The sequence below is a fragment of the Ruditapes philippinarum genome, unplaced genomic scaffold (assembly GCF_026571515.1).
Source record: "Ruditapes philippinarum isolate M1 unplaced genomic scaffold, ASM2657151v2 ctg128_1_1_1_1, whole genome shotgun sequence".
Classification (NCBI taxonomy): Eukaryota; Metazoa; Mollusca; class Bivalvia; order Venerida; family Veneridae; genus Ruditapes; species Ruditapes philippinarum.
The window spans coordinates 309,488-371,819 of record NW_026861563.1 but is presented as its reverse complement, the minus strand read 5'-3'; the positions used below and the strand labels follow the sequence as shown (position 1 = coordinate 371,819).

The window sequence follows — 62,332 nt, the reverse complement described above, 5'->3', positions numbered from 1 at the left end:
TTTTTGGTTGTTTTTTTTTTAATGAAATATCATACGTGAGCAGAAAACAGTTACAGAAGATTAAAGTGTCAAAAGTCATGCTGTGTATTGGTGTTTTATTATAGTATCCTGCTGATAAGAGAGCCCCTCAGGGTAAATAACAAAAGGAGATGATAAATATATTAAGTAGGCTATGTAAAGTCTGTATTCACTGGATGTTGGTGCAAATAAATTTCATTAGTACAAAAAGAGAAAAGAAAACTGAACTATTTTTGCATTTTATAATAAATTTATAAAAATAATCATATTGCATAATTATGTTACAATGCATGAAAAAAAAAGATTGTTGTCATCTCAAAAAAAAAAAAGGAATTGAAAGATTTTCTAATCATTTTGTTTATATCCATGTCAGTTCAATACCTAATCCAAACATATCAATACTTAATCCACATTTCATACATACCATCATTAAAAATTAATAATTATTTTGAGAATAATATACATGTATATCATTTATATTAGTCTTGGGAAAATCTCAGTTTGAAAAGGAAATAAAGATAATAAATGAGAAAAAATTGACAAAATTTAGGCCAATTATAAACATATTAATTTTATAATGCTTTAATGTATTAAAGGCTATTAATGCTTAAAATCATTACCTTTAACTAAAACAACCACAAGTTAAGATCAAAAATAACTAATTGGTATAATTCCCCCCCCCCCACCAACCAAAAAAAGAAAAAAAAAATGACTAAATTTTTATCTATCTTTTTGTAAAAGTCAAATTGCTATTCATTGAAATAAAAGGTAACTGCTAAATACATATAATAGGTCTGGTGCACTACAAAGTGCACTTATGAAGTGCACTAGTAGTGCACTACTAGTGCACTTTGAAGTGCACTAGTAGTGCACATCTAGTGCACTTCTCATATATGGCACAAAAACACAATTATTTTTCACCCCCACATGGCAAGGGATACAGGGATACAAGGGTTACATAAGGTTACAGTGGGATACAGTGAATTTTCATCATGTTACGGATATTTTTAAAATTAGATTTTGATTTTTTTGTTATTTATTTCACCTAGAGATATTATTTGAATTAAAAAAGGAGATCTAATTTTACTTATAATCGATAATCCATTAACATTACCAAATCAAAGGGGCTTGTTAGCTGAGTAATTAGTGACATATCTAGCACTCCTAGTGCACTTTGTGTAACCTTTAGTGTGAACTCAACTGTAGTTCTCAACCTCAGAAAAAGGAAAAATAAAGATAAGACCTAAGCCACAAAAGAGGTCTTCTAATTCTCACTATTTTCACTCAAGACAATCAAAATATGAGTTTTCTTGTGTTTTATAGAGTGATATCATTAACAATATGAATACAATAATGTTAAAACTAAAATTAATGTGTTCATATATATTTATTACTTTTCAGTATCATGAACACTTCGATCAGTGTACGGACAATGCATTTTCTAAAAAAATCATATATTTCATCGTCTATATTAAATACATATAATAATTTACGCGCGTATTATTATAGACGTTGAAATAAGAAATTTTTTCATTATCTTTTTGGCGTGGCTGCAAAAGCCGGGATCCGGGATCGTATTAAACATATAGTAATCCCGGGAATTGACCACCTGCTATCGGTGTGATCGATAAATTATCGATTATCTCATGCCTTTTGTTGTGATATGCTTGTGATATGAAATGCAGACAGGTTTAATGTTGTTTATTTACTTTTTTAGTCTTGATGGCTATGATATATTTTTGTAATTTCATGATTTTCGCGCATACATACGTACAGTACAGTACAACAAATGTCTGGGGACACCACTTTGTTTTTTATGATAGAAGTTTAATATAAACACATAATAATAATAAGTAATAAGAAAAAGTAAATGCCAATTGGTAAAAAAATCATTTATTGAAATAAACATGCCCATAGTTGTATTTTTAAATGTATTAAATATACATGTATTTTCATATAACAGTAATGCAGGTGTCATTGGTAAATTATCGATTAGATCTAACCCCTGCATTTTTACAGAGATGTGTAATGTTATGTCAGATTTCTACAAGGAATTGTAAAGAAGAATTGTGTTTATTTTTCTGACCGAGTTGGTTTTATTGTTGCAATGATTTCGAGATATTTGACTAAGATGACACGTGCCCTTTTTACAATATTAGAGTAGAGACATCTGTCTGGTGAAACGAAGTGTGAATGCTACGTAAAGTGAGATATTTAGTGTTTTTTTCCTCGCTCTTATTTTTATTAAAATACACTTTGTTTGATTTGTCACGGAACAAATGACCTTTTGTGTAAATTTCTGGTTTTCCTACTTAGATATAGATCTCCATAGTGATTTCCACTTGCCAAACATAATCCGACTTGTAATGTTCAAATTATTTTACTCCTATCAAAATATAAGTATATTATACCATTATTGATAAATCACAACAAACGCATCAGTAATGCAGATTGTCAATTTCCCTATTAGATCTTTACGATACTTGTACAATAGTTTAGACCGAATATCTTTGAACTCCCTTATCACATTCAGAAAAGCCGGGATCATATTAGATACATGTATATAGAGATCCCGGGAATTGACCACTGCCATGTCACATTCAGATAAGCCGGGATCGTATTAAACAAGGAGAGAGATACCGGGAATTGACCGTCTGCTATAAATCACATTCAGAAAAAGCCGGGATCGTATTAGATATATAGAGATACCGGGAATTGACCGTCTGCTATAAATCACATTCAGAAAAAGCCGGGATCGTATTAGATATATAGAGATACCGGGAATTGACCGTCTGCTATAAATAACATTCAGAAAAAGCCGGGATCGTATTAGATATATAGAGATACCAGGAATTGACCGTCTGCTTTAAATCACATTCAGAAAAAGCCGGGATCGTATTAGATATATAGAGATCCTGGGAATTGACCGTCTGCATAATAACATTCAGAAAAGCCGGGATCGGATAAGATATCAAAAAAGCCGGGATCGTATAAGATATAGAGAGATCCCGTGAATTGACGGTGAATTGACCACTTCCATATCACATTTAGAAAAGCCGGGATCGTATTAGATTATATAGAGATCCCGGCTGTATCGCATTCAGAAAAGCTGGGATCGTATCAGACAATGTGTTAAGTGAAACACGGGATAGTTTAAAAAATAAATATAATAATGGATATATAAAGAAGGTCATTACAAGTTGGCAATCAATTCATTCTATTATTATATACATGCACTTAAAACATATATCCGTTAGGTAGAAGTAGTTAATTTTGAAACAAACACATATACAGACATAGAAGAAGAAGAAGAACTTTTATTTGCACTAAAGCCCTAAAGAGAGCCATTGACAAAGCATCAATATATATACATACAAAAATAGAAAAATGGCGATACGTGACAAGAAGTCGAGATGTCATGTGTATTCACGGTAAATAATTCTTTGATAAATGTAAAAGTAGCTCATACAATTTAAGCTGATTAACTGTGCCATATAAAATTACCAAATCAAAGAGCTTCAGGGAACAATATTAAACGAAGAGTGGTTTCACATGACATCTCGCTTGGGAGAAGCAGAATAATGTAAATATTACAATACGACAAAACATATTAATGATAACAGTGTTCTGTTTCGCTTTTTATGTCCAATTCAGAAATTGCAGTTTGCACAACATTATATATTTCATCTTCTTTCACTATTTTATGAGGAAATTTTAAATCTTTTAAATGAATTTTTGAGTAAGAAAAATCGGATTTAAGTTCTTGATCTCCTAGCCCGGCCCTTCCACGTAACATTTCTACATGAATCGAATTTTGTAGATAGAATAAACTTAAAATCATGTTTGCGACGGACATTCGCCTGTGATTATTCATATATTTTATTATTGTATTGAAACCCTCAGAGATATTAGTAGTAATACCGGACTTTTCATTGTAAATCCCTGCCTGCTCCAGGAGCCAACGGCCTGAATATTCCATTATATCATCTTTAATGTGACTCTGGAAATATTGTTCAAAGGACTCACACCAAGGACCACTTAAAGTATCTAGCTGTTGTTGGAATTGGTTTTCAGACGTACACCTCAATAAGGTATCTAAATGTTTCATGTAAAGCTCCACATTTGATGTTGGAGTTTTCCTTTGGCGAAGCCATTCCCTTACGTCCCTCTTTATATGATTCCAGCAATGGTACACTTTGGCGTTATCTAATTTTGTCTGTATGGCATTAGTTATACCTGGTTCGCGATCTGCAACGAATACAATGTCTTTCTTTTTTATATTTGGGCATTTTTCTGTTATGATAGAAATAAAACGTTCGTGAAATTTTTGGTCTTTTTTCTCGTTAAGCATAAATGCAACTAGGGTAGTGGGCTCTTTCTTAAATATGAAGTTCTTGAACAATAAAGGGGTGATATAGAAGTTCCCGCATTCAATAGTCGTATCCTTGGAAAACATAGTTTAAGAGTCTTGTTCAATGTTTAATAAGCTATTCAAATTGTCTGCCCATCACTACTGTAAGACTTGGATACAGGTCGATTTGAAGAACAAACCCATCTAACTGATAATGCACTGTAAATGTCATCTTGTGATAAGCCTTTCCTTTCTTGAAAATATTTTTTCAGTTTTTTAACTTGTTCCTTGTTTTTAATTGGTGCTTCAGATAGCGCCTGTTCGCCATCTACTGATGCAGCCAATTCTTTGTATATTTTTGCCGTCTGTTTATTATTTCCGGCTTCTTCCCGAATTGCATCGAAAACTGAAGGGCATGTTCTGACCGAAGTTTGTTTGGTTGTTTCATGCTTTTTATTGCCGTGGTCAGTAGGGACATAACACTGCTCATTTCCAAGATAATGAAGTATATAAAACCGATCGTTTACTAACAATTTATGTTCCGTTCTTGTGAATTCATTTGAAGGTACTGCCTTATCATCTTCATTGTTCTTTACCCTTATCCTAAAACGCGTTTGACAGACCGTTGGCTGCTTTCTAGGAACCTTTTTGCACCCATCATTATGCCACTGATAATCGTCGCATCTCCTGTCAAGTTTATTTCGCATATTGTCCGTATCTACTATAACAACATCTCCTCCTACAGGCTTGATAGATCTGTTTCTATTCATTTTTCCAGACGGTATTTCGCCACTAACACACTAATCTAAAATACATTTTGCATGTTCTATGGTCAGTGCCTGGTGTAACCCTATGTGATATGTATTGTAACTTCTTTCAATTTCATCAGATTCAGTTTAATCTTTAACATTCCCACGACGTTGGCGTTTAAAGTAACGTTCACATCGTTTACTAGATTTCACTGTCTCATCATTCTGAAGTTCAATAACACTTTCCTCAATAGGCAACACAGAAAACCGGTTAGTTATCACCATCGGAGTTGGTTGAAGTGTGATACGTGTTGTACGATGTCCATGTCTGTTTTGGCGTTGGCACCTGATCCAGTGTTCGTGGTTCACTTTCTTTATCGGCTCAGTCGAACTTGGTACAGGTTTAAAATCACAGGGCGGTAGAGTAGGTTCAGGCCTAAGGTTTCGGACTGCTTCTTCAATGGAACTTATGAGTAGTTCAGTTCCCTCGAAGCTAAGGTGTAAGCCGTCACGACTTAACAGGTTCCTCCGCGCACCTGAATGTATATTAAGAGGATATTTTTTCGTTTGCATGAAATATGGAATATATTTTCACGAAACATGATAAAATGCCACATATTTTCACGAGCCGGTACGGCGAGTGAAAATATGTGGCATTTTATCATGTTGAGTGAAAATATATACCATATTTCATGAAAAACGAAAAAATAACCTTTTTATTTAATTTCATTATCAAAGAAAATGGTAACGAATCCCCTTGCTTGCTACCAACTGCAATTGTACAGCGCGCAGTAATTTTTGCATAAGCACGAGCTGTTTGGCGCTTCATTGTGACGTCATGTAAACAACTCTTTAAACGTCTGTACAGCGTTAATTACTGAATTAAAGATATTGGTGTTCGGATTAATTTTCTTAGTTAGACCATTTTCTATCATGCTAGATAGTTTTCAAAATAATATTCAAGAAAAAGTTGTTTTGTATTTATCAGATTTTTGAAACAAAACGGCGAAAGAAGTCCCTTAAAATAAATATGAGTTTTGACTCCGCCCACTTTCATATTTATATTTCATATTTATTTTTTTTAAATATGAAATATATTTGACTGATATAGCACCATATTTCATGGGTAAAATTAAATAAAATATCATATTTGTAAAGTCATGGTAAATATCCTATCTTAAACATAGATCAAGATTATAAGTGAAATACTGAAAAATATTGATGAAATATTTAAAGGGCGTATTTTTATTTTCCGTATTTTTACTGTAAAAAGTTATTTGTCACTGCAGTGAAACATATTTCCCGTATTTTTTTTTTACTGGTTTCTTGTCGGATTATTTCCTTACATACAAAATTAAAGAAATCTTAAGAATTGTTAGATCAAAAAAAAAAAGAGAAAAAATCCGGCGTTGATGTGACAAACATGAAAATAAGATTGTATTTGTTTAGTTCAGTGTAAGATCGGAATATATTTTACCGAGTGAGCACCAAAAGGTATATTTCACGAGTGGCGCAGCAACGAGTGAAATATGAACTTTTGTGTTCACAAGGTGAAATATATTTCGATCTTACACTAAAGTAAACAAATTTTCTTTTTATTTCATGCAAAGAAACGTATTTTTGTATGGAATTATTCATTCAATGATATTTAATTATTTTTTTAATCTCACAATGACATAACTGATATATTTTACTTTAATCAAAAAAGGGCCAAACACATATAGTTCGTTATTACACTCCATTAGAAAGTACCGGAAAACGGCGTTTAGCTAGGTTTTCAAATTCATTAAATCTTAACTTTATTGATCACCTATTTGCCAGAGGGTTTTCTAAGAAATTACTATATTATTATTTAATATAATTATTATTATTTGTTATTAGTTTTATAATAATTATATATGTTTCCGAATCTGCTAGTATAATAATAATTATTGTCGATGGTATAATTTTCTTAATCAGACAAGCCACACAAACACGAACATTTAGTAATTTAATTTAATTGCAAACGTTTCGGCTATATGCCTTCATCAGTGCAAAACATAATAAAATTACCGGAAGCGACGTCATAACGGAACACGCGTTAAACGCGCGAAAAACGTTATGGCGTTTAGCGGCAAAACTATGATAACATGTAGAAACAAATATTTATGCTATAAATAAAGCTGGTACATGAATTTTTTTTTTTATTTTTTTTGTATAATTTTCTTGATATTTATTTTTATTATTATTATTATTATTATTATTATTATTATTTATTATTATTATTATTATTATTATTATTATTATTATTTATTATTATTAAATTATTATAATTATTATTTTTACTATTATAGAAACGGCAAAAGCCGTCCATAGAGCAAATATGCCGAAAACAACAGGGACGGCATAAGCCGTCCCCATGGCAGTGAAAGGGTTAAAAAGGTAAGAGCTCGTGAATATCGTGCATTCGCACAATAACCAACAATATTTTCAAACAAAACAAAAATAATAAGTAGTTATTGATGTAGCCACACTTACCGAACAATGTGTGGAAGTCTGGATGCTGGATAATACGGAGTCATGAATTTCCTTTACCGAGGCAAACTTTTATTAACACGACCTGCGTCTAAGTTCCAGTTGTCGAGAAATCACATAGACAGGCGACCATTGTCGAACTCACTCTGTGCCCTCGGTAGTATTTCAGAAACGATGACCGTAGAACTGAAAAAAAAAGAATTATAAATCAGCGAATTCAAATCATTTTCTCAGGCGGTTTTTGCGTAAGTTCCAATGTGTTACATTTCAATGATTCAATACATTCCCTTCCCTTTAAATGAATGAAGAAGTCTAAGTTTGTATTATGTAAAATATGTAAAATATTGAAAAAATATTTAAAAACGATATCGGGAAACAGTTTTTTTGAAATAAAAATGCTAGATTTATGAACATTGTCATACATGATGGGAGTGTAAAAAAGAACGATCATTTTAAGTTTCATTTTAAGTTTAAAGATACCATTAATAGAAACAAGGAAGAAAAGTAAAAAAATAAATATTTTTAATTAACCATTAACATATATAGTAATACAGATAAAAAATTTAAAAATATTTAGAATTTAGGTATGTAAATACCACTTTCTCGATAAAAATCTGGTTAAACCGGTAGGGGACAAATAACTTGAATAACTGCGTGTGAAAATGTTAATTAAGTATATATGCGGTAACTTACCTTGAACGCTCGTACAGTTTCTTGCACAACTTCTCAATTCCTGGTACTATACGGTCTGGTGTGATACGTCCGATGTCGTTCGCTCCGATCACAACTACGATAACCTGAATGAAAAGTAAAAATTATTTGAATTCAATATATTCAATTTTCAGGGTTCTTTTTATTTGCAACAAATCATCAGTATAAACCTTTATAATATTAGTTATATGAACACACTCTTCCAGTATAGATACATTTATGTTGTGTTTAAGTTACATCTATATGTACGGTACCATTTTATATAAACTTAAACAAAAACATATGTACTTGAATATATAATACCAATATGTGAGATTATATGTAAATATACCACGCACATAACATACATATATGATAGATTAATATAAATTGAAAATGATTACGTACACATTACAGCAAAAACAAGAGTAAAAGGTTGACTACCGATCGCATAACGGACGGACAGCTGTACATTACGGAAACGTATAGTGACCATCCCCATATAATACACATCAAATTACTTTTTTTACAGTTTTATAGTACGTTTGTTATAGGCAAATATGATTTGCGAAAAGAATTACATATTTAAAAAGATGTAAGTGTTTTATTTTTTCATTTTGTCAAAAGTTAAAAGTAGTTTATCTTACATTATTAGATAACAACGTGCGATCGATTACAAAAAAAATATGTATTATATATGATTTACAATGTAATTTGATTTAATTGCTTCCTTTATCAAATACAAATGTCTTGACTTTTCTCGTGTCACACATCATATAAGACGAATCTGTTTTAACTAACATATAGGGGTGGTCGCTATACGTTTCCGTAGTACATAAATATGAATACATAGTAAATCTTAATTAATATTTGACAAATGAAAAATTAATTGATATTGTTATAATTCTTCATTTTTATCTGATAATTATGAATAAACAAATATAAGAAATACTGTCAATCATATAAGTATGGAAGAGTATTCTGACACCCCTTATATATTTTATATGCCTGTTTAAAATACGACGATACATGATAACAACATAGTGCGTAATGTTTTTTTAAAAGTTATATATATAGTTCATATTGATCTTTTTCTGTTTTTTGGCTACTATACTGTTAAGGATACGTATTATAAACTTAAGTCTTTCTTAAGACCTTACTTTTATTTATAAGAAATATGTTTTTTCTTCTTTTCATTGAAATTCTACCTCAAGAAGCAGACGTTTTCTTCGAGTAAACGCTTTTATTTATTTGAAAACAGTATGTTTTCGAGGCATTATTTGTGTGACAGATATAGAGATGATATAATCATATGTAATATATATATTCTTTACCTGATTTTTTTAGCTTAGATGGTGTTTCATATGTTTCCTAAAATAAGTTGAGTGTTATGATAACATTACGGAAGAGTATACTGACCCCCTTATATATTATTATATGTTAAGAAGAACATTCTGTTCTCTTAAATTTCCAAATATCATCGAAGAAACAAAGCATATTTGTGATTTATGGTGTATAATAACAGATAAAACTCTGCAAGATCTATTTTAGATATCATAGAACTTGTCGATTGTTTAAAGATATGTATTATACAAAGGTTTTTTTCTTGAAGGCATAAAAAATATATAAGGGGGTCAGTATACTCTTCCGTATATAAGCTTAAGAGTAGAATACTTGTATGTGAACAGTAATAAAATTGAGATATTATATTTTGTATATACATATAAAGTCGTATGACTGCACATAATTATATATAAACGGTTTTTATAATGGTTTAATTGAATCGTAGATCTATTATTCAATGTAAAAAAGCAATAAAAAATATCTGCATTCACGTATTAATTACGCATGAAACGTTTGGCGAAAATCGTGTTATTTCTTGTTGACTTCTATGCAAAACTGACAAAACATCGTAATATCTTACAAATTCAAAGAGAGACTATGTGTATATGATTTTGTTACCATCGTTTTATTTTGAGTGCAGTAAAATTATATTAGTGACACAAATAAAATTTAAATTCATCTTTTCGGGTTTTGTGGGCGAAATTCAGTTTAATTAATACATTAATTTGTTCATGAATTGTTAAAATCGATTCAGAAAATTGTATGCATTTGCCAACTTTTTATGATATGTGATTATGTATTGTTAACATACTTTGATATGATTCACGACAAAATATAACGTTATTCTCTTTAAAATAAGCTTCACATACACCAGACATGATTATATTGGTATTATTTTGGCAGATCGATTTGAATATTTAATATTCATTTATTGAACTTTAATAAAAAATACGCAGGTTAGATAATTTCCCCATTTTTTTATTGTATTTACTCATTATATTTGCATTTTTACGGCTGCGTTTTTATTGACGCTAAACGTTATAAACAAATTGTCATACCTTCTGGATATTTTAGGACCTTATGATATGTAATGTGTAGAATGGAAATTAAAAAAGTTGATTTGTTTAAACCTTTTCCTTTTTCAATGCATTGTGTTATAACCAGGATTAATGTTTTGAACTTATTATTTCCATATGTATAATAAACTAGAGTTTGAGTTGAGTTGATATGTATAATAAACTAACTGTCAATATGTCAGTATATTTGGTGACTTAATAATTATATAGATAAAAGAGCTTTAAATGGACATAAAATTAAAATAATTTCAATCTTAAGTACATCTGCACCACTGTCTTAGACAAGTAGCTGGCATCTTAGCGTGGAACTGATAACGATCGCTGATTGGCTTATCTCTGTGACCCCTTCCAGTTTGATTGACAGGCGGCGTAATGTCATTTACCGCGCCTTGCATAAGGGGTCAGATCCTGTGACTTAATTTTTTGGTGGTTTACATTATAAATATAATGCTCAAATTAAGATTTATCAATATTGTAAGTTCCAAGCAGCTTAATTTGTAAAGATATTACCGAATTTACATTTCATATTAATAAAGGAGGTAATTAGAAATTAATTTTCTACTAAGTCTAAGTCATTTTTTTTTTCAATAAGAAATGAATGCATATATTTAAATGATAACATAAAATGTGGTCAAATATTTGCAGTTCATATTTTACATATTCTTCGATGTTTGAAAGTTGTTTTAGAAGCATAATTATATAATGAACGAACGAACGAACACATTTATTGCACATAAACTTTACAGTTTCTAGTGACTAGCCACTACATTTTACAAATTAACATAATTTTTTTATAGGTGTACATAGAACATATTCAATTGTGACAAATATCAATTATGTATTCTAAAAAGATTAGGATATAATAATATAATAAATTAAATTGATCTCATATTTATGGTGATGGACAATACATGTAACCATGTTTGTTTTATATCATGTCATATATCATGTGGTATTTTATACGGACACGTATAGCGACCACCCTTTTATGATACATAATTATCAAATTACTTTTTTTATAGTTTTATAGTATGTTTGTTATATGTAAATATGCTTTGAGGAAAGAAATACATATTTAAAAAGATGTAAGTGTTTTTCTTTTTCATTTTGTCAGAAAGTTAAAAGTAGTTTATCTTGCATTATAAGATGAAAAACGTACGTTAGATTACGAAAAATACGTATTATATATGATTTACAACATAACTTGATTTAATTGCTTCCTTTATCAAATACAAATGTCTTGACTTTTCTCGTGTAACACATCATATAAGACTATCCATTTATAGAAACTTACAAAAATGCGGTCAAAATCGAATGTTATGGTGATGAAGCGCACGATAAATTATATTTTTCATAGGAAAAAAAATCTCTTTTTTTTGCAAAATATATAATATGCAGTTAAAATGATAATTTCCACCAATTTAGCTTGTCATTGATTTAAAGAGGATGTTACATGATAAAGATTATGTAAAAAAATGCTTAATCAACCAGTTTTAAAAAAGATATTATATACTGGTGATGGAGAACGTAGAAACAAGTGTCTAATTGCTTATCAGCGACACGTGTTTTTATGTTTTTTTATGTTGTTGTTGTTTAATGTTGGATTTCCCGCTAAGGACCTACGGAAACATATAGCGACCATCACTATATGATATATATCAAATGACTTTTTTTTACAGTTTTATAGTATGTTTGTTATATGCAAATATGATCTGAGGAAAGAATTACATATTTAAAAATATGTAAGTGTTTTATTTTTTCATTTTGTCAAAAAGTTAATAGTTGTTTATCTTGCATTATAAGATAAAAACGTACGAAAGATTACAAAAAAAAATACGTATTATATATGATTAACAATATTACTTGATTTAATTGCTTCCTTTATCAAATACAAATGTTTGACTTTTCTCGTGTCACATATCATATAAGAAGAAATATCGCTTGCGCTTTGGGATCTATGTTCCTATAATAACATCAACTAGTCGAATATTCCTTTTTATATAATATATTTCATGTACCATCCTCTGTATATACATTTAAATTGGTAAATTTGTCAGTAGTTATCGTTTTAAGCTCTATATTGTATATCTTACAAAAATGTAATTGTTTCTATGATAACTAATTTACATCAGGTACTACTTTACGAGCTTATTTTATGCTTATTAACATATTATCAAATATAAATTGTAAAATATGTTATATTATATTTTATAATGTTAGGGGAATGCGAATAAAAATCCTCAATATATAAAACTAATACATATAAATGAACAGAAAAATGTCACATAAATTTGAATCAGGCAACATAAACAGCAGATTGAGTAAATGATATATATTCAAGATCAAATATCGATGTAAATATTGTCAAATATATATCGTGTATAAAATAAATTGTCTTAAATTCTGTTTTCACCAACATGCAGGGGCTGTATATATTACTAGATAAATATTTCAGATCAAGTAAGTTTGTAAAAATTGGTAAGGTATATAATATGTATTAGATAAATTGTCAAAAATTCTGTTTTAACTAACATATAAGGGTGGTCGCTATACGTTTCCGTAGAAAATAATTTTCAAATTAGCACTTACAACCCATGTATATTTTACATATGCAACAATAGCCCTTATTGCGTATAAACTTGGAAAAATATGACGAAAAATACTGCACAATCGGTCATAAATCGCAGATAACACGGAAATTATTACTTCTATCTTGAATCTTTTTTATTTTTCTTAAAATCATAACATTTTTTTCTTATACTTAAAGACTTCCTACCAGGTGGTAAATGTACATAAATAGCGACAGTTGAAAGATAACAGGTGGAATGAACCTAGTCGGTATATGTTATTTTGCGTGATTTTAAAAATTAAAACTTATCAAAATTCATTTTTTCCACCAAACAAGAACATTTAGAAAATGATGAATGTTTCTGACGTACGTACAAATTTAATGGACTATCGTTGCTTTTTGCAGAGTTAATATAAATTTGTAAAATGTTGTTCTGTTTTACATGAAAATCTAGAGATTTTAAATATTTTTCATAAAAACTTTGTTGTTTAGGTGTATGAATAAAATATGTCAATTCAGACCATTTTAACACTGGTCACGTGAAAATATGCCATTACCGTGAAATAAGTGATGACGCGGAATTAGTGATGTTGAGTATACATTTTTTTTTCTATCTGTTTCTTCTGCCTTACATTTTTTTTGTAATTGTTTAAATATTTAGCTGTTAGAAACTTACCGAGTGATACTCAGCTACCTCGAACAAATATTCCTTTTCCAAGATATTGTGCGCACGTGCACCGGGAAAAGCGAACACAGAATAGTCGCCACGGCATAGGTGCTCACCAAGATATTTAGTTTGCGAGTGTCCAATTACTAGAGGCATTATGATTATTCTGTTGATTAACTTTAATAATATATAACTCGATGAAATCCGTTATTTGGAGAAATCAATTAATCACAAAGAACGCACTTATTTTCTGTTCAAAAATAACAAAGAAGCAACGCAATAGAATAAGTTTTTAACAATATGTGTCTTACATCATATACATACCCTTTAAATACCCATTTAAAGGGGCATCTTCTTCACCTATGTCTGTCACACCTGTATATTGCTTCAATGTGTGAAGCACCTTCTATTGTCAGCATTAACACTTTCAGCAGTGGTGCCTTGTCATTGGACCCTTGTCATTTGAACTTGTCAATTAATTTGCTGTGTGACACAAAATATTTTTTGGCAGAACTCAAACTTTTTTATCCATCGCCATTATTTGAACAAAAATTGCAAAAATAAAAACAATTTTTTTAAAATGTTCTTTATATTATACTTGCTATAACTTGTGATATGGCGTCTTTAATACCACGAGATAAAAAAAAACAACAACATATTTTCGGCCATATTTTCACATATTTTTTATTAATATATGCAAAAAAAAAATTAAATGTTTATTATTTGTTTTGTTTTGTTTTGTTTGACCTTACGCTTTTAAATGCATTCCCAAAAATCCCCCTTTTGCATAAATTTATTAAAATGAAAGCACGTACTTTGTTTGAGAAGCTGCATTCCCTATAGTTGGTCAAGTTATTTTGGTCTCTTTTAAAATTACATTATTTATGACAGTGTATTCGTATGGCCGTACTGTGTTTGCTGATATTGTGTTTAAAGATAGTATATGTTACATGTGTGTACTAAAATATGTAAATTTTACATTCAAAAAAGGAAATTATTGGTATTTTCAAGTATAAATTTTTAGCGTAATAAACAACAAGAGATACTATACAAAATAATACAGTGACTATTACAATATTACAAGCATGTGTATATTGTTATTTTAAGTTTTCAAGTTTATCCATAAAGAAAACAAGTCTTGTCCGAAAACGAAAAAGACAAGAAATGGGTGATGGATATTACCAACAGCACAAAATTACAGTTGTTATAAGCCATTGCCACTCATATTATTAAAGAAACCAAACAGTCATGTCGAAATAAAAATAATACGCTAATGACCAATGCCTCAGAATGCATTTGATATGATAATTAGATAGTAGCACATTTGTTTTACGTGCATGAGACAGAAAATTTTGTTATAAGTATGACCAAGAGTATATTAATATAAAATTGGATTATTTAAGGTTTTATTTCTAACAACAATGTATTATAAATGTATTTTATGTATTATAAGAGCAAGAGTATATATTTACATAATCACTTATAATTTCATTATAATAAGCAGGTCTGTCATAAAGCCGGGATCGTATTAAAACATATAAGGATCCCGGGAATTGGCCAGTTCAAGAATATAGTTTTTCAAAAAAGGCGGGATCATATTAAACATATAGGGATCCCGGGAATTGACCAGTTTAAAAATATGGTTTTCAGAAAAGCCGGGATCGTATTATAACATATAAGGATCCCGGGAATTGACCAGGTCAAGAATATAGTTTTTCAGAAAAGCCGGGATCGTATTGAAGCATATAGGGATCCCGGGAATTGACCAGTTCAATAATATGGTTTTCAGAAAAGCCGGGATCGTATTAAAACATATAAGGATCCCGGGAAATGACCAGTTCAAGAATATAGTTTTTCAGAAAAGGCGGGATCATATTGAACATATAAGGATCCCGGGAATTGACCAGTTTAAAAATATGGTTTTCAGAAAAGCCGGGATCGTATTATAACATATAAGGATCCCGGGAATTGACCGGTTCAAAATATAGTTTTTCAGAAAAGCCGGGATCGTATTGAAGCATATAGGGATACCGGGAATTGACCAGTTCAACAATATGGTTTTTTTCAGAAAAGCCGGGATCGTAAGATCAAGGGAATTGACCAGTTCAAGAATATAGTTTTTCAGAAAAGCCGGGATCGTATTAAAACATATAGGTATCCCGGGAATTGACCAGTTCAATTATATAGTTTTCAGAAAAGCTGGGATCGTTTTAGACGTACAGATAAAGAGTAAATTAGGTACCAGTAAATTATCATTCGGTCTATTGGTCATAGTCGGAAGTGTCACCAGACATCTTCAATACACCAATGTTTATTAACACCATGGGACGATATGTTGGGCAAATTTATTAAGAAAATGAGTCCACTGCCGTTCTTTTTCATTTCATAATTTCATTGACAAGTAATTTGTTCATAATTTGTTCATACTTAAAAAATATATTCATTTAAGACATTAAAGAAAGCATTAAGAAAGCCGAATCGAATAAGATATATATATCCCGGGAAAATGACCATTACCATCTTGCTTTCAGAAAACCCGGGATCTATTACACAGTACAGAGATCACGGGAATTTACCACCTGTCATACATGTCAAGAGTTTTTTTGGTTATAAATGATGTTAAGTATATCTTAAGATATTTTCTAAAAATAATATTTAAATACATGTACATAAAATTAAGCCAAAAATTATATTAACAAAAAAAATTTTTTTTCTCCAATTAGGCAAATGTAAGTATTGTGATTTCCGCATTTTAAGTATATTAAATATATTTATATCTTAAGTAAAATTAATTTACCGGTCATTAAATACAATAAAAATTAAAAAGTTAACGTTTAATCGCCTTTCGTTACGGCAAAAACCAACAAAAATATAGTTTATTAGTTTTCCCTATATATCTAATACGATCCCGGATCCCGGGCGTCCCGGATCCCGGGATTTTCCCCCCACCCTGCAATCGTGCCAATCGCAACTTTTTGGCCCTTTCCGTCACTCTTCGGTTTAATGATTATAGCCGATGTAGTTCCGATTGCAATCGTGACAATTCGGGCGAATCCGTCATACTGCGGAATCAGACGAAGTAATATTACGGAAATCTAAGCTATTTTAGTTACTTCGGTAATCCCAGTTTGTTTATATAAATAGGATTTCTATTTTTACTTGATTTATCGGTTTAAACCGTAATAAATTATAAACGAAATTGTTACGTTTCAATTCTTTTTCAAGACGCAAAAGTTAGTTTCTTTTATAATTGTTTTTGTCTGTATTAGTTTTGTATATTAATTAACATATATACCTTATACAATAGAGGATGGTTACGTCTCCAAAGGGTGGTCTTGCTTACCAAATCACAGAGAATATTAGTGCATGATCGAGTTATATTTAGATCTAATGAACGCAGTGAGGTAATCTAAAAATAGCCCATGCATATCATTAACCTTACCGTATCTGTGGTTGTGTAACATAGTTGATACATGCTTATTAATAGCCTTCGATCTGAAGGTAACACTGTTCTAAAAATAGATTTTACCTTATCACCACTGTACATCACCTGTACTGACTTTCGGACAAGGGATTGGGGAGAACACAATATACATGATGTTAATCAGCGTATATTTACTTTGTTTACATGCAATATTTTAAGAAATTGTAGAATGCAAACAAGTTGGAAATGGAATTTAGTGTGAAAAGAAAAGGGACAACTACACACTGTACTTTTTTAAAGTTAAATTTAAACACACGTCACAAGCTGCTCTGGTCTCTATATACATCTTTACACCTTGTCAATAAAACAAAGTTTAAAAAATGCACCAGTAATTGGCGATGATTTTAACAACAACTATTTTGTGTGAGACATAAAATAAAAAGCAAATGTATTTTATTGTCTATACGTAAACAGTGTACTGAGTATGTTAAATCACGGATCTCAATTGTCAATTCAGTTTAAATATACATGCAAGCATGCATGTACGTATACATTATTTCTGATAAAATAAATACTAGTTAGAATCGGCATTTTTTATTAGGTAAAATAGGAAAAATGCAGAGTTTTGCTTATTCTAAAATTATTAAAGAATTAAGATATTAATCATTAAATTGTAATACTGGTAGCACTTTGGTGGATAGATTCATGACTTCTCCAATCTGCGTATTTTACATAGCCTTCGATCTGAAGGTAACACTGTTCTAAAAATAGATTTTACCTTATCACCACTACATCACCTGTAATGACTTTCGGGCAAGGGATTAGGGAGTTCACACTATACATGATGTTAATCAGCGTATATTTACTTTGTTTACATGCAATATTTTAAGAAATTGTAGAATGCAAACAAGTTGGAAATGGAATTTAGTGTGAAAAGAAAAGGGACAACTACACACTGTACTTTTGAAAAGTTAAATTTAAACATAATTATGTCACAATCTGCTCTGGCCTCTATATTTGTCAATAAAACGGTTTTTGTCATTCAGGCAGAAAAAAAGTTTGACTCTTTTGATTGATGAGGCGAAGTTTACAAAATGCACCAGTAATTCTAAATTGGCGAAGATTTTAACTACAAATATTTTGTGTGAGACATAAAATAAAAAACAAATGTATTTTATTGTCTATACGTAAACAGTATAAATCACGGACCTCAATTGTCAATTCAGTTTAAATATACATGCAAGCATGCATGTACGTATACATTATTTCTGATAAAGTAACTACTAGAATCGGCATTTTTTATTAGGTAAAATAGGAAAAACGCAGAGTTTTGCGTATTCTAAAATTATTAAAGAATTAATTTAAGATATTATAGTCATTAATATAATACTCGTAGCACTTTGGTGGATAGATTCATGACTTCTCCAATCTGCGTATTTTACATATAAACAAAATTTTGTACGGTATATCTGGGACAGAAAGATACTTTTTCATTTTTAGTCCCAATTTCTTAAAATCATACCATATCATATCACCATTTTTAATTTTGATAAACAGTGAAACAAAAACAACATGCCAAGCGCCGGCATTTTTCTCAAATTGACATGCAGGGAAAGTATTGCCTCGAAAGTTATTTCTTTTTCACCATATCATCTTTTTTTTCCTGATGGTTTTAAACCATCTAAATCATGTTTTACGCAAGTTTAACCCCAGGAACATCATTTCCATTGAGAGAAATGTGAATAAAAGTATTCGTAACCATTACATGTTGTATAATCTACATGTAGATTAACCAGTTTCCTTGTCCGAAAGTTATCAATATGTGGCTATTTTTAGAACAGGTCTCTTATCAGTGACGTATACGATGCTTATCTCAGATCGTTCCCTATTGGTACCACGTAACGAAGTATTTTAGTGCATTTACTTGTCCATAAAGATGCTATATAAATGAAATTAGAAACTGCCAAAACGAATGATTTCTCTGGAAATGAAATGTTCACACTTGTTTCCTTTTCAGAATGATAGAATAGTTAGTATTTTTATGATTGATTATTTTCTTTACAAGTTTTATACAATACAGTAGAGAATAGATTTCAAATTGTTTTGACAAAAAATATTCGTTTTTACAAAAAAAAAACAACAAACTAAATAAACACTTTATGAAGGCACAACTGTGCAAGCCTTTCCTTTTAAAAGGAAACTTTATTTTCAGATAGATCTATATCTGATTTGGACACACTTATCCGAAGTTTGACGGAAAGGACCGAGAAAATGCGATTGTTATTCGAAGATGTTCCGATTGATTGTTACCCAATTATGTGCACATGGGGCCGACAGACCCGTCCTCTACAAATTGATGTTTGATTCTTAACAAGAACTTCCTGTGTAGTGGTAATGTGCTTACATAAATATTACTGTTATATGTTGAAACGTGAAAATATATGTAAACATACTGTACTGTAATTGTTAACGATTCGCCCTACGGACGATTCGTCCCATAACGATTCGCTCCACTGACGATTCAAACCGCAACGATTCATCCAACCTTACGTTGAACATTTTGAAAATTCATTTGGATTGAAAAATATTTAAGATTTGGGTATTTTTGCATTTATTTAGCAGATTTATACTTTTTATAGATAATGTAAAATTTGATTTAGAGATAAACCTCTAGCATCATGGGCATCTTACACTCCCTTTAGCCTTGAACACAGTTTTTTTTTGGTACCCAGAATCTTTTTTTGGTACTAGTGAGTACTTTTTACATGATTTGGTACTATCTATTCTAGTATTCAAGAAGATACTGGCAAGCGGCCTACAAGTAGTACCCGGGGTAACAATAACCAACAGTGTGAGTGAGTAGTTAAAGGGTGAACGTCAGGATCGCTATATAATATGAAATTAGGCAAAGCCTATGAACGGGGAAGTCGTCATTCTTTCCGTTTTAAAGATGTCATTCGGTATTACATGCACCGCTTCCGTTTTCACTCGGAACTCTCGACGATTATCATTTATCCGAAAAGTTGAGGTTTGTTCCGTTATCGGAATACCCCGCCTATTATCATTGAGTTACATTGTAATGGCGGCCGCCCGACTAGAACTGACACTGAAAATTTCATTGATAGGTATAGAATTCTATATATTTTTTTAATTGTTTTATTATTTGATTTTCTTTTAAATATACACATGTAGTCTATAGCCGGGCAAGCCAAAGCCCGGACCCGCTTCGCGGGCCCGGTCTTTGACTTCCCCGTATTAAAGTAGCAAATACTACAAATACTGAAATAATATTCCAACTGTTGGTAAGGTTGTTATCTGTTTTATTTTTAGTAAAGATGCAACATTCTGGTCTGTAGACTGTATATTTTTAGCAATAAAGAAATCTTAAAAGTTTATTCATGTATATTTTTTCTCCTGTAAGGATTATAATACTGGTACAAAATCTTTTGTCCTTCACCTTTTTAGGGGAAAAAGGGATGTAGATGTGAACTCTGTGTGTGTGTCTGTCTTTGCGGCTGTTTGTCTGTCACACTTTATTTTCTGGTCCATAACAAATACATTCATTAATTTAAGGAATTTGAAATAGCTTTGCACAAGTGTTTATTATTAAAAGACAATGTGTCATGCCTGTCATCCATACCCCTACTTCCAAGGTCAAGGTCACACTTGGTGATTAAAGGTCAACATTGAAGGGTATATGTTGTGTCTGGTGCAAAACTTTCTCATCCATCAAGGGATTTTGAAAATACTTGGGACAAATGTTCACAGTAATGAGAATGTGTTTAATGCCTATCACCCAGATGCCTACCTCCAATGTCAAGGTCACACTTGGAGGTCAAAGCATAACATGGTCTTTTATAGGGTATAAATTTGAGGATCATTGAATGTTTGTCATCTGTTGTCCGTCCATAGTTGTTTGTTGACACTCTAGTGGTCACATTTTTGCTTCAAACATCATAAAACTTGGTCAGTATGCTTGTCTAGGTAATTGCTCAAATGACATTGTACATGGGTCATCTTGGATGAAAAACTTGGTCACAGGAGCTAAAAATAGAAAAAATTTGTTAAAACTCGAGTGGCTACTGTTTTAATCCAAATATCCTGGGAATTGGTCTGAAAGTTTTCAACTTTTGTTTTGATTATTTCTAATTCTAAGTCAAGTTCGAATATGGGTCACCTTGGGTCAAAATCTAGGACACACCGCCCAAATATGGAAAAACCTTGTTAACACTCTAGTGGTCACATTTTTGCCTCAATCATCATCAATCTTTGTCAGGATGCTTGTCTAGATCATTGCTCAGGTGAGTTTAAACATTGGTCATCTCTGATGAAAAACTAGGTTACAGGAGCTAAAAATAGAAAAATCTTGTTAACACTCTAATGGCTACTGTTTTGATGCAAATATCCTGAAAATTGGTCTGAATGTTTGTTTTGATGATTTCTAGGTCAAGTTTGATTATGGGTTATCTTGGGTCAAAAACTAGGTCGCTCAAAAATCCTTGTTAATGTTCTAGTGATCACATTTTTGAATCAATTGTCATCAAACTTGGTCAGGATGCTTGTCTAGATAATTGCATGGATGAGTTTGATGGGTCAAGTGAGCAATCTAGGGTCATCTTGGTCCTCTCAGGGCTCACGCTATCAGTCGCCTGATGGTCACCATTTGTGATAATTTTATGAGATTGGCGATTATTTTTGCATTTTGGCTACAAAAATTGGCGATTATTTTTTACTTCCAACATTGTTTAAATGAGGTGTAAAAATCGATAAAGAATGCAGTAACCTAAGACCCAATTAACACCAGCGGGGAGTAAACTTTTTATCAAATTTATTACATAGATAATACACGTGGAGCTCAGATTGCAGAGACAAATGAGTACACAGTAACTTTTTGATATCCTTTTAACTCTTAAGAAAAATCTCAATTATTAATTGCCGACTGTTTATATTTTCTACAAAAAGTAAGCAAATCATTATTTTGTTTCTTATGACAGAAATGAATTGCATTAACAATCCTAAGTATTGTTGAAAACTCATTGTTTTCTCATGCCAGATTAAGTAATTGGACCCCATCCTTGTTTGTATGTGACTGCTGGGGAAAAACAATGTTATGCTTAATTAAAGAGGTGACACTTTCTATATTTTTATCTGATATCAAGTTGTAAGAGCCGATTTGAAGTTATATGGGTAAGAGTTTGATGTGACTCCCTACGGTCGTTTTAATACAAACTCTTACCGATACATATCGCCCGAGGTGATAAAAATACACGTGAGATGTAAATTTGTATTAGTACTCTAAATATTGTCCACCATTATAATAGCCATCTCAGACTTCCCGAAAGTTGAAAAAAACTGTCAGACATTCGGTCTGACAAACCATGAAAATCTGTCGGACCGAAACAAAATCTGTCGGACCAAATAAAATTAATCAAAATCAATGAAAAACTTGTGTTTGTATTTCTAAGACACTTTTTGTTTTTTATTTTTTTGCCGTAAAAATCGGCACAATCCATACAGGGCATTTTCATCTCCTCCCTGTCATACACCAATGATTCATGGTTCTGCTTCCATTTTTCATTAAATTTTGTCTCAGGTCTATTCTTTTCATCCTTTTATTGCTGTTCTGCGCACTCTTCTGACGTAGATTTTCGTTTTTTCCCAGGTTTGGCACCTTTAGCGACGCCATTTTGTATACATGCGGCTTGGATAAAAGCCGGACAGTCGGACCGATCCGGAATAAAAAATTGTCGGACCTGATCAAAATTTATCGGACATGTCCGTCGGACCGACGTATTTCGGGAAGTCTGCCATCTAATATCCACCAATTAGCCACAGACATCATCCTAAAATTAATAAACTGGGTATTTACCAACCCAAAATTTGCCGTAAACTGCCGTGGATTGTAAATTTTGATTTTTTTTTCAGCTGCTTGACTTAATCGCCAGTGGAAAACAACAAAATAAATTATTTAAAAAGTATTTACTTCCAAACAATTATATGCACAACAACCAAAATTGTGAATATTTCTGCAGAAAAGAGAAAAAAATCAATACTAGTCACATATTTTCGCGACACCGATACTTTTATTATTATGAAAAAAGCGAAAATAAGCTGAGATCTGTTTAAAAATCTTTACTATTATGGCAAAAAATTTGTATTACATTGGTGCTGATGACATTTTTCAGTAAGTTATGCAGAAAAAAGGCTGCTTCTGTGAAAGTGTTTGCAAGTTTAATTTCTATACTGAGTAGGCCTACAGTAGTCTTATAATATGACCTACTTCAGTTCTGTGTGTGACAAAATATATTATAACAAACAAAAGAAATTGTCAGATAACTTTGAAAAATGTGTGTCAAGCATTCCACCTGAACAGCCTAAAATTGCTTCAATTAAAGTTCACTCACAGTGGTTCTATGGAAGAAAAAAGTAGTGAAAATTATACATCAGTTTAAATCAGTTTATTTGAGAATCTTTATAAAACTGAAAAAAGTTTTATATGTAATGTACATTTAACCAACTGCTCATCTTGTTAATCGCTAAATCGTGAATAGTCCGCTAAACTTTTGGCTATTAATTTTTGTGCCCCAACTTTAGTGGCGGGCATTTAGATTTACCCTTGTCCGTCCGTGCGTTCTCTTTTGTGTTGCACGTAACTCAAAAAATGTTTGACCAAGAGTCATGAAACTTTACAGAAATGTTGATTAGCATGTGTAGTTGTGCACCTGGATATTTTTAGTATTTTAAGAGTTATTCCCCTTGACTTAGTTAAAAATTTTGGCAATTTTTCAACTTGTGTCGCAATGTTTCAACTCAAAATATTTGACCTAGAGTCATGAAATTTTACAGGAAATTGATTAGCATGTGTAGTTTGTGCACCTGGGTATTTTCGTTTGCTGGATTATTTAGTATTTTTAGAGTTATTGCCCTTGACTTAGTAAATTTTTGCAATTTTCAACTTGTGTCGCATGTAACTCAAAAAGGATTTGACCTAGAGTCATGAAACTTTACAGGAATGTTGATCAGCATGTGTAGTTGTGCACCTGGGTATTTTTGTCTGGATGTTTTTAGTATTTTTAGAGTTATTGCCCTTAACTTAGTAAAATTTTGCAATTTTCAACTTGTGTCGCATGTAACTCAAAAAGGATTTGACATAGTCATGAAACTTTACAGGAATATTGATCAGCATGTGTAGTTGTGCACCTGGGTATTTTCGTCTGGATTTATTTAGTATTTTTTAGAGTTATTGCCCTTGACTTAGAAAAATGTTTGCAATTTTCAACTTGTGTCGCATGTAACTCAAAAAGGATTTGACATAGAGTCAATAAACCTTATGGGAAGGTTGCTTAGCATATTTAGTTTTGCACCTGGGGTTTCGCTTGTGGATTTATCCAGTATTTGTAGAGTTATTTCCCTTGACTTAGTAAAAACTGTTTCATTATGTTGTTATTTGTTCCTTGAGTGCTTGAGTGCTTGAGTTAGAATTGACCAACATTTCAGGAATAATGATCAACATCACTATATTACAGGAATAATGATTCACATCACTGTGAAGCTATGAACCTGGGACTTTGCATGTGGATTTTTTTTCAGTTTTGTTAGAGTTATTGCCCTTGACTTACAGTAGTATAAAATTGCAATTTTCAACTTGGGGTTTGCTTGTGGATTTATTCAGTATTTGTAAAGTTCTTGCCCTTTACTTAGTAAAAGAGTTTTAGTTTTCAAAAAATATTTGACCTAGAGTCATAAGATTGACAGAACAGTGGCGCGGTGGGGGCAACCGTGTCCTATGGACACATTTCTAGTTTGAAATATTGCTAAATAAAAGAAAACGGGGCCCGGGGATTTTGTGTTTAAAAAACACGTTCCTTTTTCCCCGTGCATAACTTTGAAAACTTGTTTGTGGGAAATTTAATAAACTTTATACAATTGGGGCAAGTTCAATGAGGGGGAAATTAGTGTACAAAAACCATAACCCCCTTTCAATATTATAAGTTAAATTTCCCTTTTTTTCCTTTTCCTTGTCCTTTTTTCCCGAACTTATTTTCCCGAGTTTAATTTAATAAAAAATTCATCAATGGGGCCCAACCCCCATTGAAAGGAAAAGCAAAAATACCCCAAAAAACCAAACTATCTTTTTAAATTTCCTACAACCATAACTCTATTTCAATTCTTTTACAAAGGTTTTTCTTTACTATAAATTCCCCCATTTTAAAAAAGCAGTTTGCGGGGGGATTTAAACACATTTAGTGTAGTTCTAGTTTATAAAATATTTCCATAATAAACATATATATATTGAAAAATTTATTTTGGGCACCCACAATGTTAAGAGTTTGTCTCATAGTCATAATTGACGAAAATTTAATGCAATGATTTTAAAAGGAGTGGTTTAAAACAGGAAGCCCTCGTCTGGCAGTAGTTCTCAGTGGTATAGGCTCTAGGGCTACATCAATATCTTGTTAATTTCAGCAATGAGTGCAAAATTTCATAAAATGCTACTTCTTTTTGTTTCTTTTGCAGGTGTTTCATCGGTCTTTGCCAGTATCAAGATGATGAATAATTTCATCATAAGGTGTGCAAGAAACATTCCTTTATGTTGGAGAGCATGGAACATAAATTTACACAGTGCTCAGAGTATTCTAAATCACCAAGCAAAGAGTATACTATTTCCTCGGAAGATATTTCAGCTTTCAGGCAGAGGGTCAAGATCTCGGCCCACACGTGATGTCATGATGTATTCTGATAGTTTTTTCAAATTTAAACAAAAATTAAAACGTAAGGGTGATTTTAAAATGACTTTTTCCGAGTGGGAAACTCTTAGAGAAAAGATATTAAAAGAAAGTCATTGGGTGGAAAATGTTCTTGATGCTACTTTAATGAAGAGCTTGATAGGCAAACCTGATTTAAGTTTGTCATACTTAACATATATAAAGTCAAAAAGGGAGCCAAATATGTCAACTTTGAATTATTTTTTCCAAAATTGTGCCCACAAATACGAAGATATGGTTCTGGAAGAGTTTGAAAAGTGTAAGGAAACATATGGTTCCAGTAAAGTATTCCAAGATATGGTTGGACCTACAATTGCTTTGACAAGAGAATGGCTACAAGTTAAAAATTGGGTATTCTCTGCGAAATATGTTGATTTTGGAGTATCAAGTGCACTTCTCAAAATGTCATTAAAACAACAGGATTATTTAACATTCTATGAGATATGGACAAAAATAACTGAAATTAGCTCCGTAAAAAGATTGAGTGATATCAGAAATCGTTTATTTGTATTTTGGGAAGAAGGTGTGATTCCTACAGATCTATTCTTGGAGCTGTTGAAACTAGGAGAATTTCCTTTGAATGATATGGAAACCCATAAATTAAAGAATTACTGTGAAAGGTACTTAATTATTAATGTTTCATTTTATCTGTTTTCTAACATTCTTTTTCTCATTCTAATCAAATGAAAGATCCGAGGTTCAGTTTGGATCCAGCTTGTGTTTAGAAAAAAGCACTCAGTGGTCAACTTAGACTATAAACATGACCAGTGATCACTGATCTACCTTTATAGTTTCATTTTTGTGTTGCCTCTACGGAGTAGTGGCGACATATAGGGATCACTTCTCCGTCGTCCGTCTGTCTGTCTGTCCGCACTCACAGGAGAGTAATTATGTGGCTAGAGGGACAATAGGTAACTGTCCTTTCTCTTTGATGTCATTCATTCCCTAATGCTTTTATGTGGCTATTTTCTTTTGTGTTGCTAAAAAGAACAATAGAGAGAACAATAGAGTAGCCACATAATTACTGTCCTGTGAGAACGTCCATCACAAAACTTGTCCGGACTACTCCTCATAAACTACGGGTGCAATTTCATCCAAACTTTACAGAAATGATCAGTACCAAGTCTAGTTGTGCATATTGTCAGCATTTTCCAGTTCAATGATTTTTGTCAGAGTTATGGCCCTTTAATAATTTTTATGCCCCCGCCATGTAATGGCCGGGGCATATAGTGTTACCCTGTTCCGTCATTCCGTCCTTCCGTCCTTCTGTCATTCCTTCATCATCAGTTTCCGTTCATTATCTTAAGAACGGTTGCACACATTCAACTCAAATTTGACATATGGATATGTCATGAGAAAATACAGGTCAAGTTCGAATTTGGTCATGGTTCGATGATTTTTGGCAGAGTTATGCCCCTTTTACTTTGAAAATAATATGAAATTTTAGTTTCCGTTCATTATTTCCCCAACGGTACAACACATTCAACTCAAACTTGACATATGGATATGTCATGAGAAAATACAGGTCAAGTTCGAATTTGGTCATGGTTTGATGATTTTTGTCAGAGTTATGCCCCTTTTACTTTGAAAATAATATGAAATTTTCAGTTTCCGTTCATTATCTCCCCAACGGTACAACATATTCAACTCAAACTTGACATATGGATATGTCATGAGAAAATACAGGTCAAGTTGGAATTTGGTCATGGTTCGATGATTTTTGGCAGAGTTATGCCCCTTTTACTTTGAAAATAATATGAAATTTCAGTTTCCGTTCATTATTTCCCCAACGGTACAACACATTCAACTCAAACTTGACATATGGATATGTCATGAGAAAATACAGGTCAAGTTCGAATTTGGTCATGGTTCGATGATTTTTGGCAGAGTTATGCCCCTTTTACTTTGAAAATAATATGAAATTTTCAGTTTCCGTTCATTATCTCCCCAAATGTACAACACATTCAACTCAAACTTGACATATGGATGTGTCAAAGGAATGTGCAGGTCAAGTTCAAATTTGGTCATGGTTCAATGATTTTTGGCAGAGTTATGCCCCTTTCACTTTGAAAGTAATATGAAATTTTCAGTTTCCGTTTATTATCTCCCCAATGGTACAACACATTCAACTCAAATTTGACATATGGATATGTTTTTGGAATGCCCAGGCCAAGTTTGAGTTTGGTCATGGTTCAATGATTTTTGGCAGAGTAATGCCCCTTTCACTTTGAAAATAATATGAAATTTACAGTTTCTGTTCATTATCTACCCAACAGTGTTTCATATTCACCTTAAATTTGACATATGGATATGTCAAAGGAATGGGCAGGTCAAGTTGGAATTTGGTCATGGTTTGATGATTTTTTGGCAGAGTTATGTCCCTTTCACTTTGAAAATAATATAGATACATCTTAGGAATAAGCAGTTTAAGTTTAAATTTGGTTGTAGTTCAATGATTTAAGACAAACTTATCTTTCCTGAATGTTGGAAAAATTTTGAACTTTCACTTTCAGCACTCTTACTTTTAGCCATTATTTTGGCTACAAATATGCAATATGCTATTTTTAAAAGGTTTAGACTGAATAATTTCAGTGCCTTGAACATTGTATGAAAATGGTTTGTGTTAACATTGAAAAGTTTTAAGGGCTTTGAACTTAAAATGAAAAAAATAATTTAAGCACCATCTGAAATTTTGGCTGCATGTGGGGGCATCCGTGGCATGATGACACATTTCTAGTTAATTTTAAAGTTTGTCCGGACTACCTCTCTTATACCACTAATGCAATTTCAATGAAACTTTACAGGATTGATCTATAGCTCAAGTCCTTGCGCATATTGCACGGGTTTTCCTGTTGAATGATTTTTGGCCGAGTTATGGCCCTTTGATAAAAAGGTGTTTTTTTCTGTGTGTTGCCAGATACACAAAAGCTTGTCCGGACTACTCCTCATAAACTACTGGTGCAATTTCATCCAAACTTTACAGGAATGATCAGTACCAAGTCTAGTTGTGCATATTGTCAGCATTTTCCGGTTCAATGAGTTTTGTCAGAGTTATGGCCCTTTAATAATTTTCATTTTTAAAGTTTGTCCGGACTACTTCTTTTATACCACTAATGCAATTTCAATGCAACTTTACAGGATTGATATGTAACCCAAGTCCTTGCACATATTGCATGGGTTTTCCGGTTGAATGATTTTTGGTTGAGTTATGGCCCTTTGATAAAAAGGTGTTTTTTTTCTGTGTGTTGCCAGATACGCAAAAGCTTGTCCGAACTACTCCTCATAAACTACTGGTGCTATTTTATCCAAACTTTACAGGAATGATCAGTACCAAGTCTAGTTGTGCACTGTCCGTCTGTCTGTCCGTCTGTCACAAAATTTGTCTCAACATGAAATTGGCCATCATGAGTGGACACATGTGATCACTGATTGCTCTTGTATTGAAACACATGCCAGTTTATAAAGATTAGTAAAGCAAAGGTTCACATATTGTTTATCATTACAGTAACATAACATTAAAATGAGGTCCAGATTATGTTGATTCATGCAATTTAGCATCTGTTCAAAGCTCAAAGGGGCTGTTGTGTATTGACATAACGGGACTAGAAATATTTTATGCCCCCGGGCATATAGTAATTGAACCGTCCGTCCGTCTGTCGAGCAAACATTTTGGGTTTAGGGGCTATATAACAGTAAAGAGAACAAAAGAGAACAATAGGTTCATTCCGTGATCAAAGGGTTTAGGGGCTAGTAGCCTTTAAGCAGGGCCGGCAAAATCTCAGAAAATTGTACTTGTCCACGGACAAGTAGCCTAAGAAATTTACATGTCCATACTCAATGTTCACTTGTCCGTATTTATATTTAATATTTACTGCAAATGTCAATAAAGAAGAGCAATATGATTATGAACTTTTTCAATTTTATTAAACATTCTGTGCCATATGTTTAATAATATAATATATTATGATTATTTTGATTGTGAAAAATGACCCAAAATTGAAAAGCATTGCAATGTTTTTTTCCTCAAGTGAACTATGAATAAGACACATATATGTTTTTCAATTAATTTCTGAACATTTTTCTCAATTACATATTGTTTATGTTTCTGCTTGGAGAGCCTCAGCTGATCTATGTAAGAAATTCAAATTTATTTTTTTAGGCATTTGAACTTCAGTGGAGTTCCTTTAACCTTTCAACACTTTGTTGCATGCATGCTCATGTTTTCATTCAGTGATTATGAAATTCATTGAATGCTCTATTAAAATGAAATAAAACAAACAAAAAGGGGAGGTCACCACATGTCTTCCTCCAGCAGCAGAGCATAAATTTTGGCCTTAACAATGAAATTGTGATTTAAAACCCAGAGAAAAAAAAACAAACAACATTTGATTGGTGAAGACTGAAATACATTTTTATAAGTTATGATAAGGAAAAAGGTCACCTTGCTTATTTGACTGGAATTCTATTTCTAACAAATTTATTCCAGTTTCCATTGCTTTTATAGAATCTCATCTTTCAAGGTCTTTTAAGTAGGAAAAAGCTTTTAAAAATTTCCAAAAGAAATAGATAATCAGTATTTTTGCGAACCTTCCATAATAATGGCAAGGGGATTATATTGTTACCAGTGTATGGCAGTATATGTATGCCTGCATTTCAAAATCTTGTCAGGTCCAGTCATGCTTCAAGGGACTTTGAAACCAGGAACACAAATGTGTAAAATGTGTAGCATGATGGCATTGTTTATCATTCTCAAGACCTAGACCTCTAGCTCAAAGGTCAAGGTCACACTTAGATGTAAGACAATATTGTCCAGCCAATAACTCTGTCATACATCAAGGGATTTTGATGTTACTTGGCACAGATGTGTATCATGATGATACATATGTCATGTACGAAAAAAAGACCTAGCGTCAGTGTCAATGTCAAAGGTGAACAGTTGTAAAATATTGTCCCACCCATAACTTTGTCATGAGTCAAGGGATTTTTAAATATCTTGGCATAAAAGTGTTGCATGTTGAGAGGGTGTGTCATGCACAAGAACTTGATCCCTAGCTCCAAGGTCAACATCACACTAAGATGTCAAAATTCAGTAGTTAGAAAATATTGTCCGGCTGATAATTCACTCGTGCATCAATCGATTTTGAAATAACTTTGCACAAATGTGTAGGATGATGAGATAGTATGTCATGCTTTAGACCTAGACCCCTAGCTCCAAGGTCAGGGTCTCATTAGAAAATCTAAATCAAGGCAATGTGAATATTAAAAGACTGTTTTATCAACAGCCATCTGTCCTCTAACTTAAGGTCTTTATTGCCAAAAGTTCATTAAATACCAACTATGCTGTCCTATCGTAACTTTATTCATACAAGTCTGTATCCTTATATAAATAGCAGGGGCATCCATGTCTTTCAAATACATTTTTCTCCTTTATGGCTGAAGGGTTACCTTTAAGGCTTGAAGGCTGGCATCAGAATTGCAGCCATGTTTATCCCTGCATTATTGTAAGAGGCGACTAAATCATTTAATGGGTTTGAATTACTGGAGTCATGAATCTCTAAGCTCCAGCAGATAAGGTGGTTTTGTCCCCTGGTGTTGCTTTAAATTTGAAACACCCAATGTTAGTCAAAATCATCTTGCCTGTTTGGGAGCCATATGACCTCAATTGTGTTGGTGCGCTGTAAAACCAAACAAAGCAAACGGACACAATTCTAATTTAGTATTGTTTTGTTGGGCTACATAAGACCACATGAGGCACTTAATTTGCTTTACTCATTATTTTCACAATAGGTTTATCTCTTGGTTTGCAAATCATGGTATTAGGATAAGAATGAACCTGGAACTAGGGCACTTCCTATATTTGGTCCATTGCCAGAAACCAAAATGTTTTTAAGAGATTTAAACTTCAAGGGTAAAAGCTCTCATTTACATGATTATGTTCCAGCTGCTCTCAATTGTACATGTACCATCTTGGTACTTTTTAGCTCGACTATTCGATAAGAATAAGTAGAGCTATTGCAGTCACCCGAGCGTCGGCGTCGGCATCAGTGTCGGCGTAACCACTTATGTTAAAGTTTTTGTAATAGTTCAAATATTTTCAAAGTCCATTGACATATGGCTTTGAAACTTTGCACATTTGTTCACCATCATGACCCCAACCTGTAGACAGGAGGAGGTAACTCTATCAAGCATTTTGACAGATTTATGCCTTTTTTTCGACTTAGAATTTATGTTAAAGTTTTTGTAATAGTTCAAATATTTTCAAAGTCCATTGATATATGGCTTTGAAACTTTGCACACTTGTTCACCATCATGACTCCAACCTGTAGACAGGAGGAGGTAACTCTATCAAGCATTTTGACAGAATTATGCCCCTTTTTCGACTTAGAATTTATGTTAAAGTTTTTGTAATAGTTCAAATATTTTCAAAGTCCATTGACATATGGCTTTGAAACTTTGCACACTTGTTCACCATCATGACCCCAACCTGTAAACAGGAGGAGGTAACTCTATTAAGCATTTTGACAGAATTATGCCCCTTTTTCGACTTAGAATTTATGTTAAAGTTTTTGTAATACCTCAAATATTTTCAAAGTCCATTGACATATGGCTTTGAAACTTTGCACACTTTTTCACCATCATTACCCCAACCTGTAAACAGGAGGAGGTAACTGTATCAAGCATTTTGACAGAATTATGCCCCTTTTTGGACTTAGAATTTACGTTAAAGTTTTTGTAATACCTCGAATATTTTCAAAGTCCATTGACATATGGCTTTGAAACTTTACACACTTGTTCACCATCATTACCCCAACCTGTAAACAGGAGGAGGTAACTGTATCAAGCATTTTTTTTACAATCAAGCACTAAGAATAGTCGAGCGTTGCTGTCCTACCGACAGCTCTTGTTTGGGTTATTGCCTTTTGATGAGTACTTAAATGTCAGTGTGTAGGAAAGGACAATCCTCTTTTTATACACCCCAAAAAAATTGAGGGGTATAATGTTATGCTTGCCACCTGGTTGTCCGTCTGTCTGTTAACAGTTTTTGTGTCAGATCTGTATCTTTTGAACAAGTGAAAGGAAATTGAAACTACTTGGCAGAAATGTTAACCATAATGAAAAGATGTGTAGTGTGCAGGTTTGATCTTTCTCAAGTCAAGGTCACACTTAGTCATTTTGTATCGATTTTTAGCTCGACTTTTCTATGAAAAGGGGAGCTATCCTACTCGCCCCGGCGTCGGCGTCGGCGTTGGCGTCACACCTTGGTTAAGTTTTTCGTACCACCCCACTTTATTTCAGAAGTATTACAAGTATGGCTTTGAAACTTACCATACTTGTTCACCATCATAACCTCCATCTACAGACAAGAGTACATAACTCTGTCAAGGTTTTTGACAGAATTATGGCCCTTTTTTGACTTAGAAAGTGTATTGAGCTTGGTTAAGTTTTTTGTACCACCTCACTTTATTTCAAAACCATTGGAGGTATTGCTTTGAAACTGACCATACTTGTTTACCATCACGACCTTCATCAACAGACAAGAGGACATAACTCTGTCAAGGTTTTTGACAGAATTATTGCCCCTTTTTGACTTAGAAAATACATTGAATATGGGTAAAATCCACTTATTGCCTTAACCCTTTGAGATATTGCTTTGAAACTTTTAATGCTATTTCACATCATTACCCCCATCTGTACGCAAGAGAAGGTAACTCTGTCAGGGATTTGTTTTAAAAATTAAGGCCTTTTATCGACTTAGAATCTTGGTTAAGTTTTTAGTACCAGTCCACTTTTTGACTGAACTGTTTGAGATATTAATTTGAAAGTTGGAATACTTGTTTACAATCATGATTCCCAAACATGTCCAGGAGAAGGTAATTCTGTCAAAGATTTTATTTGAATTATGGCCCTTAACTGTCAATGTTTTGTATTATAGGCAAGCACTAAAAAACTTAAAAAATCTAAAAAAATTCATTCCTATCCACTTGTTCACTTTACCATAAATTATGTCATATAAACATTGCTGTAATATTCAAGGGTATCAAACAACTAGTTCACTTTAAAAATACAGAGATTCTTGTATTGCCTTTTACTGCAAAAACTTTTTTTATTGGCAAGCAATAAAAAAGTCGAGCGCGCTGTCTTACGGACAGCTCTTGTATAATTTCTTGTCCACTATTTATGTTTTAAACCAATAGAAAGACATTAAAACTTTTGACAGATTATATTACTTATAATGAGACAGATGCAAAACACAAGTATGGGGTTCATGAGATCAAAATTGGTCAGCCCAAGAGATAATTTGATTTATATGAACTTACAGGGTTTTTTCTAGCTTATTTTATAGCCAATATTCAGTCATATTCCCAACTGAAAATAGTATTATTATTTTCCCATTCCAAAGGAAAAAATTCCCAATTAAAAGTTACAGTAAAATAAAAAGATTGAATAAAAAATTCTATAATCTTTGGAAATCAGGGCTTCTTCACTGTTATAGTGCTTAAATGTCAAGAGCTAAGATATTTAGCATGTAACATTACCTCTTAAATGTCTGCAAAATTGACATAAATCATCAGGCCAATGGTGTCACAAGTTGCCCACTTGGGAATCACTAGATTATAGGAAAACACATTTTAAGTCTTATCATATGAACTACAAAGCCCAGAGCTTAGATATCTGGCATGTAGCATCAATTTGTAGATTTCTTCAAGAAGTTGTATTAACCATGACCCTCACGGCCTTAGGTCAAAATTTGACTCTGTCACATGACTTAAGAAGACTTAAGATACATGTATAGATATAGATGTTACTGATAATTAAGCAAATGTTTATGAAATCAGAATTTGTCAGTATATCCTAGTTTTTAAAGGATCAAAAATAGAAACAACAAAATAAGAACAAGTCTTTGTACATTTTGTTTTTTCTTATAATACTTTTTCAAATTGTATAGACATGTTTGCTGTAAATTAGTATACATATATTTCTTATTTAACTTCTTCAAATTTTACAACAGATAAAGTTTGCACCTTGGATTTAAAGGAGTTCCACTGAGGTCATAAAACATAAAAATATGTAATTTGAAAATCTTACTGAGACCAACTTGGGCACTCAAAACAGTAAAATATTAAATAGACAATAAAGAAATATACTCAAAATTAATTTTACAGAACAAGTACCAATAAAAATCTGTTGCATTGGCTCCATAATATGTGGATAGGTTTATGCAATCATACTAAATATTCTTAAATTTTCTGTCTTGTTATTACAGTGAGTGGAAACAGTGTGAAAGTGCAGTTTTGACTGAAGTTCTTCCCCAAAGGTAAATGTTATTTAGTTGGTTCTATTATGTTTCTGTCACATGCTTATAAACTTCTTTTTAAGCTCACCTGAGCCCAGTGCATATTTTTTTCCAGTGTCACCACAGGTCAGATTACCAGACCCATTCCTAAGGGAAATTATGGTTATTTTTTCCCCAATACTTGAAAATAAAATCCCAATCAAAGTGAAATTATTGATATCAAAACTGAGTTCATTCCAGTGTGGTGTCATACAGATTGTTTCCACATATTTCATTGTTAAATTTTAATGTACTTTTTATGCTTTGAATGATATTTGCATTGGTTGGAATAAACAATTTTGCACAATTCAAAATACTATGCCAAAGGAGCATAGAGCAAGTTCCAAAAGGTACCAAATATTTTTCCCAATTTAGCAATTTTTCAACGCAAAATTTCCCAAACTGGGCAAGGTAATTTTTGGAAAAGGCCTGCAATGTGCTCATTGTGAGCTTTTGTAATCCCACTCCGTCTGTCGTGCATCATCAACAATTTCTTTAAACAACATTTCCACTAAAACAAATGACTTCAAACCTTGGGTGGTCCCCTTTCTAAGTGCTATTATTGCTATTATTGGCTGTAACTTTGTTATTTTTGAATGGATTGTCTTCAAACTTGAACATAATAATCTTCAAGGATATCCCTTAAAAATAACCAGACAGACCTTGACCTTCACTCATAAATGACCTTGACTTTGAAGGTCAAATTATTGAAATTTTCATTTTTATATGACCAAAAGAATTTCGGGCATGTTATGTTAAACCCCCTGGCATTCATCCGTCCGTACAAACCCAGATGTACTTGTGTGACTTGGAGATCAATGGGTAACAGTCAATTCTCTTTGATCCTATTCATTCCGTTTAACTTGTGTGTCTTTTTTTAAGCCTTGTGTGACTAAAAATGGCCAAAAGATCACAGGAAAAGTCACATAAGTACCATTTTGTGAGTACATCCGTAGAAGACTCCTATTGATTTTGGGGTCAAGGTCAATGTCACTATCCCCTTTAAACTGAAAACAGTTTCCGGAGCATAACTTAAGTTCTGTTTGGCCCACAGTGTTCAAACTTCATAGGGTGATTGTCCATATTGGGTAGAAGATCCCTGTTGATTTTGGGGTTACAAGGTCAAAGGTCAAGGTCATTATTAATAGTTTAAAACTGAAAACAGTTTCCAGAGCATAACTTAAGGTGACAACAGACACTTTCCGTGGTACTCACATAAATGTCATTTAAACCAAGTTATTTTAGTTATAATTGTTATTTATTTAATCTTTGTGCATTAAATGTCGTAGATCATCATAAAAAATAACATATTTGAAAAAAATGCCTTTGTAAATGATTGATTTTGAATAAAAATTCTAAAATTTTAAATCGTCATATCAAAGTCATTTTTTATTTTTTTGTCATCAAACTTTTGGAAAATAACCTTACTTATATTATCTAGGGAACCGTGTCTCAATTTTTTTCTATCTTTTCTCAAAAAAATATTACGTAATGTCAAACATTTAATGCGACTTTTTTCACCATACATATTACGTAATTAAAGATAATTAAGTCGCTGATTGAGCAAACAAAAATCCCTGACACGGTTCCCTCCGTAAATGAATTTCCTTTCATGTGCTTTAAACCGCATGTTAATTGCTTGATTATTAAAAAAGTTATGCCGATTCAAAGTTAGTCCGACCCGCATCAAACGAAGTGTCATAAATCGGCTGTTCTCTCTCGGACCCCTACGTTTCACGCTAAATAATTGCATAATACACAAATATCGCACCAGAGAGGGTCACAAGTTGCGATAACATACTCTAACAACATTTTATGACCCAGTGACATCTGACCAATTAAAAAGCTGCTGATTAATATCAGTTTATAGCCGAAATTTCTTCAATTCTTAACGTGATTTACTGTTCGTCTGGTATCTGTCGCACATGTCACGTGACTATCGATAAAATTTGAGGCACTCAGTGGGGGGAAATGGAACGCATTTGCGCACCGCTAGCGGGGTATTTAATTGTTTCCTTTTTGAAGTATATTATTATTATTATCAGCATTATTATTGTATTATACCAGTGTCACTCTGCCTGTGTATTCGTGTATGAAATTCCGTTAAAATATAAAATAAAATAACAAAAAACTGAGCTTCTGACAGTCTTTTAAAGTCCATGGTAGATGTACAAATAAGAACGGGATATTATATATTTTTTCCACCAAATTGATAATGCTTCACATATTTTAATAGAAATAAAAGGTATTACCCGATCATTATGATCTGGCCTTCTTGACTTCTATTATCATGAATATCATCTATGCACGGCCTAGATATCCAGTTTCTACCGGGATAGACAATAAATTTCATACTTTGTCCCACATTTATTAGTACTGTGTCCGATTTACTGGCGAACAATTTATTTTCACTGAGAATATATTTTAATATCTTTTTTATTCATAGAGAAATAATCATCCTTAGACAATCTAAAATGGTTTAGAAATTTGTCAGGGACACCTTACCACAAGTCATATATAGGCGTTCACATAAAAATGTTGTCTGTTTTTGTTGTTGTTTTACTTGACATTGTTAGAAAACGAGGTGGAATGTAAAGTAAGCCCTTGAATCCGTACAAAAGTCTATCAACTCAATGTAATATCTATCAGATTAACGGGACAGACAAATTATTTTCACACATTATGGATATTTTAGCAACTACATTTTTAATCAACCCTGTGGTCGTGCGATTTGCCGCTATGCTTAATTATTTATGTTTCATACATTATGTTACGTACATTGGCCGACAATTTCTTAATTTATAAAAAAGGCATAATGTTGAGATATTCATAAAAGATGTACGGTAGTTGTACGATACATGTATTACGAGAAGTATGGACCAGTATGGACCTGTAATTCACGGATATATGGAACTACCGATTTCCCTCATTGATGCCTCAACAGGGGGCGGAGCGTTATCGATAATCGACAGGTTACGCGAATAGCAGATACAAATTGTATAGGTACCGTTTTAAAACGTTTAAAAACACATTTTTTGGACTAACTGCTTCCAAAATTAAATCACGAATGTGTTCAGAAAAGGTTAATAAATCTACTTAGCAAAAAATCTCATTTTAGGTATTTTCAGTGATAATTGACTCCGTTGTCACCTTAAGTTCCATGTGGCCCACAATATTCAAACTTCATAGGATGATTGTCAATATTGGGAAGAAGACTCTTAACATGGGTGAAAGTTTTCAGGATTATTCCTGAAGTTCAGGATTTTCAGTCTTCTTAAAGCCTTCTATTTCCTATGTAAATCTACAGAAAAACTGCTAAATTCAGGATTTTCAGGATTTTTAAAATTTCCAACTTTCACCCATGTCTTAATGATTTTGGGGTCACAAGGTCAAAGGTCAAGGTCACTAATACCTTAAAACTGAAAACAGTTTCCGGATCATAACTTAAGTTCCATTTGGCCCACAGTGTTCAAATTTCATAGGATGATTGTCCATATTAGGTAGAAGACCCCTATTGAATTTGGGGTCACAAGGTCAAAGTTCAAGATCACTATTACTTTAAAACTGAAAACAGTTTCCGGAGCATAACTTAAGGTCTATTTGTCCCACAATATTCAAACTTCATAGGATGATTGTCAATATTAAGTAGAAGACTGTTATTGATTTTGGGGTCACAAGGTCAAAGGTCAAGGTCACTAATACCTTAAAAAGGAAAACAGTTTCCGGAACATAACTTAAGTTCCATTTGGCCCGCAGTGCTCAAATTTCATAGGATGATTGTCAATATTGGGTAGAAGACCCCTATTGATTTTGGAGTCACAAGGTCAAAGGTCAAGGTCATTATTACTTTAAAACTGAAAACAGTTTCCAGAGCATAACTTAAGTTCCATGGGGCCCACAATATTCAAACTTCTTAGCATGATTGTCCATATTGGTTAGAAGACCCCTATTGATTTTGGGGTCACAAGGTCAAAGGTCAAGGTCACTATTACTCTTAAACTGAAAACAGTTTCAGGAGCATAACTTAAGGTCTATTTGGCCCACAATATTCAAACTTCGTAGGATGATTGTCCATATTGGGTAGTATACCCCTATTGATTTTGGGGTCACAAGGTCAAAGGTCAAGGTCACTATTACTTTAAAACTGAAAATAGTTTCCTGAACATATTTCATCTAGAAACGTGATCCCTGGCTATTAGTATCAAAAGGGGATGCTTTGTCGTCCATCGTCATGCATCAACATTCATTTTTTTTTAACCTGCTGGGCAGATTTACTTGAAATTTGGTCTGTGGCATCCTTGTGACAGTCACACTTAAATTTCCTCATATCATTTCAATTGGCCCCTTTTAGTGGTCGACAGAGAAAAAAATAAAAACTTTTAAGATCTTCTACTCAACTAATGAATGATCACCAAATTTTTTCTGTAGGATTCTTAGGTAGTCTTATATCAGATTTGCTCAAAAATAGTTTGATTGGCCCCCTTTAGGGGTCTCTGAAGCTTAGAATAGAAAACCTTTAAACACCATCTTGTACTGAACTAATTGATGGATTATCACTTTGTCATAGCATTCTTAGGTAGTCTTTTATCAGATTTGCTCACATCAATTTTATTGGCCCCTGGTTTTAAGGGCCTCTAAAGCTAATAATAGAAAAACCTTTAAACATCTTCTACTGAACTAATTAAAGGATGATCACCCAACTTTGTCTGTAGCATTCTTGGGTAGTCTTTTAGCAAATTTGCTCATATTAATTTGATTAGCCCCTTTGAGGGGCCGCTAAAGCTAAAAATAGAAATATCTTTAAAACATAGATCTAAAACATCTTCTACTGAACATATTGATGAATGATCCCCAAACTTTGTCTGTAGCATTCTTAGGTAGACTTTTATAAAAAGTGTAAGTTGGCATTCTTTACATGCCAGATATACAGTAACAATGAACTTGGGCCATTTGTGAAAGGTTCCTTTATATTATGAAGAAATAAATCTGTGTCTGAAATTATGTAACTAGAGGGGCAAGTTGAAGTTTAGCTGGACATGCCTTTCAGCAAGATAATTTGAAACATTTTTTTTCTAACACTGAAAAACAGTTATTTCTGGTGAGCAATTCAGGGCCATCATGGCCCTCTTGTTTATGTTTATCATCATGAAACTTAAAATGTATGTAAAGTGTCACAAGCAAGCTGAGTAGGCCAAGTTTTACAACTTTTAATTGACAAGCTAATTAACAGTAGTTCTTGAGTATATCTCTTTTGTACAATGTTTTGTTTTTTCTGTTGTCCAGAGAATTTAATTTGCCCAAAAATAACCCCATTACCAACTATCTGAGCCAACTATAATCAAGAATATAAGTTGGTGTATGAATAAAATTAATTTATATTTATGTCAGTCATCTAAATTGTACTGTTACCGTTGTCACTGTTGAAATGATTTTGTCAGGATCACTTTTAAGGCTACTGAAGTTAAATGGTACGGTAATTTACCATAAAACTTAATCAATGAAAAAGAATATAAACACTTGAAAATACCAAAACGCTCAAGTACAGTTAATCTTATTTATTAAGATCTTCTGTTAAATAAATGCATAAAACAGGATAGTTAAATACCGAAAACATGTAAATTATTGCCCTTGGTATAGTTTCGAGATCTAATGAGTTCTTCAATGTAAAGTTGTTAAAGAAGGGGTTATATGAACGTGTTTCGTGTAAATTACAGTTAAAGTCTTCTAGCGGAATATTTATTTTAAAGCGGAATGTTCAAGTTTTGACGGATTTCCGTTGTTTGGCGGATTTTTAGTTAGGGTTGAGCTACTGTTCAAATAATAACCTTGTTAGTCCATGTTTCACGGTTGGAAAAGCTGCCCAACTGAATTGAGCATCTGTATTTATAGACTTTGGCGTGTTAATTCCGAAATGAAATTTGCCCGCCGCTAAAACATTCAAAAGTACTCTTATCCAATAAGATTCGACAACGGAATTAGTTAACCAATCACAGCGTTCCGCTAAACATAGCACAGTCATGGCTCATACGCCGTCAGACAAAATAGATCCGTCAAGGATCCGCTAAAATGTTATTATTCTTTTATAGAATAATAAAGACATAAAATATCAGCAGATTTTTATATGATAGTCACTCTTTTTCCAAAATATGATTATGGTAGTTTCGTTGCATTACAGTACTTTCTCGGAATTTGGCCGGATATGGAACTTATTTCCGCTGAATCCGTCAGCTAGAAAATGTAAATAATACACATCTTTTGTTCTAGTGACACTTCTAGTGTACACTTTCTGCATCTATTGTAATGGAATAATAGTTCAGGTATATTTCTACATATCTGATCGTTATTATTGTTATTCTTTGGTCAGTTGAGTATCTACACTCAATTGTCAGGTTATTTCGCGACCCGGATCATGTTCATATAGTTCTAAACGATATTTCAATGTTTCTTTAACTCGAATCATTGAATACTTATACTGTTTACTGTTAGATATATAGTTGATAAACAACCACACAAGTCACGGAAATGACAGAGCAGAATTCAAGTAAAGGAAAGGTAATATCTCATCACAATGTCAAATTGTTTACATGTCTATCCATAACAGTACTATTTGTGATTTGTTGAAGCCAGTTTTCCAGGTATTCATAGGCTTTGTTTTGTTTTGTCTAGCCGGATATGTAAAAGTTGTAAAGAAACACTTCCAGAAATTGAGCCTTTGGATAAGTCAATCATGAAGGAAATGGTTAAGAAAACTATGAAGAAGTTATTGATAGGTGAAAACATCTTTAGGAAGACAACGCCAAAAGAGCTGGATAGATTCTCCGACTTTATGAACATGGAAGGACCATTTGACTACATTATAGATGGCTTGAACTTGATGAATATAGTACAACCTATATCTTCATCAGGCTCTAAAAAAGTAAGTTCATGTAAAATTGTGTTACTTTCATCAACAAGTAAATAGACTAGATATTTATCATTGACAGAATTTAAGAGAAATTAAAATCATAAACAACATAGTATGCTTAAAGCATGAATTCGTATATTAAAATTTATGAAAATTTGGAATATTTTAAAGTGTCTAAAGTGTATTTATTTTTAGCTTGACTATACAATGTATATGGAGAGCTGTCCTACGCACCAGGCCTCCCCATCCAGATTTCAGATTAAAGTTTGGTGCAGAAATATATTTTTACTATAACTTTTTAGCTCTCCTGACAAGGTGAGGTATAGTGATGGGGCTATGTCTGGCGTCTGTTTTTGTGCATTGTGCGCAGTTTGTCTTCAACAATTGGGTTGTTATCACTCTAGCTGTTACAGTTTTGATTGTATCATCATTAAACTTTGTCAGAATGTTTGTCTCAATGAAATGCAGGTAGTTCAAAGATGGGTCAACTCGGGCCAAAAACTAGGTCACAAGAGCTAAAAATAGAGAAATCTTGTTTACTCTCTAGTGGAAGCAGTTTTAATCCAAATTTCCTGGAAATCTGTTAGGAAGGTTGTTTTGATGATTTCTAGGTCAAGTTCAAATATTGGTCATCTCCGGTCAAAAACTAGGTCACAAGCTAAATATAGAAAAATCTTGTTAACACTAGTGGCTGCATTTTTTATCAAAATATTCTGGAAATTGGTCAGGAAAGTTGTTTTGATGATTTCTAGGTCAAGTTCAAAGATGGGTAATTTCCGGTCAAAAACTAAGTCTGCAGGTTTGATCCAAATATTCTGGAAATTGGTCAAGAAGGTTGTTTTGATGATTTCTAAGTCAAGATCGAAGATGGGTCATCTCTGGTCAAAAGCTAGGTAACAGGAGCTAAAAATAGAAAAAGCTTTTTTACACTCTATTTCTCTAGTGGCTGCAGTTTTGATCCAAATATCCTTGAAATTGGTCAGGAAGGTTGTTTTGATGATTTCTAGGTCATGTTTTGATATGGGTCATTTCCAGTCATAAACTAGGTCACAGGAGCTAAAATAGAAAAAAACTTGTTAACACTCTAGTGGCTGCAGTTTTGATCCAAATATCCTCGAAATTGATCAGGAGAGTTGTTTTGATGATTTCAAGGTCAAGTTTGATTATGGATCACCTGGGGTCAAACACTAGGTCAAACTGACTGCCAAAATATGATAAAACCTTGTTGTTCTCCGCCTTTTCGAAGAAAAAAGGGGGATATAGAAATAGGCTCTGTCCCTCCGTCTGTCCGTCCACACAACCGAATAGGGAGAGGGGGCCATCTAGCTGTAAACAGAACAAAAGAGAACAATAGAATTCATTCTATAACAGTAAAATAAGGGGCCATGGCCCTCTATTAAACAAAAGAAAATAACAATAGAAATGGCCCTTTATCCCTATTCAGTCAGATGTCTGTCCGTCCGTCACATTTTCGTGTCTGGTCCATAACTTTGTCATTTTTCAAAGGAATCTGAAATAACTCGGCACAAATGTTTGTTATTATAAGACGATGTGTCAAGCGCAACAACAAGACCCCTACCTCCAGGGTCATGTTCGCACTTGCACAATCAAGGTCAACATTGTCTATGTGAGGGTATATGTCGTGTCCGGTCCGTAACTTTCTTATTATACCCCCGCACAACAAAGTTGTAAGGGGGGTATACTGGAATCAGCTTGTCCCTTCGGCCATCCAGACGACCGGATGTCTCCCCTTCGGTTTTTCCTTGTCAGCCCAATAACTTGAGATTGCTTTGGCCCACAGTTTTCATATTTGGCATGGAGGTTAGTTATAATTAGTAGATGAGCTCTATTGATTTTGGGGTCACTGGGTCAAAGGTCACAGGGGCCTTGACTTTAAAAAGCTTGTCCGCCCAATAACTTGAGATTCTTGACCCACAGTCTTCATATTTGGCATGGTGGTTAGTCATAATTAGTAGATGAACTCTATTGATTTTTGGGGGTCACTGGGTCAAAAAGGTCAAGGTCACAGGGGCCTTTGAACTTTAAAAAGTCGGGTAAAAGAAAAAGGGCCCGGTGCCTGTAACTTAAAAAAAAACCCTTGCCCGCCATTCCCTTAAGAACCCTTTTTAAACCACATTTTTCATATTTGTAAAAAATGGAGTTTGGGTTTTGAATAGGGGACCCCGGGAATTGGGGGGGGCCCACTGGGTTAAAGTTCAGGGCACACCCCGGCCCCCTTAAGTTCAAAAATTTTGTTGGCTCAAGGGGGCTTAAAAACCCTTTTTCCAGTCTTCAAAAGGGGAAAATTAAAGGTTGGGTTATGACAAAGAAAAATGACCCCTTATTGTTTTTTGTCATCCTTACATCATAGGTCCGGGGTCAAGAAGGGGCCTTAACAAAAACGGCCGGATCCGTTTAATCCCCTTAAAAAAACCCCTTGACCCCACAGTCTTTAAAATTGGCTTTTGAGGTTATTTAGACAATTTAAGATGACCCTGTTAAAATTTTGAGGGGTTTAAATTTTTGGGCATTTTAAAATTTGGGGAACATATTTTTTTTTCTCGAATTTTTTTTCATAAAACCCCAAAAAGCCCAAAGGGGGGCATTGAATGGGGGGGGGGGGAAGGGGGGGGTTTTTTCAAGTTTTGCATTTTGGCAGTTTTTTTAGTTTTTAAAATTTAAAAGGGGGGTCAAAGGGGGAAAGGTTTCTTTTTTTGATATTTGCCACTAACAAATTTAGGAATACCATAATTTTTAAAAGCAAGGGCCCCGGGCCTTCCCCTACCCCCCCCCATTTTTTGGGGGCAGGTGGGGTTTTGTCTTTAGCCCCTTTTAAATGACCACGGTTGTTCCCCTGAAAAGGGGAAACACGAGGGTATTGGGCCTTTTTAACTTTTAACGTGGCGGGGTTCTGGGGTTTGAAAGGGTATTAAACTTAAAATTTATTAATCCTTATTATCGAGCGCATCTTAATTAAACAATTTTTCAAACCCTATGGAATCAATTTTATTTTTTAGAATTAATCCCCTTTGAATTTAAAGAATTTTCTCTAAAATTTTCCCCCAGGGCCTGGGTTATTGGAAAAAACTTTTGGAAAAACCAATTTTGTCCCAACAGATTTGAATGTAAATTGAATTTTATAAAAATTTTGAACAAGGGTTTTTCCCCCTCGCACCTTTTCTTTTTATTTTGGGGGGGTAAAAAGCTTAATAAAATTTAAATCCATTTTTTGCCCAGCCAAAAATTAAAAATTTAAAAAAATTTTTGATAATCAACTGAACTAAGATTTTGACAAGTGACACTAATAAAATGGTCAGAATATTCACTTCAAGACTTGCAATATATGTTGACTATTCAAAGGAAAGGTAATTCAAATGAGCATTTTTAGCAGAAATATGTCCCCTTTTCTATTTTGCTTTTATTTTATCTATCAAATACTGAGAAAAGTGAGCATGCTATCTAGGTACATGTCTTGTTCTACTCTTACTGTACTACTGGTAAAATACAGGTGAACAGATGAGATTTGTGAATGCTTTGGTATGCAGATACCTTTCATGTACATCTATGTTTTGCTAAGATTTGAAGTCGGTTGGATCAGCTGAACTCTTGAGACAGACTATTGGTTTATCTACTTTTCCTTACAGTTTTTCAGTGTTTTTAAGCTTTGACATAAGAAGTATTCATCATTTTATCTGATATTCTGGGAGTCTGTACTCTCAGTGCCTGAAAGGGCAGATGGACCCTCATTAAGCATTGTTTACACACACTGATATTCTTGTTTCAGGAGAAAATAAAGGATCTGGTTGATTACTACTTCAAGGGAAAACGGGTTTTGGTTGTAACTAAAGAATTTGATGACAGTATGAAATTAATAGAAGGACCTATTTTCAGAGTGAATAAAAAGTAAGTAACCTTTTAGCCAAATAGTAAATAACTAAATAAGCATTGCCTGCTGTAACATGATATGTAATTTATGCCCCTATAGGTGAGAATACCTTGTCTGTCTAACTGTTCATGCTTTTAATTAATTTATAATCTAACATGAGTATACAAGACAGATGAGGAAAATTGACTTCAATTTGTGACAAAAGATTATAGGGCCGTGGTTGTTCAATTATTGAAAGATGTGATAAAAAAAAATGGCCCACTAATGGCACTTTTGTTATAAGAGGATGCTTAGGTGACCTGAGCACAAAGCGTTTGGGATCACTCTGCGTCTGTCAGGTGCTGTTAATGGCATCAAATGTTTTCTCATAATAAGCATATACATACTAGTATTTGATAAAGTTGAATATTTTTATGCCCCCGGGCATATTTCATAGTTACCAAGTTATTGCCCTTTTCAGCACTTAGAAAATGAATAATGGTTAACCTAAAACGGCAAATTGGAAATATCTTAAGTTCTATCTATACTAATGGCTTTATAATTTCCACACTTACTTATCAATACAAAGTACATGATATTGCCAAGTTATATAACTGTGTCATCCATATTTCCCAGTTATTTCCCTTTTTATGCCACCGCAGCATCTGCGATGCGGTGGCATATAGCGATTCACCTGTGTGTGTGTGTGTGTGTTTGTTTGTTTGTTTGTGTGTGTGTGTGTTATATAGATTATATAGTGAACTTAAAAAATCTTCTTGTGATAAACCACTTGTCCAATTTCAACCAAACTTGGCAGGATTGTTCTTGGGTGAAGGGCTTCCAAAGTTTTCAAAGAATTTCATTCCATGCAGAAATCTGGTTGCCATGGCAACCAAAAGGAATTATAAGAATAAATTTAAAAAATCTTCTTGTAAAGACCCAAAAGGCCTAGAGCTTAGATATTTTGCATAAGCATTGTCTGGTAGACCTCTAACAGATTGTTCAAATTATAGCCCTTGGGTCAAAATTGGCCCCGCCCGGGGGTCATTGATTTTCACTATGTTACATATAGTAAAAACTTAAAATACCTTCTTGTAAAAAACCAAAAGGCCTAGAGCTTAGATATTTTGCATAAGGCATCATCTGGTAGACCTTACCAAGATTGTTCAAATTATAGCCCTTGGGTCAAAATCTGCCCCGCCCCGGGGTCATTGATTTTCGCTATATGTACATATAGTAAAAACTAAAAACACCCTTCTTGTAAAGACCCAAAAGGCCTAGAGCTTAGATATTTTGCATAAGGCATTGTCTGGTAGACCTCAACCCAAATTGTTCAAATTATAGCCCTGGGGTCATAATCAACCCCGTCCCAGGGGTCATTGGTTTTCCTTATATGTATATAGTAAAAACTTTAAAAAAAATTCTTCTAGCAATTGACAAATGCTAGAGGTTAGATATTCTGCATGAAACATTGTGTTGTAAACCTCTAGCAAGATTGTTCAAATTATAGCCCTGGGGTCAAAATTACCCCCGCCCTGGGGGTCATTGATTTCAATATATATACATATAGTAAAAAATAAAAAAATCTTATTGTCTGAAGGTACAAGGCTTAGAGCTTTAATATTTGTTAAATAATATCATCTAAAGGTACTCTACCAAAGATGTTCAAATTTTGCCCCTTGTGTCAAAATTAGCCCCGCCCCTGGGAGCCATAGGTTTATCTTATATGTATATAGTTAAAACTTAAAAAAATCATCTTCTCTAAATTGACAAAGGATAGAGTTAAGATATTTTTGCATGAAACATTATGTAGTGAACCTCTAGCAAGATTGTTCAAATTATAGCCCTGGGGTCAAAATTGGTTCTGCCCCGGGGGTCATTGATTTTCATTATGTACATATAGTGAGAGAGAAAAAAATTGTCTGAAGGTTCAAGGCATAGAGCTTTGATGTTTGATATATAATATCATCTATAGGTCCTCTACCAAAGTTGTTCAAATGTCAAAAATTGGCCCTGCCCAGGGGCAGTGATTCTCATTATGTACACGTAGTAAAAACAGAAAATAAAACAAATGTTTTCTGAATGGGAGAAAGCTATAGCTTAGATATTTGACTTGAAATGTTGTTTGGTGGACCTGTATCAAGATTGTTATTAAACCCTTGGGTCAAAATTATGCCTTGCCCAAGGGGACAGTGACCTACTTTCTTGTCCTTTGATGTACAGCAATGACATTTTGACCATGTGCACAGTTTTAGTTGTAAAATTGAACTTTGACCTAGATTTTGATGATGTGACCTACTTTCTTGTCCTTTGATGTACAGCTATGAAATTTGAACCATGCGGTGGCATAGCATTTTTCTCAAATGCAATCTTATTTCACTTTGAAAATAGGGCCTTGTCGGATTAACCTATTTCAGCAAGTTGGATTTATCTTAAATTTCTCCTAATTGCTTAATTTCTTTAATGATATCTTTCATATTAAGTAGGTGGTTACCTTTGATGGTCCTCTAATTTTTTGTGGAGTAAGCGGTCTTTAGGGTCAAGGTCACTGGTTTAAAAAATAAATTTAAACAAATTTGCTCATACAGCCTTTATATTTCAGTTGATGTCTTAGTTTAATACAAACATGCCAAGGGAGGTCCTCCTTCTTTGGGTGTAGTAAGGGGTCATTTGGGTCAAGGTCAATGTTACCAATGTCAAGGTCACCAATGTTAAAAATAGATTTTTACTGTGCAATGACCTTATTCTATAGACAGATGTTATTTATAATTGATAAAAACATAAACTTTGATAGAGTTAGTGGTCAGTTGGGTCAAGGTCACCAGTGCTAAAAATAGATTTTTACACATTTGCTCATACAGTCTTTATTAAGTGACAGATATAATTTATTTGGTAGGAAGATAACTTGCATGGTATTCATCCTTTTGATTGGGGTAGGGATCAGTGGGTCAAGGTCATCAGTGCTAAAAATAGATTTTTTACACTTTTGCCCATACAGCTTTTATTTATTGACAGATGTATTTCATATTTGGTAGGAAGATAACTTGCATGGTATTCTTCCTTTGGATGGAGTAAGGGGTCAGTTTGGTTATGGTCACCAGTGCTAAAAATAGAGTTTTACACTTTTGCCCATACAGCCTTTATTTATTGACAGATGTTTTTCATATTTGGTAGGAAGATAACTTACATTGTATTCTTCTTTTGGATAGAGTTAGGGGTCAGTTTGGTTAAGGTCACCAGTGCTAAAAATAGATTTACACTTTTGCCCATACAGCCTTTATTTATTGACAGATGTATTTCATATTTGGTAGGAAGGTAACTTACATGGTATTCTTCTTTTGGATAGAGTTAGGGGTCAGTTTGCTTAAGGTCACCAGTGCTAAAAATAGATTTTTACACTTTTGCCCATACAGCCTTTATTTAATGACAGATGTATTTCATATTTGGTAGGATGATAACTTGCATGAAGTTGAATATTTTTCAACTTCACAAGTCAGAGCAATGACTTGGCAACTTATATTTTTCACAATTACAAAATGCCATGACTTTGTCAAGCTATATAACTTGTGTTTACAATTTTTTGGCAATTTTTCTGTCCATAACTGAGTGAATGGGTAAACATTTTTTGAAATATTGCTACTGACAAGAATCTGAGCCGGGGGCATTTGTGTTTATCAAACACGTTCTTGTTTATATACTTCATCACAAGTTATAGCAATGACTTGCCAACTTATATTTTTCACAATTATAAAATGCCATGTCTGTCAAGTTATATATCTGTGTTTACATTTTTTTGGCAATTTTCTTAACTGAGTGAATGGGTAAACATTTTTTGTGCCACACTATAGGGGGTGGGGGGGCATTTAGATTTACCCTTGTCCGTCCTAATCCCCCCCCCCCCCCCCCCCACGGACGTCCGTTCTCTTTTTGTGTCGCACATAGCTCAAAAAGTAATTGACCTAGAGGCATGAAACCTTACAGGAATGTTGCTCAGCATGTGTAATTGTGCACCTGGGTATTTTCGTGTGGATATTTTTATTATTTTTAGAGTTATTATGCCCCCACAAAGTGGGAGCATATAGCGTTGCACTTGTCCGTCCGTCCGTCAGTACGTCCCGAAATCTTGTGAACGCAACTCCTCTTAAACCGGATGGCAGATTTTGCTTAAACTTACACGGATGAACAACCTTAATGTGTAGATGGTAGTAAAGGAAGGAATTTTTGCTGCGACCAAATTTAACAGAATTATGGCCCTTTGTTGATTTTTTCACTATATACTATATAGAAATTTTGTGAATGCAACTCCTCTTAAACCAGATGGCAGATTTTGCTTAAACTTCCAGGGATGAACAACCTTAAGGTGTAGATGTTAGTAAAGGAAGGAATTTTTGCTTCAACCAAATTTAACAGAATTATGGCCCTTTGTTGAATTTTTAGCTCGACTTTTCTATGAAAAGGGGAGCTATCCTACTCGCCCCGGCGTCGGCGTCGGCGTCGGCGTCACACCTTGGTTAAGTTTTTCGTACCACCCCACTTTATTTCAGAAGTATTACAAGTATGGCTTTGAAACTTACCATACTTGTTCACCATCATAACCTCCATCTACAGACAAGAGTACATAACTCTGTCAAGGTTTTTGACAGAATTATGGCCCTTTTTTGACTTAGAAAGTGTATTGAGCTTGGTTAAGTTTTTTGTACCACCTCACTTTATTTCAAAACCATTGGAGGTATTGCTTTGAAACTGACCATACTTGTTTACCATCACGACCTTCATCAACAGACAAGAGGACATAACTCTGTCAAGGTTTTTGACAGAATTATGCCCCTTTTTGACTTAGAAAATACATTGAATATGGGTAAAATCCACTTATTGCCTTAACCCTTTGAGATATTGCTTTGAAACTTTTAATGCTATTTCACATCATTACCCCCATCTGTACGCAAGAGAAGGTAACTCTGTCAAGGATTTGTTTTAAAAATTAAGGCCTTTTATCGACTTAGAATCTTGGTTAAGTTTTTAGTACCAGTCCACTTTTTGACTGAACTGTTTGAGATATTAATTTGAAAGTTGGAATACTTGTTTACAATCATGATTCCCAAACATGTCCAGGAGAGGGTAATTCTGTCAAAGATTTTATTTGAATTATGGCCCTTAACTGTCAATGTTTTGTATTATAGGCAAGCACTAAAAAACTTAAAAAATCTAAAAAAATTCATTCCTATCCACTTGTTCACTTTACCATAAATTATGTCATATAAACATTGCTGTAATATTCAAGGGTATCAAACAACTAGTTCACTTTAAAAATACAGAGATTCTTGTATTGCCTTTTACTGCAAAAACTTTTTTTATTGGCAAGCAATAAAAAAGTCGAGCGCGCTGTCTTACGGACAGCTCTTGTTTATTATATACTATGTAGAAATTTTGTGAACGCAACTCCTCTTAAACCGGATAGCAGATTTTGCTTAAACTTCCAGAGATTAACAACCTTAATGTGTAGATGGTAGTAAAGGAAGGAATTTTTGCTGCGACCAAATTTAACAGAATTATGGCCCTTTGTTGATTTTTAGTTTTCAACTTGTGGCACATGTAGTCCAAAAAATATTTGACCTAGAGTCATAAGATTGACAGAACAGTGGTGTTTGGGGGCATCGGTGTCCTATGGACACATTTCTAGTTGCCCTGGACTTAGTAAAAATTTGCAATTTTCAACTTGTGTCACACGTTACTAAAAAAGATTTTTCTTATATGTACTTAGTAAAAACTTAAAAAAATTCATTTTCTCAAAAACTGCAGAAGCTAAAGATCAGTTATTTTACATAAAACATTTTCTAAAGGTTTCTACCAAGTTGTTTCAAATATTAGGCCATGATTCAAAATTGGCTTTGCCCAAGGGGGTCATGGCTTTTCCTTATAATGTAAAAAATTCAAAAATCTTTTTCTTAAAAACAGCAAGAGCTATATCTTAGATACTTATCATGAAACATAATCTGGTGGACTTGAATAAAAATTACTCAAAATTGACCACCCCCTGGAGAAACATTAATTTTGCTTTTAGGTAGATAGTAAAGACTTTAACTTCTTTAAATCCTTGGTGTTTGCATGAAACATCTAATAAATCCTTACCAACTAGTGATTTCTCATAGCAATCAGTGACTTTCCATTGTAACCATTGACTCCCTTAGCAACTATTCATTTTCACTTTCAAACATTATTTTCCCATAGCAACCACTGACTTCCTGACCAACCAGTGATTTTCCATAGCAACCATTGACTTTCATAGCAACCATTGACTTCCATAGCAACCAGTGACTTCAAATAGCAACCAGTGACTTGCATAGCAACCATTGACTTACATGGCAACCATTGATTTTCCATAGCAATCGTAAACCTATTAAGCAACAAGTGACTTTCATAACAACAAGTGCATTTCCATGGCAACCATTGACATTCCATAGCAGCCAGTGACCAATATTGCAACCATTGAATACCGTAGCAAACATTGACTTCAATAGCAACCACTAACTATCCATAGCAATCAATGACTTCCACAGCAACAAATGACTTTCTGTAGCAAAAAGTGACTTTCCATAGCAACCATTGATTTCCACAGCATCGAGTGAGTTTCCATAGCAACCATAGACTTCCATAGCAGCCAGTGACATCCCATAGCATCCAGTGACTTGCCACTGCAACCCTTGTCTTTCCATAGCAACCATTGACTACCATAGTAATGACTAACTTTCCAAAGCAATCAGTGACTTCCATAGCAAAAGGTGACTTTCTGTAGTAACAACTGATGTTCCATAGCATCCATTGACATTTCATAGCAACCATTGACTTTCTATAGCAACCATAAACTTCTTTAGCCCCTAATGACTTTCCATAGCATCCAGTGACTTACCACTGTAAGCATTGACTTTCTAGCAACTACTAATTTTCCAAAGCAATCAGTGACTTCCATAGCAACAAGTGACTTTTTGTAGCAACCACTGATTTTCCATAGCAACTATTGACTTCCACAACAACCAGTGACTCACATAGCAGCCATTGACTTTCCATAGCACCCATAGACTTATTTAGCCCCCAATGACTTTCCATAGCATCCATTGACTTACCATTGCAAGTTTGTTTTGTTAGGTCAAGTTCAAATATGGGTCACCTTGGGGCAAAAACTAGGTCACACTGCGCAAATATGGAAAAACCTTGTAAACACTATAGAGGTCATATTTCTGACTACATTATCATCAAACTTGGTCAGGATGCTTGTCTAAGTAATTGCTCGGATTAGTTTGATGGGTCAGATGAGGGATGTAGGGCCATCTTAGCCATCTTGTTTATTTTCATTCTGGGCTATGACTTACTTGAAAACAATGCATTTGGCATTCATTCAACATTTACCAACTCTTAATTACACCCCCACCACAAATTGTAGGGGGGGGGGGCTATAATGGATTCTCTTTGTCGCATCTGTCCGTCCGTCTCCACTATCGTGTCCGCTCTATAAATCCTATACCAATTGAAGGATTTTCTTCAAACTTGGCTAAAATGTTCACCTCAACAAGAGGATGTGCAGAACCCATGTTGCCCATGTGTCAGCTCAAGGTCAAGGTCTTAATTGAAGGTCAAATATTACACAGTATGTCGTGTCTGCTTTGTTAGTCCAACACTAATTGAAAGATTTTCTTCAATCTTGGCTTAAATGTTAACCTCAACAATGGGATGTGCTGAACCCATGTTGCCCATGTGTCAGCTCAAGGTCAAGGTCACAATTGAAGGTCAAATATCAAACAAATATTAGACAGTATGTTGTGTCCGCTCTGTAAGTCCTACACTAATTGAAGGATTTTCTTCAATCTTGGCTCAAATGTTCATCTCAACAAAGGGATGTGCAGAACCCATGTTGCCCATGTGTCAGCTCAAGGTCAAGGTCACAATTGAAGGTCAAATATCAAACAATCAAATATTAGACAGTATGTTGTGTCCGCTCTGTAAGCCCTACACTAATTGAAAGATTTTCTTCAATCTTGGCTAAAATGTTCATCTCAACAAGGTAATGTGCAGAACCCATGTTACTCTTTTGCTGGTGTAAGGTCAAGGTCACAATTGAAGGTCAAAAATTGACTTAGAAAATATTCTTCAATTTTAACATGTATTTGAATATTTATGAAACTAGAAAAGGTATTTGCTTGAAACTTAAAATATTTATGAAGTGTCACAATTGAGATATGCAGGTCAAGTTTCATAACTCTGTATTGCATTTTGACAAAGTTATGCCCCTTTTTAAGTCTTAAAATTTTATTTACATGCAATCAAATATTAGGCAATATGTCGTGTCACCTATATAAATCCTATACTGATGGAAGAATTTTCTTCAAATTTTACTCAAATGTTCACCTCAACAAGGTTATGTGCAGAACCCATGTTACCTTTGTGTCGGTTTAAGGTCCAGATCACACTTGAAGGTCAAAAATTGACTTAGAAAATGTTCTTAAATTTTAACATGTGAAACTAACATAGGTATTTATGAGGTGTCACAAGTCTGTCACAAATCTTGTCCGGGCTCCTCCTAATAAACTACTGGTGCAATTTCATCCAAACTTTACAGGAATGATCAGTACCAAGTCTAGTTGTGTATATTGTCAGCATTTTCCGGTTCAATGATTTTTGTCAGAGTTATGGCCCTTTAATAATTTTTATTTTTAAAGTTTGTCCGGACTACTTCTCTTATACCACTTATGCAATTTCAATGAAACTTTACAGGATTGATCTGTTGCTCAAGTCCTTGCGCATATTGCACGGGTTTTCAGTTGAATGATTTTTGGCCGAGTTATGGCCCTTTGATAAAAAGGTGTTTTTAGCTCGACTATTCGAAGAATATGAGAGCTATTGTAGTGGCCCCGGCGTCCGCGTCCGCGTCGGCGTCTGCGTTGGTTAAAGTTTTTTGTAAATTCAAATATCTCAATTATTGCTTGAGATATTCAATTGAAACTTATAATACTTATTTATAGTAACAATATACATCAGATTGACAAGTTGGATAACTCTGCCTACAATATTGACAGAATTATGCCCCTTTTTAACTTAGAAATTTTGGTTAAAGTTTTTTGTAAATTTAAATATCTCAATTATTGCTTGAGATATTCAATTGAAACTTACAATACTTATTTATAGTAACAATATACATCAGATTGACAAGTTGGATAACTCTGCCTACAATATTTACAGAATTATGCCCCTTTTCAACTTAGAAATTTTGGTTAAAGATTTTGTAGATTCAAATATCTCAATTATTTCTTGAGATATTCAATTGAAACTTACAATACCTATTGATAGTAACAATGCTCATCATATTGACAAGTTGAATAACTTTGCCTATAATATTTACAGAATTATGCCCCTTTATAACTTAGAAATTTGGTTAATGCTTTTTTTTGTAAAGTCAAATATCTCAATTATTGCTTGAGATATTCAATTGAAATTTACAATACTTTTTTATAGTAACAATGTACATCAGTTTGCAAAATTGCATAACTCTGACTGCAATATTTGCAGAATTATTTGCCCCTTTGAAACTCTAAGAAATTTTGGTTAAAGGTTAAAGTTCTTCAAAGATATTTACTTGAAACTTTACACATGTGCTTAGGGTCATAATTGGAGAGTCATAATTGTATGTCACTGACCAAGTTCTATAACTCTACTCGCATTTAGGCTGATTCATCTCCCCTTTTCTACTTAGTCTATTGGTTAATGTTTACATGCAAGTATTACATATCTCAACAACTATTAAAGATATTTATTTAAAACTTCACATATGCATTTAGAATCATAATTGTAGGTCACTGACCAAGATCCATAATTCTATCTTGCATTTAGGCTGATTTTTCTCCCCTTTTTCAACTTAAAAATTCATAGTAAAATTTTGCTTGTAAGCTGTTATCTCCATAACTACTGAAGAGTTTGTGCCTTTTTGGGGACATTTTTATGCATTCATAATAATAAAGCAGTGATTTACTTGATAAAACATCTTTATAACAAGCCTGTGTACCTTTTCAGTCAATTTTATGTATTCATAGGTAACTAACATTATTATACTCAATAAATCACCCTTGTGACAACATTTTGAATAGTCGAGCCAATACTGTCCTCCAACAGTTCTTGTTTTCTGTGTGTTGCCAGATACACAAAAGCTTGTCTGGACTACTCCTCATAAACTACTGTTGCAATTTCATCCAAACTTTACAGGAATGATCAGTACCAAGTCTAGTTGTGCATATTGTCAGCATTTTCCGGTTCAATGATTTTTGTCAGAGTTATTGCCCTTTAATAATTTTTAATTTTAAAGTTTGTCCGGACTACTTCTCTTATACCACTAATGCAATTTCAATGAAACTTTACAGGATTGATCTGTAGCTCAAGTCCTTGCGCATATTGCACAGGTTTTCCGGTTGAATAATTTTTGGCCGAGTTATGGCCCTTTGATAAAAAGGTGTTTTTTTCTGTGTGTTGCCAGATACACAAAAGCTTGTCCGGACTACTCCTCATAAACTACTTGTGCAATTTCATCCAAACTTTACAGGAATGATCAGTACCAAGTTTAGTTGTGCATATTGTCAGCATTTTCCGGTTCAATGATTTTTGTCAGAGTAATGGCCCTTTAATAATTTTTATTTTTAAAGTTTGTCATGACTACTTCTCTTATACCACTTATGCAATTTCAATGAAACTTTACAGGATTGATCTGTAGCTCAAGTCCTTGCGCATATTGCACGGGTTTTACGGGTGAATGATTTTTGGCAGAGTTATGGCCCTTTGATAAAAAGGTGTTTTTTTCTGTGTGTTGCCAGATACGCAAAAGCTTGTCCGGATTACTCCTCATAAACTCCTGGTGCAATTTTATCAAACTTTACAGGAATGATCAATACCAAGTCTAGTTGTGCACTGTCTGTCTGTCTGTCCGTCTGTCACAAAATTTGTCCCAACATGAAATTGGCCATCATGAGGCGACACATGTGATTACTGATTGCTCTTGTCTTATGTACAGATTCAATCTTTATTAATAATTTAGGCAAATTTTTTTCACTTTTACAGGTCAAGTGATGACATTTACATAATGCTTGCAGCTTTCATGTCGGGACCAGAATGTTATGTACTGACGAATGATGACTTTGGGGATCATATTTCGCTTATAGATAAAGAGCTGAGGCCATTCTTTGAATCATGGAGAAAACAACGAAGAATATTTTTTAAACCCCCTGATAAATTTTATGTATGTTCACCTTTTTTATATCTCGGTTTTCGAAGAAAAGAAGAGCTTCAATAGCTACAGTCAAGCTGTCCTTGATTTTGTTATTGCCATTGCCAAAGCCATTGCCATCTGAAAACTTTAAAGTTGGTCATAATTTGTAGCTCGACTTTTTTTTTACGAAGAAAAAAATAGAGATATTGTTACAGTCGTGGTGGCGTTCCAATGTCCATCCACAAACTTGATCATAAGGTTTCGGTGTATTGTCTTCATACTAGGCCACAACAACCCACACAAGAAGACCTTCAAGTAGACCAGATTTTACTTGACCTTCATTCATGTATGACCTTGAATTTTAATGGTCAGATGTATAAATTTTGCTTGAATTTGCTGATTTTTTGCTTTTTATATGTCCAAAAGAACTTCAGGCATATGTTATACCCCCTGGCGTCCGTCCGTTAGCAATTTGGTTTCTGGAGCATAACTTAAGTTCCATTTAGCCCACAATATTCAAACTTCATAGGATGATTGTCCATGTTGAGTAGAAGACCCTGATTGATTTTGGGATCACAAGGTCAAAGGTCAAGGTCACTATTTGGGCGTCTGTGGCCGAGTGGTTAAGGTTGTTGACTTCAAACCACTTGCGACTCACCGCTGTGGGTTCGAATCCCTACAGGGACTTTGGATTATTTCATGTGAGGAAGCTATCCAGCTAGCTTACGGAACGCCGGTGGTTCTACTCGGATACCCGTTCGTGCCTGAAATAATATATATATTATGCACGGAAGGGCACCTGAAGTCTTCCTCCACCAGTAAAGCTGGAACGTCGCGATATGACCAATACTGTGTCGATGTGACGTAAAAAAAAAAAAAAAAAAAAAAGTGGCTATTTTCTTTTGTGCGGCTAAAAAGAACAATGGAAAGAACAATAGAGTAGCCACATAATTACTGTCCTGTGAGAACGCCGTCTGTGCGTTTCCACTTCATTCGTGTCCGGACTGTAACTTTGTCATACATTGAAGGAATTTGAAATAAGTTGGTATAAATGTCTACTACATCAAGACGATGTGTCACGTTTAAGAACCATGTCCCTGCCTCAAAGGTCAAGGTCACACTAACATTTTGAAGTTTCACATTATCACAATTAGAATTAATAGGCACATGCAATCGTGTCCGGGCTGTAACTTTGTCATGCATCGAAAGATTTTAGAATAACTTGGCATAAATGTCTACCACATCAAGAAAATGTGTCTGATTCAAGACTTACGTCCCTACCTCAAAGGTCAAGGTCACACTAACATTTTGAAGTTTCACATTATCAAAATTAGAATTAATAGGTACACACAATCGTGTCCGGGCTGTACTTTGTCATGCATCGAATTGTTCACCACCATGAGACGTAGTGCCCTGCACATGAACCAAGTCTCTAGGTCAAAGGTGAAGGTCACAGTTAGGGCTCATAGAAAAACGCTTGTCTGGAGCAAAACTTCTACATGCATAGAGGGATTTCGATATAATTTGGCACAAATGTTCATCATTGTGAGGCTGAGTGCCGTGCATAAAATTCAGGTCCCTGAGACCAAGGTCAAGGTCACACATCCTGTGCATATCTTCCCTACTGATTTGTTTTAAGGTTCATTTAACAACACAGTGCCAAGAATAGAAACTTGCTTGCTAGATAACACTTATCCATAATGCCCCCATCTCCATCTAAAGCTTTCGTAAACGGGCGTATTTTGTGACTATGGCACCCTTGTTTCACAATTACAAAACAACATGACTCTGTCAAGATATAAAACTGTGCACAATACATATTTTTGGCATTTTTTTGTGTATAACTGAGTGAATTGGTAAACCTCTTTTGAAAAATTGTTACTGACAAAAATCTTTACCTGTGGCATTTTTGTTTGACAAACACCTTCTTGTTTATGTTTTCAGTTCCCAGAAAGATACAAATTTACCACAACTGAAACAAAAATGGGCTGGCATGTACCATGTCGAGAAAATGATGAACAGATGATAATATACAAGTATTTGCAAAATCGGTCAAAACATTTTGTGCAAATGCAATCCAAGAAGTTCTTATGTTTAAGTAAAAAAACAAGCTATGTGCCTTCATCAGAGCTGGTATTATTTAGACAAGTGACAAATGAATGGAACAAAATGAAAGTGTAATGGAAATATTGCATATGTAAAAATTGGAATGCAGAAGAAATACAGGGCTCATAATCATTGTTGCAACTTCCCAAGATCCTTAGTTCAAACAAACTTCCCTACAGTTTCTCCTCGCAACATCATTTATCAAAACCTGATAGGTTTAGATAGCCTTTAGACTTTGGGTGGAATAATCAGTGTCATCAGTGCTGAAAATAGACTTTTACACTTTAGTTCATTAATTTATTATATCTACATTCATGAGAAAGTATGTTGTTTTGCAAATATCCAGCAGTCTTTAGAAAACTTTGTTTCCTGTCAGTAAAGAAACAATCTAGAGGACAATTTGATCCATAGCCTTCAGACTTCATAGGATGATTTTCCTTATTGAGTAGAAGACCAAAATGTACTATGTTTTAGCTCACCTGTGCACAAAATGCTAAGACGTGAGCTTTTATGATGGCAGTCTGTCTGTGTGTAGACCACATGGTTTCCTCTGATTATCTTAAAAACTATTTATCACAAAGTCTTCATATTTCACATACTGATTGGTCATAGCTAGTAGATGACCCCTATTGATTTTAGGGTTACTAGGTCAAGGTCACAGGGGCCTTAAATGTCAAAATGGTTTCTACTGATTATCTTGAAAACTATTCTTCACAAAGTCTTAATATTTCACACAGTGATTGGTCTTAACTACAAGAGGACCCCTATTGATTTTGGGGTCACTAGATTAAAGGTCAAGGTCACAGGGGCCTGTAATTTCAAAATGGTTTCTGCTGATTACCATGAAAACTAGTCATCACAAAGTCTATATATTTCAAATAGTGATTGATCATAACTAGTAGATGTCCCCTATTGATTCTTGGGTTACTAGGTTGAAGGTCAAGGTCACAGGGGCCTTAAATGTCAAAATGGTTTCCGCTAATTATCTTGAAAACTGGTCATCAAAAAGTTTTCATATTTCACATAGTGATTGGTCATAGCTCGTAGATGACCCCTATTGATTTTGGGGTCACTAGTTCAAAGGTCAAGGTCACCAGGGTCTTTATTGTCAGAATTGTTTCCACTTATTATCTTGAAAACAATCTAGCAGAAAGTCTTCATATTTCACATATTGATTGGTCATAGCTATTAGATGACCCCTATTGATTTTGGGGTCACTAGTTCAAAAGGTCAAGGTCACAGGTGCCTTAAATATCAGAATGGTTTCTGCTTATTATCTTGAAAACAATTTATCATAGAGTCTTCATATTTCACATATTGATTGGTCATAACTATTAGATGACCTGTTTTTATTTTAGGGTAACTAGGTTAAAGGTCTAGGTCACAGGTGCCAAGTTAAATGTCATAATGGTTTCTGCTTGTCATCATAAAAACAATTATCACAAAGTCTTCATATTTCACATATTGAATAGCCTATATAGTAGATGACCCATATTGATTGAGATCACTAGTTCATAGGTCAAGGACACAGGGGCCTTAAGTGTAAATATGATTTCCACTTATTATCTTGAAAAAAATTTTTTATCACAAAGTCTTCATATTTAACATATTTATTAGTCATAATTGTGTCACTAGTTCAAAGGTCAAGCTCTTTATATATCGTATATTGATTGGTTATACTTAGTAGGTCACTACTTTTATTTTTTCCATAACGGAACACTTCCATGTACCCATTTATGGCAAGTTTCTATAACAGAGTTACCAATGTGAGTCAAGGGCTATAAAGGGCGATATTTCTTGTTACAAGAATACCGTGTTATTATGCATTGAATGTGCTTGAAAATATAAATCACATTAACTGTTAAAATGAGCAAGTATATGTATTTGTTTGTATAATAAGATATTCACACCTTGCATACAGGTGAACATACTATAAGGCAGATAAAATATTATCTGTTAAATACTAAATACCTGATTATGAAACAAAAATTGGAAAAATTGGAAATAAAATTCAACATGTTGTTACGTTGTATGGATGATAACAAAATTCAAAGTATACTGCTATTTATTATGACTAGTTAATACATGTTGTTAAGACCATAGATCAAGTTGAGATGTCCAGGTACTCAGAGAGGCATGATCATACATGCATATGTAACATAGCATTAATGAATATCAAATAAAGGGAAGTAATACAATTGACTGTACAAATAAACATGTAAAAAGATAGCTTATCTTGATCTGCTTTTGTTTGAAACTAGAGAGAAATTTCAGAGAAGCTCATAAACATATGGCCGCTATAATTGTTAATTTATTCTGAGAAAGGGTAAAGTTGTTAAAATAATGTCCATGTCAAGACTGACATCAGTTTATGAATTTGAGATCACTATGGTAAGTATGTCCTAGATAATGCTTTTACACTTTCAAACATAGCATTTAAGATCATCTTTGTAATTGTACTGTTTATAGCATGCAATTACCTTTTTATCCCCCGCCGAAAAGGCGGCGGGGGATATAGAAATAGTCTCCGTCCTTCCGTCCGACATTTTTGTCCGGAGCATATCTCTAAAAGTATTTGAGTTATCAACTTGAAACTTCATAGGTGGATAGACCTCATTGAGGAGGAGTGCAGTGCACAAGAATGATAACTCTACCCTGCATAATTTTTGAGTTATTGCCCTTTGTTATTTTTCAAAATTGATTTTTGTCCAGAG

The 62,332-nt window shown here is 33.6% G+C and overlaps 1 protein-coding gene across 2 annotated transcripts; it reads left to right on the top strand.

Moving 5' to 3' along the window:
* The first annotated feature begins 19,642 nt into the window (after positions 1-19,642).
* On the top strand, positions 19,643-61,847 carry LOC132716144 (mitochondrial ribonuclease P catalytic subunit-like). Of its 2 annotated transcripts, none has more exons than XM_060699340.1 (7): positions 19,643-19,793; positions 25,920-26,787; positions 35,433-35,483; positions 42,168-42,417; positions 46,190-46,308; positions 57,365-57,542; positions 59,457-61,847. In XM_060699340.1, exons 2-7 carry the CDS (start codon positions 25,949-25,951, stop codon positions 59,691-59,693), a joined length of 1,674 nt encoding a protein of 557 aa, XP_060555323.1. In that variant the 5' UTR covers positions 19,643-19,793; positions 25,920-25,948; the 3' UTR covers positions 59,694-61,847. The 2 variants fall into 2 exon arrangements, with proteins under 2 accessions (XP_060555323.1, XP_060555324.1); XM_060699341.1 differs by lacking the exon at positions 19,643-19,793 and adding an exon at positions 20,656-20,704.
* Positions 61,848-62,332: the final 485 nt, after the last annotated feature.

Coding starts and splice junctions, on each gene's coding strand:
- LOC132716144 (XM_060699340.1), top strand. CDS start 25,949: ATGATGAATAATTTCATCATAAGGTGTGCAAGAAACATTCCTTTATGT. Junction 35,484..42,167: donor ACTGAAGTTCTTCCCCAAAG/GTAAATGTTATT, acceptor TGTTTTGTCTAG/CCGGATATGTAAAAGTTGTA. Junction 46,309..57,364: donor ATTTTCAGAGTGAATAAAAA/GTAAGTAACCTT, acceptor TCACTTTTACAG/GTCAAGTGATGACATTTACA.